Source organism: Callionymus lyra, chromosome 10 (genome assembly GCF_982586985.1).
Source record: "Callionymus lyra chromosome 10, fCalLyr1.hap1.1, whole genome shotgun sequence".
NCBI lineage: Eukaryota > Metazoa > Chordata > Actinopteri > Syngnathiformes > Callionymidae > Callionymus > Callionymus lyra.
Window position 1 is genome coordinate 18,586,075 of NC_141827.1, and position 72,089 is coordinate 18,658,163.

A 72,089-nucleotide genomic window follows, 5' to 3' on the forward strand; every position below is an offset into this window, starting at 1 on the left:
GCACGAACCCTCGCAAGCGGGGAGCGCGACACAGTGCCGGAGCAGCCCACCTCCTCTCTGCAGTAATGCATGTTCGCCTGGGACTCTGCGAAGCGCTCACGTCCCTGCAGAGTTCCTCTCAGAGTTCCTCTCAGAGTTCCTCTCAGAGTTCCTCTCATCTGCCGTGGAGCAGCCGAGGCTAGAAGACTCGGATGAGGAGGGCGGAGAGAGAAGAGAAGAGAGAAGAGAGAGAAGAGCTAGAGATCGAACCCGGAGCACAGGACTCTCTAGGCTCTGAACGTGGACAATCATGCATGTGCTCTTCTGGGGTTTGGGGTTCCTGCTCTTCCCTGACCTCCTGACTGTATCTTCAGGCTCGCTGCTGCTGGACTCCAGCTCAGGTAAACCTTTTTTTTTTTTGGATAGGAATGAATGAGATCTTGCCTTCTAAACTCTTTTTATTGTTGTCATCCCCCTGCAGAGGAGGTCGAGGTCGTGACACCGGTGCGCGTGAACGAAGCCGGTGACCAGTTCCCCACCGGCGTCCACTTCAAGAGGAGGCGCAGGAGTCTGGACCCTCGGGGGGACAACAGCACCACCACCACCACGGACCACTGGGCCGCGACGAACATCCACTACAGGATCACCGCCTTCGGGCAGAACTATCACCTCAATCTGACGCTGGACTCGGGATTTATCGCCCCGCTTTACACTGTGACGATACTAGGAGTACCCGGAGATAACGCCACGGGATTTTCGGCCCAGCAAGAGGAGGAGGAGGAGGAGGAGGAGGAGGAGGACACGGAGTTGAGGCACTGCTTCTATAAAGGACATGTGAACGCAGGAGAGGAGCACGCCGCCGTCATCAGCCTGTGCTCCGGACTGGTGAGTTTCAGTTTTTACGCACGGACTTTTACGCAGCTTTCCAGGGTTTTTTGAGACTCGTCCCCCCATAACACACACACCAGGGGTCTCCACTTCAACCCGGGAGAGCTGGAGACACATTCCCTGGCAGACAAGCTACTTCATAGTAAATCACAAACCCACCTCCCCCCCCACCACCAGTCTCTCTGAGGTGAACCAATATCACAACTATTTACGTGTCAAACTCGGGCCAACTCAAATTTTTATAGAGATAGTTTTCTCCAAAATAGTTTTCTTTCCTTTATTATGTACTTTTTATTGAGACCCAAGTGTCTTTTTAGCTGATCCATTCAAACTTACCCAACCCATTACAGACATGGGACACACCGCAAACCTCCCCTATATTTTCTTGTCATTAAAAATTCCCCTGAAGTTTATATCACTTATTAAAGTAAGTAAGTAATTCTTATTTGTATAGCGCTTTTCCAGACCAGGGTCACAAAGCGCTTAAAGAATCAAAACAATACTCAATAAAGTATATACTTTAAAGGGCAAGATAAAGATAAATATAAAGGTTGGAGATTCACAGAGCATTATTGTGACAAGCTAAGCTAGCAAGTTCAAAACTAGCCTGACATCTTCATTTAAGTTTTAAGAATTAAAATAGATATTTGTTACGGGTTGGCGAGCAAGTAAAATCAAATTGTATGGTACCTTGTCTGCTTAAGACCTTAGCTCCTGCACAGCCACTTAGTGATGTCATCTGCTGAGGTTACTTTAAGAAACAATGTGAAAGCGTTAGTTTGTTGTATTTGACATCGCGGATTGATCATAAATCATCTTTTTCTATGAATACGATTTTAAGAAACTATAGTTTCTCATAAAAAAGTAAAGTATCAATGGCATAACTCTCCTAATCAAATGAATGAACATAAGGTCAAAAGGACAAATATAAGTGAATATTTGGAGTTAATTCTATGTGGGACTTTTTTGTCCCAATAACACCCCAGGCATGTAGTCATAGTTGGAGAAAGTGTTACTGTTGATTGCAGTTAACTATGGTACTCATTAGTCAAACAAATACACATCAGAAACCTCTGGTTAGTTTCCACACATATTAGCCAAACCTTTGGTGTAGTTTCTGCTGTACTTTGAAGTTAATACAGTCATGTATAGCTACTTAGAACTTTGCTTACGAAAAGTTTTTCTTTTACTGTCTTGTGTAGCTGTAGCTTCTTCGCTGACACGTCCATTTGTCAGTACATTTGGACACTTGGACATGAACTTTAGCAGTAAATATAGCTGTCAAAATACACATTAAAAGTTTATGTTAGTACCTCCACCAGGTAAGGTATTTGTACATCCATCCTTTGATGAGACTTTCAGGTGATGTTGATACGATTCTGGATCACCATCTGGTTTCAGGAATCTTTTGAAGGATTGACCTTCTCTGGTGAGAGAGAGTGACATTATGACTTTCTTATTGGGTGAAAAAACTAGTTTGGGGGAAAGAGCTGCTTGGAGGAGGTCTGAGCCTGACATAAAGATGGCATATATTGAATGATCTAATGAAGTACTAAGAAATTAAAATCTTTTATGAACAAAGTTGTGCAGAAACATTCACTGAATTAGTGATAAAATACTGTGTAAACTTTTTTTCTGAGGACCCTTAAAGGGGTTTAAGAACCGTCCGTAGATTTTTCCACACAACAGATCACCAAAACAAAAGACTTTAGTGATTTGTAGTCCTCACAGCTACGTTTAATAAAAAAACAAAAAAAGCACTCCAGCCTCTGGGCCCTCCTACTAATCGTGTCGTATTTACGCACATGAACACAAGCGCTGCTGACGTCACCGGGAAGGGTCCCAGGCTCACGGGAGGGGAGGGAGGATCGTAAGGGGGCAAAAGTGCACTGAGAGTTTATACACAGAGAGAAACAGAGAGGCAATGTCACCGCGGCTCGATCTTTGTGTCCCAGAAGGCAGATTAAAGAAAGAAAGAGCTTCTGGGATCTGACTTTTGAATGTAGGCAACAACCAAGAAGTTAATGCTGGTGGACCCCATTGTGTTGGTAACAGTGTGTACTAGGAAATGTTAAGTACTTTCCCCCAAAGGAAATCATGTTGAATTAGTTTAGCCTTTAACTGTCACTTTGTTAACATAGTTAGCAGCTTCTCAAATGGATTTAATCATCAAAGTAGAACATGGTAAACTAAACCGACAAAGTCAAAGTAAAAATGTAAATAAAGCAATATGGATATTTAGAAAGTGTTGCTAGTTGACTCTCAGATCGATAACTGATGATGCATGGTTGTACTAATATGTGGGAGAATTTGATTCTTTCATCTCAAGTATTTATCTTCAGTGATAATGTTGTCCTGGTCAAGGCATGTAAAAACCCAAATTATGACTTTAAAATTCAAGATAATAAATTCATATCTCTGATGTGTGTACGTTTAAGAAGATAACTCAAGAGTACAGCCACCTACTGTTCAATTTAACTTATTGCTATCAACAATATTATAAATGCTAAAAAGTTGAGAGAATAATGTCAACAAGAATTTTGGAAGTGTTTTTTTGTTGTTTTGTACCATAGACTAGTACATACCTTATAAAGACACAAACTTTGGCCATATTTGAAAATAACATAAATGTGACATCATTGTATGATCTACATCTGCACTTTCTTTGCAACTAATGTATGAACCCATTATGACATAAAAATGGTCTTCACTCCTCCTCCAGCCAGCTGTAATCACGCCCCAATTTGTTTATACAACAAGTCCATTGGAGGTGGAGAATTCTGGGATAGATGATGTGCTGTGACGATCCCTGATGTTTGACCAATCACAGCAGTGTGGGTGTGGTTATGCTAAACTAAATATAATCTCCAGTTAAACTGTCAGTGGGCGGGGCTTAAACAGATTTTCTATTGTAAATATTTCAATGAAAAGTTTAGTACAAACAGACACATACTGATGAGTACAATAGAGGTCCAAGATCTATTTAAGAGACACTTAAATCAACACATTATTTTCCCTTTAAACAAACAAGTGTCAAGTTAGAACAGGGGTGTCAATCAAAATCACAGTTCAACTCACATACTGAACCAAAGTCATATTTACCAAACAAAATTGGGAGAATCTTGACATATCTTGTGTTATTTTGATTCAAGCACCGTCTATGTGGTGAGATTTAAAATCAAAATCACTCCTTCTTCACCACAGACTCGCAATGCAACTCCAAATGTTTATAGAAGATAATTTTACCTGCTTCTTTGTTTTGTTCATATTTAAAGACACAAACATGCATTAAAACTATAGGAACCTGTGTAGTTGTAGATTTATTGAACTAGCGTTAGTACACAAGATACTTGTGCTGTATTTCATCCCTGGGCCTCGAGTTTAAAACTTGTTAAACAATATCAAAGGTTTTATCATCTCAAGCATCTATAGCACATTTTAAACTATTACCATAATAACAACACACAGCTAGCTAGGTAGCAGACATCACTTTATAAGATGCTTATATAACCTGTTCTCTCCACCACCTGTACTCACACAGACACACAACACAGTTCATGTGTTATTCCATTATTCTTTGTTTTATTTTCCATGTTGTTGTGATTCACTCTATCAGGCTGACTCCAGAGCTTTAGATCTAGTCTCTCTCCTTTGATGTTGTAGACACAAATCTGACGATACATTTGTGTTGAGATTATTCTTATGTCTATAAAGAGATTAGAGTCAGCTTGGTAACTGGAGTCCCACAAAGTTCTTTGAGGGCCAAATTATAACGGCTCTGTGTCTGGAGTGAAGCTGTTTTTAGCGTTATTTCTCCGCAAAAGGCCAAAAAAGCCAAAATAGGGTTGTGTGCTAACTACTCTGTTATTATCAGTGAATGGGCTCATTTTCTTCGTCTCATTTCAAGGAAGGTTAAAAACTAGATTAGAGCTTCTGTAGCTCAAATACTAAGCAAGTTACATCCTTGTAATAGTAGCAAGTCCTCCAAGGACTTTCTTTTACTCCCGAGCAGTTTCTGCGTCAGATTTGGGATTCTTAGTTTCAAAGTTTTGTATTTTATAAAAATCCTCGGCAACGCCTGGGTCTTCTGCTAGTATATATTTATATACAGTATACATATTTGTTTACTTTGAATGGATCAAACATTCCCATTTAGGTAAAATAATTAGCCATTTACAAGTTGCAGAACCATTATATATTTATAAAACTTGCAAACCATGAAAAAAATATTTGATTTCGAAAAGTCGAAAGAACATGTGTTAACCCTGAAGTATAACTTTCTCATCAGGACTAAATCTTGGCACCGAATGTGTGGCAGAAACAGGTTTTTGTTAATGCTTGCCATATTCTGATACTCATCAGTGTTCTATGCATGCAAATTCTTCTGTGAAATTAGCTTCTGAGCGACGCAAACGAGGGCACGGTGTTAAACCGATAACAAACGCTTGATAATATTCCCAAATGGTCTACACAAGAGAAAGTATTTGCACTAACTGTTCTTTTTTTCTGTTGTTTGGACCAGCTGGGGACTTTCAGGTCACCAGAAGGGGAGTATTTCGTGGAGCCCCTTCACAGCTATAGAGGGGAAGATTATGAAGAGGAACACACAAAACCTCATATCGTGTACAGGAAAAGTGCGCCCAAGACGCCGTCGTCCGACGACCACACTTCCTGCGACACTTCAGGTGATTTGAAATTCTTGGAGTGTGTGTGAGCTTTAATTCCTCGCCGTCTAAACACAGGAACTGTAGGTGTTTATTCTGACCACAGCAGGGAGCGAGTCACAGGAACAGTTGCTCTAGTAAACTTTCACCCAGATGCCCCTTTTTCTGGAAGCACTCATTTATTCATCCCTCTCTCGCTGCTCTACTGAAATCATCCTCAATGATCCCCCAGTTTTCCAGGGATTCATCATGAATGTTATGTCACCCTGAGCTTCAATCCTACTATGTTGTCTTTCTTATGAAGATGAAGTTATTATTATTAATATAACGTTTTATTATCACAACACAAATGCATTTCTCGTCCTTGTTTAGGTTTAATTGCTTATCAAGTACTTTTTTCTTCTGCATCATTAAAGGGTCAGTCTTGGCTGAAAAGTTAACACAAAATTTTTACCATGAGGAAGTTGATGAACTGAGGGTTTGATCTCAATTATCAACAGTTAATGCACAAAGATGACAGGAGGTGAAGACGAGAGTGCAGGCAGGGTGGAAGCGGTGGCGATAATGATGACATCAGAACAGCAACAAGAGTTGAAGAAAAGCTTCTCACTAGAGAGTAGCAGTCCCCGTCAGATGTTTGTTCAGGGAACTAAGTCCGAGAAGATAATGAGGTGATAATTGGAAGTTTATAGAACAACACAATACATGAGTACATCAGAAGAACAGATCTTGAGGAGAACGAGGACATTCAATTGGGACTTAAGGATGGTAAAGATAGGTGGAAGGAGGCTGACTTGTTCTTGCAACCCCTTGCTGGAAATCACGGAAGAAAATAAGGGAACTAAGGTACTTAAGGGATTTGGTTAACTTTAAACTCTGTTTCAAAATCTAGAGGGACTCCTCTTGGTACCCTCTTTTTTGTCGGCTCTTCTGAGACAGAATAGTTTGTTGTACATCTATAAAATGAAAATAGGTTTGGAGATATTATTCAGACATTCAGGATTGGTTGAAATTGATCTACCTCAAATGTTCCATTTCGCTTCTTTGGCTTAAAACCACTTGCAAAAAACTTGACTTCATAAAATACAGCAAACAATCTTATTAGTTGAAACTAATCAACTTTTACATGACTGTGTTGTAAAAATGTATTGTTTAAAAAAAAAGTATTTTATTGACATAACGATTGAACTGTATGAACCCTGCTTCCTTATCATAGACATTACGTTTTTATTCATTTATTTTCCCAAGTTTGATCTATAACGCAATAGTATCAATAACAGCAAAAGAAGATAACCAAATTGGAATTTTATTATTATTATTATTATTATTGTATTGATTTTTAGAGTCGCATTAGATGCTCTCCTTGGCAGAGCTATGCACTATCTCAGCGCTTCTGGAGTTGAACCATTGTCTCCATCCTAAAAATAGAGTTCTCTTAGACCTCCCGATGCTATTTTCAGGTGTGAGTGAGACTTTGGCGGCTACACGGTAGCTCCACCTCTCACAGGAAGATCACTTTGACTCTTCGCCCCCCCCCCACCCCTCGTATGATCCCATCTCAGTTTACTGGCTGCACTTCCTGTTGACTCTCCAGCTTCCTCTTGCGCTTTGATAAGAAGCGTGGCTCGACCCACTGCCCCTCAAACGCTCGTGAACAAAAAAAAAACACTCCTCTATGAAGGAACTGATGTCGATTGAAACTTGCCAATTATTGGACCCGGAGAGGAAGTCAAAAGTTTCTTAGTGACGGCGAATAACTTTTCTGAAAGGAACGATAAAGTATTTGGCAAATGCAAGGGTTGGATTTTCTGCTCCTGCCCCTGTTTTTTGGCCACTTTTTCGGACAGTTTTCTCCCTGTGTTTGCACTACATTCGCTCTCCTCTTTTAATGGCAGGCGGCCAGGTTTACCTAGTGTGAACTCTATGCCCTCGTAGTTCCCCTCTTATGAGAAGGAGGGAGAAGAAAAAAACGCACTCCGCAGGCAGTTTCATTTGTAAGCCCACTCGGAGCAACAGTAAACACAAGAGATGAAGGCTGCAGCATATTTGAACAAAAAAACCCCGACTAGATTACTCGGTAATCCGTGGCTATAACAAGAGTTGTGACTGCACTTTCACGACCGTGTTGTCGTCCCCGCATCTTCTTCCCTTATCCTAGTGTGTATCCACGCATTCATGTGTTTCTTCCTGCAGGACACAAGCGCACACAAAAGGGCCACAAGTTGAAAAGGAGTCCGCCGGCAGGGGCGGCCGGCGTGTCCAGCGATGTGGAGTCGCTGAGTGCTCGTCTGATCACTGAGGCATCGGTCAGATCAGAGAGCGCTGGGGCCGGCGCTCGACCCTCAAATGATAGCGGGAGTGACTCAGGACCTCACAGGAGATCAAAGCGCTTCCTCTCCTACCCGCGCTTTGTTGAAGTCATGCTGGTGGCCGACAGCAAAATGGTGGAACATCACGGCAGCAATCTGCAACACTACATCCTCACGCTCATGTCCATAGTAAGTTCTGCTGACTCACCGCTGCTAATTCATCTTTCTGGGAAAATCTTTGTGTGGACGTGAAACTTTTTATAAGGAACTTTTGATTTCACTATCTCAGAAACACATTCAAGATTAAAAAAACAGACAATTAAATTCAAAAGTAAGTAATTTTTATTTATATAGCGCTTTTCCAGACCAGGGTCACAAAGCGCTTAAACAATCAAAACAATACTCAATAAAGTATATACTTTAAAGGTCAAGATAAAACTGATAACACAACAGGAGTTCCAGAAAATCAAGGAAAAGCCTGAACAAGGTTCAAAGTTATCTCAAGATACTTTAGTTTAAGTAAGACTGTATTGGAGAAAATAAAAACAGATCCCAGCGAATCAACAATGAGTGAATCACAGCGTAACAGTAGAAAGGAAAGGCAGAAATTTTGAGCAGAACCAGACTCAGTTTTAACGACCTTCTGCTGTGATGTAGAGAGAGGGATGGAGAAAAGGGAGAGGGAGGTTAAAGTGATAGAAGAGAGGAGAGTATAGAGTAGGGCAGCAGAGTCCAGGGAGGGTGCTGGAGAGAAATCACAAAGATATTGAGGAGATTGAAGTGCTATATAAAAGTGCTACCCATGTACAGTGCTACCTGTACTAGCTAAAATAGGCTTCTCTGGATTCATGGGAACCCTTTTAACGACTTCTTGAGGACCGAGAGGGCTGATACGACAAAAGTAAATTATAAAATAGATGGAAAAATACCTTGAGGAAGTCAGTGCAGATAATTTCAGATCAATTTTTATATGGTCTGTCTTTGGTCCTGTAAAAGTTTTAGACATTAAGAAAACATTTCTTTAATTGTTTTATCTGACTGCTTTACAAACCCTTTGTCTCAAACCCAACTTTTGTAAAAAAAAAATTGAGATCAGGATGTCTGTCAAGCCAACCCTTGTGCTTTCATCGTCTCTATCTATTTCACACTACAACCATTTAATGGTGCCAAAGTGACCAAAGTACGACACACTACATTAGTACGTCAGGTATCTGTTAACTTGTTTCAGTACTACAGCATTTTTTAGATGTTATTCACGTTCAGATTTTATTGTTAAAAATTATGTATTATTGACACTCATTTAACAGGGAATTAAAGTCAAAATAAATTCAATTGTTCAAATGTTATATTTGATTGGCTCAAGTTTATTTCATCAATTCCTTTGTAGGTTTTCAGATCTTTTTTAGTGAACAGCTTCTGAAGCTGAAGAGGTCTCCATTTAATAACTTGGCGCCCTGAATTTGGACCCCATGCCATGAGTATGACATGTAGTTTATGTATGACAACACAGCTTTTATATGTCATGAGGAGGAGGATCGAGGCAGTAGCATCTGCTCAGAATGTTTAATGTATGAACCTGCTGTGAAAAAAGGAGGGGGAGAAAGGCCAGAGCAGGGCAGGGGTAAACAAGTTTTCAAACGGCGAGGGGACGAGAGGGCAGCTCCAGGCACAGCTTGTCTGGCAGCTGTGATGAATGTTAAAAAATAAGCTCAGGTATGTCACATAGACCCCATATTCTACTGGTCCACTTCAAAAAGGATGGGGCCTTCAGGCCTCAGGGGGAGACAGGGATGACCTATATTCTGGACTTGGCAGCGGCCGCCTTGTCCACGGGGGCTCCGACCAACTTCAACCCCCTGATATTTGCTGGAAAACTGCAGGACGGCTTTGCACTGGTTTATTGACGATGGTGTCGGGAGTCGATAGAGGGCGCAGGGAGTCCGCTGCACAAACACATGAGACAAACACAAACAAAAGTGTATATGTCTCCAACATCCTACTGATGTATTGCTTTTGAACTTGGTGTCACACGCTCAAATATTTCTACCTGAAATTACATTTTAGAGTTTGCAGTAGGAATGAAATGTCGTGTTTGTTTATACCTTTCCAGTTAGAAACCTCTCACAATTAATAAAAACATTGTTATTCAAAGTTGATAAACAACATTATAAGTGAGGGAACAACAAGCAAAGAACGGCCTATGCCATGAACAAACAACTGAACTCAAATATTTCTAAGTTGTTTTATTTAAGTTTTATGTAAGTGAGATAATCTCCTTGGCAGAGGTATGCACTGTCCCTTGTGTTGTCTCTGAGTCAAGGTGAACAACCTCCCTGGCTGCCATAAATACGTATACAGTGTTGAAGGTCATTTACATTGACCGAGAGACAACACAAGGGATACCAAAAAACACATTTGTTTTCGTGCCTCTAGGTCACCTTGACCCTGAGATAACACAAGGGTCAATATTTAATGTTTTATCCACTCTCAGGTTTCCTCCATCTACAAGGATCCAAGCATCGGAAACCTGATCAATATCGTCATTGTAAAGCTGGTGATAATCAACAGCGAACAGGTAAAGTACTTTTTTTTCAATACTTACCCTTTTTTTTTAACGTATTATTGACGTGTCATCCATCTGCAGGAAGGCCCCATCATTTCATTCAACGCACAGACCACTTTAAAAAACTTCTGCATCTGGCAGCAGAGTCAGAACAGCGTGGACGACAACCACCACTCGCACCACGACACCGCCATCCTCATCACAAGGTTCGGAAATGTTTCTGCTCCGATCGTTCTGAAGATTCTGAATATATACGGACAGAGATTAAAGGAGGTGAAGAAGAGAGTGCAGTCAGGGTGGAGACAACTGTCACATAAGAGGGTCTGGAAGCCGAGTCATTGTTTGAGATATTGAAGTTGATATTGGGATGAAAGAACAGACTGTAAATGAGTATATTCACAGACGAACCTGAAGAACTATCTAAGATAAGGGTTGACAATTTGATTTCTACAGGGGCCACTTTATTTACTGTGACAGTTGTAAGGGGCCATCAAGCCAAAGGGCAATAGGCACGAATAAAGAAGCTTTAATTTTTATAGGAAAACTTAAAATCTTAAGAAAGAATAAAAACACTTTAATATTATTTTTTATAATATTATTAAATTAATTAGATTATATATAATTAATACATTAACGACATTTTATTGTTTAAAAATATATAATTTATAATATAAAAGACTTTATTTTCCAAAAATGTCCAAATCAGAAACTTTTATTCTCAGCAAAAAGGACAAACAAAAAATGATAAAAAAGGTCCTCAAACAAAAGTCTTTAGTGACTTAAGTTAGTTCAATAATAAAATTGACACTTATATAGTCACTTTTATAGTTTTACCGTGACTTCATGAGGGCCAAATAATTAGGGTCAGTGGGCCGTACTTTACCCATGTCTAAACTAAGACCACATATGACTCTTAGATGTAAGAAGACAGTGAAGTGAAATCCAAACTTGATTTAATGTCCTTGTGTCGTATCTTTCTACCTTTTCTCGCCGCAGACAGGACATCTGCAGGGCGAGAGACAAGTGCGACACTTTGGGTACGTGTTTTTATTTTGTAACAAGCCCGTCAGAGCGCCCTCTACTGAAGATAACATCGCTCTTCCTTTTCAGGTCTGGCTGAGCTGGGCACCGTTTGCGATCCGTACAGGAGCTGCAGCATCAGCGAGGACAACGGACTCAGCACCTCTTTCACCATCGCTCACGAGCTCGGCCATGTGTGAGTTAAATATCATTATATCCAAGTGGCCTGGTTTCACTGTAAAATGAGGTGATCAATTCAATGACTTTTTAATGTTTAAAACAAAACAAATGTTCACCATTCTATTCATTATTTTTAATTAAAATATTCTGACCCGCTCAAGTAGAAGAACTCACATTTCTCCGATCCTTAAAACTCTTCACTGGCTTCCAGTTTCTTTCAGGATCAGCTTTAAAATTCTGGTTCTTACTTTCAGATCTATTCATGGTCAGACTCCTCCTTACATCACTGATCTGATCCAGCCTTACACCCCAGCTCGGGGCTCTGAGGTCTGTGGATCAGAATCTACTGATGGTTCCTGAACACAGTTCAGGACCAGAGGAGAGAAATCCTTCCAGGCTGTTGCTCCTAAGCTTTGGAACGATCTTCCTCTCCCTCTGTGTTTGATGGATCTACTGACTCTTTCAAGAAACATCTTAAGACATTTTTATTGCAGGCTTTTCCTTGATTTTCGGAGACTCCTGTGTTGTTCTCAGTTTTATCTTGACCTATAAAGTATATACTTTACTGAATATTGTTTTGATTGTTTAAGCGCTTTGTGACCCTGGTCTGGAAAAGCGCTATACAAATAAAAATTACTTACTTACTTACTTACAATTCTCTCTTCATCTCACTCCCTCTCAGTGAACTCATACCTGCATGTATTTTAAGCAGAACATCACTCTTCAGAACTTTTAGCTGAGATTATGGAGCTGGCCCAGACTTGAGGTGCGGGTCTTAAACCCCTGCTGCTCCGTGGTATAGATCCAACCTCAGTATTGTCCAAAGTCCTGAGTCAGCCAGCGCCCGGGGGAGTTGCCGCAGTCGACCGCAGAGTCAGACCGGAGACTGTTACAGACTCTGACCGGCCTCAAACGGTCCTTACCAAACACTCTCTAAACAAACGGCGGGATTGTGGAGTTCCACTTTATCCGCATCAAGCGGCGACGCGGGCTTAGCCGCGGGGCCGAGAGTTGTGTGGTACCTGAAGCGAGGGGCTTAGGGGGGGGTCCGTGCCGCTGTACCTGTTGCCGTACCACCGCTCGGTAAATCCAGACCCTCCGACACCCTTATTAAAAGACTTGACCCCCCGGCAGGTTCAACATGCCTCACGACGACAGCAACAAGTGCAAAGAAGACGGAGTGAAGATCCAGCAGCACGTCATGGCCCCCACGCTCAACTACAACACCAACCCCTGGATGTGGTCCAAGTGCAGCAGGAAGTACATCACAGAGTTCCTCGAGTATGTCCTCCTTTTTTTCCCGCTTCACTATTGTTTCACTGTTTGGTCGTGGCATACAGGCTTCGCTCCAAATGAGTTTGATTGATTTTTTTTTTTCCACTTCCTTCCTTCGACTTCTCTGTTGAGTTTCAGAGTTTTGCATGAAGCTTTTTATTTTTATTTTCATGAGGCTCATGAAGTAGATCAGCCCTTTAGGCCCAAAACCTGACAGAGAAAAAACGACTAGCATGAACCACCATTGGATGCAAATGATAATAACAACATAATAACAACTATAATAATTACAATAATAACGCTGATTTTTAACTCAAAATGTTTTCTAACATCTGACCTTTTTTAATAACCAGTGATTTTTTTTCCTCTGATTTATCCTTTTGAACATTTCTATTCTATAATTTATTACATAGTTATAAATGGCACATTTAGCTGTGTCGCAAATATATATATATAAATATATAATTGCCTTTAATTTGTTTGATTTATTACTATTTGTGATCTTGGATTTTTTGATTACTAACTTAAAACAGATCTTTTTAATGTACATTCTGAACATCTCTGCAGCATTTAACTAAATAAAAAAGTGGTCCAATTATCTGACATATGTTTTTGTTCTAATCCGTGAACATTTCCCGGACTATTTTTAGTTTTTAGAAACAATATTTTCAATAGTTTTCAATGATACCTTTACCATTTTGATGTCAATTAAATAAAAGTCTTTAATTTGTTTGATGGATTACTATTTGTGATTTAAATAATCAAATATGAATGTACTTCTTACTACACTTGTAATGTATGTTATGTATGAACCAATGTACTGAGTTTTCCTTTTGTCTGTTTGTGTTTTTTTTGTTTTCCCCCCATTTTTTTCTTTTAAGTCATTTTACTTTTATTTCTTAATAGCACAGGATATGGTGAGTGCTTGCTTGACGAACCCGTTTCTAGGCCGTACAGTCTCCCGCAGCAGCTGCCAGGGCGGATATACAATGTCAATAAACAGTGTGAATTGATATTTGGGCCGGGAACACAGGTGTGCCCTTATATGGTAAGTGTCACCGACACACTGTTAGCCAGCGGCGCCTTGCTCTGTGACAAAGTATTTAAGTGAATCCTTTTACATAATAGCTGGAGGAAAAGAAGTGTACAGTTTTCTCTGACATGGTTTTTAGATAAGCTTGAGTTGACTGCTGGCCAAATAGGGAGATACAGAGGACCGACGGAGTGTGTGTGTGTGTGTGTGTGTTGCAGACCCAGTGCAGGAGGCTCTGGTGCACCAGTCCAGAGGGCGCACAGCGGGGGTGCAGGACGCAGCACATGCCCTGGGCCGACGGCACCGAGTGCTCACCTGGAAAGGTAAGCGGAGCAGTGGGAGGATAATGCTTCATAAAAACACACCAAAACCAGCAAGTCGGACCCTGAATAAGTTAGTGGTCTAGGGGGCGCACTGCTTGGTTCGGTTCCAGGTCGGGAGGAAGCCAACTTGTGAACTTTCTGTCAGGAGATTGTAGTCCAGTCTAGGGTGTCCCTCGCCTCTCGTCTGATGAAACTTGGATAGTCTCCAATGCACCCGCCACCCCCATAATAAATGGATATACTGTATAAAGTCGTCTAGTGGTCTTTAAAATTTCTGTGTGGATTTGGGTTTTTGCCTCAAAATATTTATTGTGTAACGTACCAATGTGCTACTAGTAATGGCAGTAACTCTGTATTATCTCTATCTACTTACTTGGACTGTTCAGGTATCCCCCACCTCTGGCCCTAGGTAGCTGGGATGGACTTAACCTCCGTTAATGGGAAGAATTAAGTGTAATTATTTGTTTTACGCAACTAATTATTGCTTAATTTGAATCGGGAAAACAAGGCAAAAATATAATCACCCAATTTCTGTTGACTAAAGTCAAGCCTTGTTCCCCTTCTTTGCCAAAGTGACAGCATTTTTTTTAAACTTTTATAGTCGGACAATGGTGATGACATGAGTGCATAATAAGCAAGCTTGTGTGAGCAAGATTAGTGTCTTAACTATTGATGTACAATCAAACCTTGTTTTATCATTGTCTCAGTTCAGCAAGTTGTCAAGTAAGTTCTTCCTCGGTTCATGGAGTTCAAAATAGGAATTATGAAACTTCAAATCCCCTTAAAAGCCCCCACACTTGGACGGCCATGTTTATCGTAGCTGGATGATGAATACTTCTTCTCTCGGCTCCAGCTACGAAAGCGTTTGCCTTCTAAAAACCAATTTGAACATCCCACTCTCCCAGCGCATTTTTTATTCATAGTTTGGTGCCACAGAGCCTCCAACGTTACGACCCTTAAATTGTTTGCAGGCAAGTGCTACATGGTGGAAGGAAACCAGCGCCCCCTCCTCACCAGAACCAGTCGGAATTTAAATGAACGCGAAGCTCCTGATTAAACAGGCATTTCTCCTTTTCTGGCTTCTTTCAAATGTATTTTAAGACCCCGGGGTGACTCAGAGGAGTTAGTAGGTTCCAAATGTTTTACAATACAGAAACGACAACAGAACTAAGGCTGTTGACTTCAATGACCCGTTGAGTCTCACAGGATACAGGAGAAGCGGCGATGGAATGAGATTGTGGTCTAAAGGGAACAGTGTGGGGTCCCAGAGAGGTTACGGAAGGGTTGAGAGTTGTCACTTAAAGGGGCCACAAAGGTGACCTCAGGGGTTTAATAGGTGACAGAGGTCACAAAGGAGTGATTAAGGGGGCGCCCTTGGACTTAACTCAGGATATCTTAAAAGCTATCTTTTCTAATCCAATATTTCTTCTTTGGTAGAGTCTGGAAGGATTCGATCCAGGTGTTCAAACCGCATTCATTCATGTTTCAAATAAGCTGAACTGCTTTTGGTTCAAGATGTCAGAATTAAGATTTGGTCACAGACACAGAGACGTTGAACCAGCATATAAAATCTATGAACATTTCAATGTATTGTGGACCAGTGGACTAAAACCTTTGTGGATATAGACGACTACCTCTCTGCGTAGAAGAAAATAAAAACTAGTAAAAGACCTGTTCAAGTGACTGAGGATTTAGTCTGGACTGATGGATTCCAGAGTGTTGACTCAAAGATTGTCAAATCTTTAAAAAAAAAGGTCTCGGCGAGCTTCATGAAGTAGGTCAATAGAAGGTCAGTGACCCTAGAGAGTTGACCTAACCACTCAAAGTTCTCTTCGTGATTAAAGAGGTGTTTACAAGAGCCCACACAAAAGCTTTGTTTACTCACAGTTTGACACTTCTTTTTTTTTCCTAAAGTGAATCTCTGTGTAATCGCTGCCAGACCGTGCGGCGTTGAGCTGTAGCTCAGTTTCATCTGTGATCGTGTCTCTCCTCTGTGCAGCACTGCAAACACGGCCTGTGTATCGCCAAAGAGCACAACACCTCACCTGTGGAGGGAGCCTGGGGCGTGTGGAGTCCCTTCGGCACCTGCTCCCGGACGTGCGGCGGCGGGATCAAGATCGCCGCTCGTGAATGCAACCAACCCGTGTGAGCAGCCGTTCTCTTTGTAGTCATGCACGCCTGATGGACCCTATTAGCTGCCAAAGTCAATGTTCCGTGTTTTAAATCAACCTTGAGAAGGATTTTTCCCATAACTTGTGCTCACTGCTTTGCTTTGATATCAAATCTTAAAAGGTCGTTTCCTCCTAAAATTACACCGTTTCTTTTGGACTCTCGTCCATTCAAGGGCTGTCCAGATTTGAACTATTACATGATAACGAATCCGCTTCTGTTCTCCAGGCCCAGATACGGAGGGATGTATTGCGTGGGCCGCAGAATGAAGTTTCGCTCCTGCAACTCCGAGGTCTGCTCCAAGCAGAAGAAGGACTTCCGGGAAGAACAGTGTGCCGCCTTTGATGGCCGGCACTTCAACATCAATGGTCTACCTCCTAACGTCCGCTGGGTGCCCAAGTACAGCGGAAGTGAGTGACTCAAAAAGAGCGTTCTTTCTTAAAGAAATGTAACAAACGTTTAGATATCTTGACGGTCATGAAGAAGGTTCGTCTGCGGATTGTGCCTGAAGTCCTCTAGGATTTATTATCCTAATCTGTACCCAGAGCTACATGACCCATGAGCACATACGTGGTACTTTGCTGCCTATCAACGTAAACTCCTGAAGCATAACAGCAGCTCAACAGTAATAATCACAGTTGAGAACCACAAGGGCTTGTCTTATCATTTGTGCAGATAGTTTACCAGGACATGGGCATTATGTGGTCTGCACCCGTTGAAAATGATCTAATATAGTCTGCCGATATTCTCGTCTTCTCTGTCAGTCCTGATGAAGGACCGGTGCAAACTGTTCTGCAGGGTCGCCGGCAGCACGGCCTACTATCAGCTCAGGGACCGGGTCACCGACGGCACGCAGTGCGGACCCGACACCAACGACATCTGCGTCCAAGGCCTGTGCAGGGTGAGTCGTCACACGTTCAGCATCTGTAGGGATTTTGAATTTATGTTTGACAATAATCTAAATTAGGGTGCACGGTGGTGTAGTGGTTAGTTCGAACCCCTTCCAGGTTTTGCAACTTGTGAACTTTCTGTACTGGGTTTGTACAGTATGTTCTCCCCGTGTTTACTCCCACAGTCCAAAAACATACAGAGGTTGATTGGGAACTTGTGGAAATACTGCGTAGGTATGAGTGTGTGTGTGAATGGCATCCTGTCCAGGGTGTCCCCTACCTCTCGCCCAAAGAAGCTGGGATAGGCTCCAGCCCCCCCTCGACCACCATAAGGGAATAAGCTGCAGAAAATAAATGAATAATCAAGTCGTATTAGAGTTAAAACTGGATTTTATTTATGTATAATAGAAGAACGTAACTAGTATTATCTTGATCTTTAAAGTGTATATACTTTTTTGAGTATTGTTTTGTTTGTTTAAGCGCTTTGTGACCCTGGTCTGGAAAAGCGCTATATAAATAAATATTACTTACTTACTTACTTACTTTTTTTTCTAAAAACAAATTCATGACTTCCAATTGCAGAAAAAAGGTGATATTATTTTAGTTAGACGACTAGTTGGGAAGAGCGGTTTCACATTTTCGAGTAAGAGTTCTACTGAAAACTTTAAATAATGTTAAATAAGTTTAAATTTCAGATCAAGAATGGTTTCAAGTCCAATCTCACCAGCTAAAAAACACGTTGGCTTTTTCCATTCAAGTTATTTTCCAAAAAAACAGATAATACTGAATGATTGTCAGACCTTGGAAAATGTGACAAAAGCATTCACTAATAGTACAGCCATAAAAATGTTTGCAAACACGGTGATGCAGTTGTCGCTTTGGAGGGTTATCGCTTAAGTGCCTGAAATCCAGGACTGATTCTGTTACACTTAAAGTGATCTCTTCATCCCTTTACGACGACCTCTTACATGTGGTAAAGCTCATGAGCCATATTTCTGCTGCGGTTTCATAAAGGAAATTAATTTCAGATGTGTTTGCTTCATACAGATACAGCTCAATGAGAAGCTCATACTCAGGTTCACTGAGTTTAATCTGCTTTTCTCATAAAAGATACAAAGACTGATGATTTACACTAGAAACTCTCTGCGGAACTTTAACTTTGTGCTGTTGGGCGCAGCAAGCCGGATGCGACCATGTATTAAACTCCAAAGCCAGGAGGGACAAATGTGGTGTGTGCGGTGGCGACAACTCCTCCTGTAAAACCGTCGCCGGGACCTTCAACATCGTACGCTACGGTGAGAACTGCTCTCTTTGGTTTAATCTGCCTGTTGGAGTGTTTTAATGTGAGTGCTCGGTGTCCTCGACAGGCTATAATGAAGTGGTGCGAATACCAAACGGTGCTACTAACATCGATGTGCGTCAACACAGCTACTCAGGGAAACCAGAAGATGACAACTACCTTGGTAAGTGTGTGAACATCTTTATGGCACAATTCTTTTGAGCGTTTGTTTTCTTAAATTTACAAATGGCATTTTAGTTACCGGCTGTACCGCTAAAAACCCAACTCTCTGTATATGAGACCAACGAGCTACCAACTACTGTCTTATGTTTTGATTTACATCCTTAAATAATGTGAATTTACCTTAATTGAAAGACATCACAAGTTAAACTTGTATAGTTAAAAAGATAAATTTTGTTTGTCAGAGTGAAATGTTTATTCTGTAATTAAAGTAGCAGTTATGAAGGAATTTGACTCTTATTCCAACACACTCTTGTTTCTTAGATACAGTCAACTAGGAATCATATATTTTAGGAACCATGGAAAGAATCGTGGGTACTTAGGGACGGACTAGACACGTGTATTCAGTGTAAAAAAAATTGGTGTAAAAAAAATATTTTCTGTGGTAGAATATCAGGGGAAAATGTATTTTACTTTATTCGTTCAAAATTGGAAAAGAACCATGGACCATGATGTTTGCTGATTGTATGGTGATTGATGGTGATTGGCTGTGAAAAGTAAGAGTTGGAGCCGGAAAAGAGGAAAGTCAGAAGAAACAAGACAGAATAGGGAGTGAAAAATAGATGTTGTATTTGGGGTCAATCATCTAAAGCACCGGTACTGGTCCCTAGATGGTTGTGGACCAGTTCTGGTCCGCAAGGCATTCGATACTGGGCTGCACAGAATGAGGAATGATAACATTTATGTATTAATTATTACGGTCTGAAAGGTGTTTCATTTTATTTTTTATAGACAGGAATTTCAACAAAATCATATCAGATTTTGATTTCAAGTCTATATTAAAATTAAAAAGTAGAGAAAATTAGTAAACATTAAAAAGCTATTTTTCATGCACTTAAATGTTTGGTTTTGACATTTTATTTTTGCTATTTTTATCTGGAGGTTCCTGAAAATAATGCAGATATTAAACGGGTTGGCGACCCCTGATCTATAGTATTTAAAAATAGATGAAGTGAGGTGAAGAGGAGAGTGCAGGTATGATGGAAAAGGTGAAGAAGACATCAGAGGGACAGATCGTGTGTGGAAATTTTGAGAGCAAGTTAGGGAAGAAACCATGAAACATGGTCATGAATAGGATACGTGTGACAACGTGCTACCCCTGATGGAAACAAGAGTCAACACATGTTTAATCCACAAAGCCGCAAATGTTGAGTTGTTTTACCAGAGAGTCAAATCTGCCTAAAACTCTTAACAGCCTCCTGCTGTAGAAGTGCTCTATTAAATGGAAGTGTAAAAAGGGGCTGAAACCTTTCTGCTTCTATAAAAGCCTCCTGTTGTTCTGTTAATGTACGTGGCAGGCAAGGTGAGGGCTTGAAATTAGCTTTTTAATCACATTTAAATGAGTCATCTCAGCAGGCCATGGACTTTCCAGGAGTTTAAGAATTGAGGCTTTTTAAGCTACCGACGTCATGTGTTACTGCGGATAAAAAACTGTTGCTGAGGTCCTGGTGGGAAACTTAACCTCAGCTATCAAATTAACAACTATTTGGAAAATTCTCAAGGTTGAAGACCTTTTATTTGGGAGCATGGTGGTCAACAACAGAGATTTACTATTAAACAGTTGAGTTGAATGTAAGTGTGACTCGGGTCACTCATGGATATTGTTGTCACTTGAGGTTTTATCTTTCACGGAAAAGACAAAATCATATTTACAGCCCATGAACATGATTTGGACACATTTTTACACTCATGAAATGGAGGGGGCAGAAGGGCGGGGTTTAGAATTTGTTCTCGGAACTCAGGGTATAGTGGGTCACATAGGGGGTTATATAGGGGTTCACATAGTGGGTCACATAAGCAGTCACATATGGGGTTATATAGGGGTTCGCATAGTGGGTCACATTAGCAGTCACATATGGGGTTATATAGGGGTTTGCATAGTGGGTCACATTAGCAGTCACATATGGGGTTATATAGGGGTTCGCATAGTGGGTCACATAAGCAGTCACATAGGGGGTTATATAGGGGTTCACATAGTGGGTCACATTAGCAGTCACATATGGGGTTGTATAGGGGTTCGCATAGAGGGTCACATAGGGGGTTATATAGGGGTTCATATAGTGGGTCACATAAGCAGTCACATAAGGGGTTATATAGGGGTTCACATAGTGGGTCACATAGGGGGTTATATAGGGGTGCATATAGTGGGTCAAATAAGCAGTCACATAGGGGGTTATATAGGGGTTCCCATAGTGGGTCTCATAAGCAGTCACATAGGATGTCACATAGGGGGTTATATAGGGGTTCACATAGTGGGTCTCATAAGCAGTCACATAGGGAGTCACATAGGGGGTTATATAGGGGTTCCCATAGTGGGTCTCATAAGCAGTCACATAGGGAGTCACATAGGGGGTTATATAGGGGGTCACATAGTGGGTCACATAGGGAGTCACTGTTGGTAGACGGGGTGGTGGCACTATAAAGAATTGTAATTCTGGTGCTATAATATAAACTCTCTTCCTTGGATGTGAAGATGTCGGAGAGATCAGATCTCATGCTTGAACTTGATCTTGTGATAACTATTGAGTCTTTGTTCATAAAGTATTTCTAAATATACTTTTCCTATAACTAACTCCACATCTCCGTTTGATTTGCTCATCAAGATGTTGTTTCATTCAAATGAAAATGTAAAACTGTGGCTCCCTTTCCTTTCGCAGCCATTTCAAACGGCCGCGGCGAGTTTCTTCTCAACGGGGAGTTCGTGGTCAGCATGTTCAAAAGGGAAATCAAAGTGGGAAACGCCGTCATCGAATACAGCGGATCGGACCACGTGATCGAGAGGATCAACTGCACCGAGCGCATCGAAGAGGAGATCATCGTCCAGGTAATAAACTCCTGCTTTAATAGTGGCTGCATCTCAGCTATCCTGAAGGTGTGCGCTCCAAAAATGTGGTCTTATATTCCCACATTCTACTTTTATGGCTTCTGAATTTTCCACAGGTGCTGTCAGTTGGGAACCTTTACAACCCAGATGTCAGGTATTCCTTCAACATCCCCATCGAAGACAAACCGCAGCAGTTCTTCTGGGATGCCTATGGGCCCTGGCAGGAGTGCAGCCGCCTGTGCCAAGGTGAGGGGGTGCATGAGGTGGTGTGAGGGAGCGACTGGGCCAGGACGGTCCAAAGAGAGATCAGCTAAATAGCTGCGAGATTGGCATGACTAAACTTCGCAGAGCTCCGTGAGATGTATCTTTTCTGGCGTCGGTGGGGCAGGGTTTTACGGGGGCAGATTGCAGGTAAACTCAAAAACTTGTTCGGCCACTGAAGTCAAACGGATGTTCTCAGACTCCGGTTCTTGCTCAGCCTTATTTTAAGGGAGAAAAAGACAGCAACTGAGTTCACAATCGGTCAAATAGATGGTCATGTTTCCACATATTGTTCAGTTCAACCTGGAAATTGTTTGTGTTTTTTTCTCACAAACACTGTTTTACTGAACAAAATAATGATTAAAATGGGTTTTATTTTTCAACTGAATGGACTTTTCATGTAATTTTCTGAGAACCAGCAAAAAGCATTGACTTGACAATTCAATTTGATTAAAAAAAACAACAATGTAATCAATAGAATAAGTCTTTATTAAACTTTCATGTGATTGTGGGGACAAGACAGGACGAGAGGAAACCGTTTTTTGGTTGAAAATACGATTTAGTAACTTATCTCTAATGTTGTAATAATTTGAAGTTATGACTTTATAAAGTTTTCAGCAAACGAGAGGTTACGAGAGCAGAGTCCATTATGACGTAATAATGGCTTCACTCCTCCTCCAGCCAGCTCTAATTACTCCCCGCTTTGTTCATACAACGAGTCCCTTGGAGATGGAGACTTGCGGGATTGATCACGCAGTGTTAAAACCTGATGTTTGACCAGAGTGGGTGCGGTTATGGTAAACAAGATTTCTACTCCAGAAAAGTGTTTTCAGTGGGCGGGGCTTAAGATCATTTTCTAATGTAAATATTTAAATGAAAAGAGCGTTTTGTACAGACAGACACATACTGATGAGTACAATAGAGTCCAAACTCAATTCAAATTACAGACAAATGTAATAATTCATCCTTTTAAAGACATTTTTTGTCAATATATTTGGGCGAAAGGATATTCAAGGTATGGACTATTACAAAATGTGACCTAAATTCCAAAATCCAAATCAATTTTCAAATGAAATGTAGAGGCTGTGCAGTATTTACTTTTGGCAACTGTTGCTTTGCCTGTGGATCATCTAAAAAAAAACCTATAGGTTCTGCAGTGTGTTCTGTAAGTGTTTATGATTCAGTTGATGATTCTGAAAGATCGACGTTCACTTGACAATTTCCATGAGCAAACTCTTGTGTTTTCACAGGCGAGCGCAAGAGGAAGATTCTCTGCAGCAGAGAGTCCGACCGCGCCGTGGTTTCGGACCAGAGGTGTCACGGGACCGCCAGACCTCCCGTCATCACCGAGCCTTGTAACCTGGAGTGTGAACTCAGGTTTGTGTGCGACGCTTCAGAGATGATAAAGGTTTTCCCAACAGCAGGTGTTCACGCCGACTCCTGGTTTTTAGGTGGCATGTGGCGAGGAAGAGCGAGTGCACGGCCCAGTGCGGGGTCGGCTATCGCACGCTGGAAATATTCTGCGCCAAAATCAGTCGCTCTGACGGAAAGACTCAGAAGGTCGACGACCGCTTCTGCAGTGGTCAGCACAAACCCGAAGACAAGGAGGGTTGCCATGGAGATTGTAACCAAGGAGGTTGGGAGTACTCGTCGTGGTCGGAGGTACGGCGACGACTCAACACAAACACAGATGATTAAAAATGTGACTGTTATCATGGTTGTCTTTGTATAGTGTCTTGAGATAACTTTGTTATGATAAGACACTTTAAATAAAATTGAATTGAATTGAATTGTCTTGCAGTGCTCCAAAAGCTGCGGCGGAGGCACTCGTCGACGTGGCGCTTTGTGCCGGAAGGGAACGGAGACCGGCGTCGACGAGAGCAAATGCAGTCAAAGGGACAAACAGACCGTCCAACCCTGCAATGAATTCCTCTGTCCACAGTGGAAAACTGGCGACTGGTCCGAGGTTGGTTTTGAAACCCTGAGGTTGGTTGCTTTTACAACATCCGTCATTTAATTTCTCTGGCACCGTCGTCTCTCTAGTGTCTCGTGACCTGCGGGAAAGGTTACAAGCACCGCCAGACCTGGTGCCAGTTTGGCGAAGATCGTCTCGACGACCGCTTCTGTGGTTCCTCCAAGCCGGAGTCGGTGCAGGGCTGTCAGCAGCAGGAGTGCGCCTCGTGGCAGGTCGGACCCTGGGGACAAGTGAGTCACTCAACCTACGACACTGGTACTCACGCTGCGTTACTAAAATGTATTTGCTGACACATTGTGTGTCTCTTTTATTCCCTTGATAACATGTGTAATACTTGGTTCCCCATGTGTATTTAAAGGTAGCAAAGAGCAACTTGCACATGCTGGTCTGTAGTTCCTCACTTTATTTCCAATATTCTCAAGCAGTTTAAGCCAAAACCATTTTTTTGTTGTATTTGTAGCAATGATGTGTTGTTCCATACGCAACTTTATACCTCAAAGATAAGCGCCTTGTTGTCCATGATGGCTGCGCAACCGATTAAAAACGTTGTATTCGTGTTTCAGATCAAATTAAGAGAAGATGCATTTAGCTTTTCATTTTCTCAAGATTAAGGAAGTGCTTAAACAAATCTGCAGTGTTTAATGAAGATAATGAAGCCTCGCGATGCTTCACTGAAACTGTGTGTCATTTATTTTATTTAAACTAAAGAAGGGTAAAATATACACTGTAGATCATTTTGGAATATTTTTTTTCTTTCCTCCTGACAATGACAAAAGATTAGTTGCCAGGAAACAGTGCACTTACTACAAAAAAAAACCCATTGTTCTTTCTACCAAATGTATAATTTACAACATATAGTATATTATTCTCTTTGTTGTAACCTGAGCTTTTTTTTTTCAAATCCGGTAAAGCAGTGGACCCCAACCCTTTGGTACTGGTCCGTGATGCATTTGTTAACAGGGTCGACAGAAATGAAATGTATAAATAGATCATTTCTGTTCTATTGAATATTATTGTCTGAAAGGTGTTTTGTTTTGAAATACGATGGCATTTTCTATAAAGAATCAGAATTTGAAAATGTTATACTAAGGAACATAGGAATTTCTTGTGGTGGCAGTTTAGAATAAAAGAATGAAATAAAATAACACACAAAATAATCCATAGAAAAACAGCACCAAGCACCATGGCAGCCATTCTGCGGCGCCAAAGTAACATTAGTCTGTGATTCTAGACACGTCAAGACACTCGTTTCAGTGAATTTGAACCCCCAAAATAAACCTGTAAACTACTGGAATTGAGTGAAACACTAGGAGGACTCCTTCCATAACAGACCAAATGCAAACATTTATTTCAAAACTCTTTTACGAAGAGAAGATCCTCTCCATATGTGGACAATCTCTGCTCTTGTGAATGTCTTCTCTGTGCAACGCTCCTGCCAGTAGCCGACCTGGATGTCATTCCTCTACAACAAGCGATGTGTGCAAAAGCATTTGTGTGTTCACAAAGAATCAAACCCCCAAATATGTGAGATATTCGGTGCCCACGCTCCCAGCATCAGAGCGCATGTTATAGGTATATTTGAAGCTGCTAAGTGAAGCGTGCTCAGATGGTAGCTGAAGTTGACGCCACACAAGTTTGACCCCGTTTCATTGGGAGCAGCGAGGCAGAAGAGAGCGCGGCCGAGTGTCCGAGCTGCTCCTGCGACCGAAAGGAAGCGGCGTGAATGTGGATCCATGTGTTTCTGACTCCATGATTGTGTTGCGAGGGAGATTTATTTTTTGTGAGCGTAAACATTGTAAACACTGTCTCTTTCTCCTCTCTGAACACAGTGCACTACCTCGTGTGGACCAGGCTACCAGATGCGGGCGGTCAAGTGTGTGGTCGGGTCTTACGGTGCTGTCATGGAAGACACTGAATGTAACGCTGCCACCCGACCCACCCATACTCAGGTATTATTTTCCCCTCATGCCTTCTGGTAACCATCTCGAGTGAGGGAAAGTGATGAATGCGACGAAAAGGGAGCGACACATGGCGCACATACAAACACGTGCATATCATTTCCTCCGAGTCTTATTGCATCCATGTTGTTTGATGTAGTCTCGTCTGCAGGGGAACACAGCAGGGAGGCGGGCGTACAGACTTTTACACACCCGTGGCCCGAACCAGGACTGTTCCTGTGGCTTTGACTGAAACCAAGACGGAAATATTGACTAGTTTTCTATTCTGAGAAGAACATCTTGTTTGACAGTTGTTTGAACCATGTCAGACAGAAATCTGACCTCAAATCCTCATTCTAAGACCCCCTGTAACTCCGGGAGTCACTAAGTAGTTATTATCTGAGTCTCTCCCAGATTACATGCCTTTCTGTACATATGTGCTTTAGCCATCGACAAAATAAGACATTCCAATCTACAAAAAAAAGGAAGTCACACCCTTTAAAAATATATATAATACTTCTGTTTCCTGATTATGAACAAAAAAAAGTTAAAAACTTAGAAAAGCACAGAGACAGTGCATACCTCCCCCAAGGTTCTCATTGCGCTTCATAATAGCACAGCATACAATCGATAGCTTCCTGGTCTTGGATTCAAACTCACGCTGCTTTGGTTGAGTGCACCATGTGCACTAGCTGTCCCAATATCCGAGCACCCTGAAAATATATATTGAATGCATTAAGAACTTTTGACTTCTATAACATAATCTTGTTTTATTCATCTTTTGAGATATTTTACCCTCATAAGAAATAGTCTACTTCAATTTTTGTCCCTAAAATAACAAATTTAATTTGAAAAATAACAGATGAACATGTAGTTTGATGATGGGAAAAGGGACACAGCAGGAGCTGCTACTATATGTGGTGTTTGAGCGACTTAGGTCGGTTTTAAATAATAGGTGTACACTAAATGAAGGACAATTGTAGTATAAATAAAAATCTGATTATGGGTTTTAATCTCAGCAGAGGACTGTGTTATCAGTCATTTTCTAGATTGATTTGGTGTATTTTTTTAAATTTCAATTTGTTCAAAATTATTTGAAAATAATATATATATATATATATATATATAACATATGCAACAAAAATTAGGAATATAGTCTGACAAAAATGTATAATGTTAATATAATAATAGTTGCTAACAGTAGAAATCCATCCAGACAGAGCTTTGTCTTTTGGCTCAGCTCTATTCTGACCTTGATAGGACAATACTGTAAAAAACCCTTATGTTATATTATAATCTTAACTTAATTTCACATCTTAACTCAGAAATCATTACTTAATTTTTTTTTGTGATCCACATTTCTACACATAGGCGACAAAAAATGATTTCGTAGGGTCAGCATTGACTTGACAAAAACAAATGTTGCCCCCTTTGGTCGCAGCAGCTCTTAATTCCTGAGCCTTCGCCGGCAGGAGCAGTGACCCAGAAGCCCCACCTTGTTGTGATTCTAACTAGCCAGCCATGAAGTGGGCCACCAGGCCGTCGTACTGAGAAGCGATTCGAGGATGCAGAAAGCCACGAAGCCTCTATGAAGGCCGGAAGGAATGTTGTGTCTGTAGAAAGTCATTCCTTAGGAGGCGGGGTCAGAGGGCAGCGAAGGGCAGGGGGGGATTCTGAGCAAAAGGGCGGAAGGTGAGGGGCTGGATGGTGGGTGGAGCTCTGGACCACGCCAGCATGAGCATTGGAGGCCTGAATACCACTCCACTATGACCTGTTATGACAGGGATCAGGGCTTTATGCTGAGTGGCTTACCGCCACAATCCATAGTTTGAACTGACGGGGCCGACCATGTTCCTGTTGTTTTGGTAAGAAAGGGTTTGATGGGAACTAGTCTCAAATGTAGGTTTGTAGGAATATCACTTACTGGTATGTGTCCCACAGCCCAGGAATGCACCGCGTGTTTATAGTGGCAAATTCTTTTGCAGGACTGCGAGCTGGCCCAGTGTCCCAGCAGCCATCCTGTCCCCCCAGGGACCAAAGTCCCCTCCCAACAAGGCCTGAAAACCCAGTGGCGGTTTGGCTCCTGGACGCAGGTCAGTTCTCCCGCCATTGGGTTTCGAAGCGCTTCGTCTTTGTGATTTCTAACCCTTCCTCCTCGTACCCACAGTGCAGCGCCAGCTGCGGCAAGGGCACACGGATGCGCTACGTGAGTTGCCGCGACAACCAGGGCGGCGTGGCCGAGGAGACGGCGTGCGCCCACCTCGCCAAACCCCCCGCCAGAGAGGTGTGCTCCGTGGTGGCCTGCGGACAGTGGAAGGTTCTGGAGTGGACGGCGGTAAGATAAGCCACGATTGGATAAAACTCACCGGGAAAGAATGAAGCAGTTTTAAAACTAACTCTGGCATCAGTTCATGAATTCATCAACACATAGGTAAGGTAAGGTAAAGGTAAAAAAAAACGTTATTGATCCCTCAGGAGGTCTCCTTCGGGAAATTGTTTTTTTCAAATAGCCACAGAAAATACAGCAATTTTTCTTAAAAAATAAAGCAAAATAAAATAAGAACAAGAACATAAAGAGAAAGAACAAGATTACACAATCTAAGTCTAAAGATAAAGATAAAGAAAATGGATAAAGAAAAACAACAAAGACAAAGGATACAAAGACTAACATAGAAAAGAATGTCATGATACTTTCACTCCACTCCTGCCCCCAAACTCAGAATTGTACAATTTAATAGCCCGAGGAATGAATGAGTCTATTTGTTTTATACATAGCATCATGAATTAAATCATTTTGACAGAGCAAACAGAAGAGCAAGATTTAATATTTTATTTCTGATATAAAAACTGTCAAGTTTGAACGAATACTTAAGATTAACCCTATTTATGCCACTTTGACCCCAAAAGTTTTAAATATTGAATAAGATAATTGTTGTTATCTATTATAAATTAATATTTAGCAACATAATTAACATTTCTAAAAATGTAAACATAAAATACAAATGCTTTCTGTAACTTTTCATTGATAAGTATTCAACCAACCTTAAACCTAATAGGTCCATGATTTAAGAGACCTTTATTATTAATATATGGAAAAGTGACTAAAAAAACAAACGGATGGTTATCAAAGTGTTGCTTCGACAACTCATCTCGTCTTTGCTAAGATAAGGGAAAGATTTAGTGATTTCATGCAAAACCATTATCCCAAAGTCACTCATGCATCACTGCTGGTGATCCAACCACACAACTTTTATCTCATGATGAGTATTTCTTACAAAGAAATTCCTAAAGAGAAACACAAAATATCAAGAGAGTATGAAAGTCCCTTTTCTTAACCAATTATTTAGTTTTTTGACCTTAAAACCTTATCAAACTTTGTTTGCAAGGAGTTCAATTCAATCGGTTTTGAGAAACCATATCATTCAAGTCACACATTCTTCAAAATGTATATTGATCCAGATGGTAAAGGAAAGAAGAAATGCAGCTTAAATGTTTTCTGGGTTGAATTAACAATCATCACATTTATAATAATAAGGGCAATATATATATGTATTTTAAATAATCCCTTATTTCAAAAAATAAGTTTGTAAATAAGCATTTAACCGTTTTATCGTAAAATGAATTGATAAGCTTAAAATTCTGATTACTTCCATACAATGATCCTGAGTGTTTTAGTGGCTGTTTTTTTTAAAGGCATTAAAGCCAAACGATGAACAACTCAATGACATTATTCATTAAAAGTGATATTTAAAAAAAAATCCCTGTGACCAAGCTTGAGGAAGTGAATTCACAAACCTTTTGAATAAAGTTTATGTCTTGTGTAAATAAACACTCCTCTCAAATTTCCACTTAAATCTGCAACTCATTTAGACTTTGGTTGGATTCAGTGATGTCATCAACGCTCGCCCTCCAGATGTCTCTCTAATTTCATTCATGATTCGCTGTCGTGTTTGTACGTGGAGCAAAGTTACATCCAGGGCCTGGAGGAGGAAGAGGAAGAGGGGGAGGAAGAGGAGGGAGCGAGTGTGTGTTTATGTGTGAAAGAGAGTTGCTGTAGCTCAGAGATACAAGGGGCTGCAGTTACAGATGGTTTTCATCAGATACAATGCTGCACGCACTCGCCCTCGCAGCAGACGTTTTTTCACCGGGCGAGAGCTGCTTCTAAACATCCAAAAATCTCGAGACGGCCTCGACGTAAACGTCCGGGGCGTCACGGGGTTGCATAAGTGTCGTACATCACCTTATGCAAGTGGACGGAGGAGGAGTCACCGCCTGACAGGGTCTGGCTTGTGTTAGCGCCGACACAGAGATGAGCCCACATTAGTGTTAATTCTTCAATGCCCGCCAGTGTCACGGCCTCTTTTCGCTGAGTTAACGGCACGTCTGCACCTCCAGCCACGACTTCGGGGCGGGGGGGATGGAGGGGGGATGTTGAACTTTGGAAGGTTTATTTGCTCTGAACTTAATAGTGCAGCTGAAGGGTGGAGGACTTTAGGTTGACGCAGGATGATAAATGAGTCTCCAGCTGAGTGTCAAACAGCTGGAAGTGGAGTAAACAATTTGGAATCGGAGCCAATGATGAGAGGAGAAGAAGTTCTTAAAGGTTGGGAATCATACTTTAAAAACAACCATTATCCCCCTGTGACCATGGCCACACAGGGTACAGGTCCACGTATGGTGGGAAATCCAGTCCAGATCTTGTTGCAGACCCTGAACCTTCAGCGGAATTTCTATGTATCAAAAAGACAATCGTCTGTTTAGAAGAGTTGTTTTCTCCTGATGTGGTTCTGACTCGGTTCTGGGCCCAGATTCAAATGAAAACTGAAATATCGAATAAAAAAAGAAATTAGGTCAATCTACAAAAGAAATGTTATGAATGATATAAATAACATAAAAGAAAAAAAGAAAAAGTATGATCATATAAATGGAAAATAATGGAGTGGAGTAAAAGTATCAGGATGTTCTGTTCTATGTTAATCTTTGTATCCTTTGTCTTTGTTATTTTTCTTTGATCTATGTTCTTTATCTTTAGACTTAGATTGTATCATCTTGTTCTTTCTTTTTATTTCTCTTAGTTCTTGTTCAGCTGTATTGCTGTGGCTAATTGGGATCAATAAAGTTCTACCTAACCTAACCTAACCTAAATGGAAAAAAAAAAGAATAAAAGTCAGAAATAAAAATAAAAGTGTAATAAGTAGTAACAAAGCTTAATATGAATAAATATCGCCTTAAACATAAAAATATAAACATGTATAAAAAATGGGTGAGATTATAAAAAAAACAAGATAATATACAGTCCACAAGAAAACCATAGAGAGTGTAAAAAAATAATGAACCAAAATACAGTGGAGAAAAAAAAGGATACAACAATGAAAGAAAACTATTTGAAATCAATCATTAAATCAATGAAAAACATAAATAAATATAAACTGTAAATAAAACAAAACTGTTATTTACGTTTCATTATTTTATTTTAAGTCATAAAAAGACAATATAAAGGTACAAAAGAAAAATCATAAATGAAGTTATAAAAAATTAAAAGTAAGAAGGTAAAACTTAATGTGTAATTAATATATTTCTCATTAAGAAAATGATACATAAAATAATACCTATATTTTAGTCAAAAGCAAGAATAGATGAAATCAGATTTTTACAACTGAAAAAGGCCTCACAAGTATTTAATTTCCTGTAGTTGATGCTTCAAGTCATTTTAACCATGTATTTACGTTTGTGTCCCCAGTGCTCGGTGACCTGTGGTCAGGGAAAGACCACGCGTCAGGTCATCTGCGTCAACTACAGCGATCAGGAGACGAACGTCGGCGAGTGCGACCCGGACGATCGTCCCTCCACGGAGCAGGCCTGCGCCATGTCCCAGTGCCCGACCCGCTTCAGCGAGTCCCGCCCGCTGCCGTCCCCGAACAGGAACAACATCCCGCGGAGTCAATCCCACCAATGGCGGACCGGCCCGTGGGGCGCGGTAAGACTAAAGTCTTGTTGTGATGAGGCGAGAGACTTTATTTATGTCTTCTCGGGACAACAAACAAATCAAACATCGCTGCTGATAGCGGAGCAGGATAGCGTGACCCGGCTGCCCCCGCCCTGCTCCTCGGCTGCTCTGTATTGTTTTCGGGCCTAAAAATACTTGTGACCTTGTGAATAATTCTGGGAAATGCTTTCTCTGACTCCGCCTCCTTCTGTCCCGAGGATATATATTTTAATATCGCAGAGGTCGGACCTCATGCTCCAGATTTATCTTTGTATTCTACTTGTGACCAAAAAGTGGACGGTGGATCTGTAGAGTGTCCATAGGTCAGTGAGTTTAACCCCTTAGCTTCTGCAGCCATGCACAGGTCACAGGGGTTTATCTGGAGTTCAAGAACGTGTTAAGAAAGTGCTTTTAATATTTATATTTAACATTAGCTTTTACAGTTTCAATCAAAAAAATTAATTTTTTTTCTGTTTTAAATAAATAATATGGTAAAATTCCTGGATAAGTAAACTCAGATGCTGATTTCAAACTATTTAACATATCAACCCTAGTGTTATCTCAGGGTCAAGGTGACCCAGAGGCCCAAAAACAAATGTGTTTGTGGTATCCCTTATGTTGTCTCTGGCAAGGTGAACAACCTCCACTACTGCATATATATCTTATGGAAGCTAATGAGGTCACCTTGACCCAGAGAGAACACAAGGCATACCACAAACACATTTTTTTTTTTTTTTTTACTTCTTTCTGCCAGTTGACAAGTCAGAGGTCATTTAGCAGTGGTGGTGGGACATTTCTGAACTAAATCTAGCTCAGAACTAACTCTGTCTTTGTCTCAATCCCTCTCAGTGAACTCATCATTATTTAAAGCTCTTCTTTTGCAGAAAGTTAAAATATTCTTCAATATACTGGTCGTGCCAAATATTTTTATTCCTATTGTACTCTTGATGCAGATGCATCTGGTCTGTGTTTAGGTTCTACTATCATGGCAGTTAGACCAACATAAAAGCCTCCATTCTACACAATGACTCTCATAGATAAACCTTGAAGATGTCCTGATCATTTGACATATGCTATCATTTTAATTAAAAGGGTTAAAGATACCTCGATGTTTTGGTTGTAACCATGTGTCGTTTTCACGGCCATGTTCTAACGTGTGGTGTCTCGACCGTGACCGGCTTGCAGTGCTCCAGCACATGTGCCGGAGGGTTCCAGCGCCGCGTGGTCGTGTGCCAGGACGAGAACGGCTACCCTGCCAACAGTTGTGAGGATCCCAGCCGGCCCAGCGAACAACGCTCCTGTGAGTCGGGGCCATGTCCACAGTGGATCTACGGCAACTGGGGCGAGGTAAGAACACCTTCTTCTTTCTAGTTATTTTTTTTTTATTTTTATTATTTTATTTTGATTTTTCAGAGAACAAGACAAAACACACAAACAAGAAAAAAACTAAATAAATGGCAATCCAGTCAAACACTTACATATCGTACACAAAATAAAAATATAACATTTTAGGAGTTCTTTGTGCTGAAATATAGTCCAAGAAAGGCTGTCATATCTTTCGAAACTTGTCCGCTTTTCCTGTTCGTTCATAGCGGATCGCCTCCATACAAAGAGTCTTTGAAAGTTCCATAAGCCACATATCAAAACTAGGAGGTACTTCTTAGTTCCAACACTGAAGAATATCTTTCTTCGCTAAAACCATTCCAAACAAAATTGCCTTTGTCTCAGAGTCATTTAAACGCTCCAGTTGTTGTGAGCAGCCCAAAATGGCTGTCCCGGGATCATGAGCCTAATTTTTCCCCAAAACTGCAGAATAAATATGAAATATTTCTTCCCAAAACTTAGCTAGTCTACAGCAGAAGAAAAACATGTGCGCTAAAGTTCCCACTCATTGTTTGCATTTGACGCATATTGGGGATGTAGATGGATAAAAGGAGTGTAGTTCTCTCTAGTTCTTTAACTGAACTTTAGCTTTTTGTTGTAGCGTTGTGGCGCCATGCTAACGTAAAATCCATCTTGATGACACTTGAGAGTTAGCATTTAGCTATCAGAGGTGAACATTACTTTTCTCAAGTTAGACAATTAAGCTCATTTAATTCTTATGATGCTAAGGCTACATTGATATCAATTGAATTTAGCCACTGCTAGCTAACCAAATGGAGGCACCAGACGCTTCCTTTCCCCAATGTTCCAGGTCTGCTCCATGGCCTCCTGAGTCCAGACACCTGCTGAGAAAAACTCTTGTATCCAGTCAAGCTAACAGTACAATGCTAGCTTAAGCCTTGTTTTGTATCTGGGTCAAGATGAACGACCTCCAACACTGCCAGGGAGGTCGTTCACCTTGACCAAGACACAACACAAGGGATACAACAAATGTATTTATTTTGTGGCCGAAGGGTCACCTTCACCCTGAGATAACGCAAGGGTTAAGGTCAAAAGGTTTTTTCCCCCCTGGAAGTGCTAGCATTGGGTTAGGGTAGTATTGTTGGTTGTGCAGCTAGTGGTGTTTTCAAACATTGTCATTTTTTCTTTTCCACCAAATTTATTTCTTTTAATCACTTTTACTTTTAGAATTCTCTGTATTTTTGTACATCTTACACCTCTGTTACTTATCTTAAACTCTCTTATAGGTCACAATATCACCATTAACATTAATCTACTTTCTTTTGATTCAACCAATTCCGTCTTTTTGGCAGCCATTTTGTTTAATCACATCCCCGCACACGGTTATTCCAAATGAGTTGACGTCACTAGATCATTGTGTGGAAAGCAAAGTTTTTTTTTAACATTTTATTTATAATTATCAGTCATCAAAGTCTTGACGTAAGATCCACATAAATGATTATTTTTAAACTATATAGTTAATCATAATGTTTGACATACATGGATTGAAGATATGAAAGAATTACCATAATTTAGAATGGGGAACGTGTTGACTATTAATAATCTACTTAATCACATATATATTAACAGCAAATTAGCCACATATTAACCATTATAAAGAACTAACTCACACCTTGTCCATTGTGACTCTATTCTACTTTTAATTGTATAATATTGAGGAGTTTGAACTGAATAATACCTTAATTGCTGAATATTAAAAGGAAAAACAGACGTAATACCATAAGAGAAGTTATTCACATTAATAATATTTTCTAATTTAAAGGAAAAAAGCACAACTGTAAAAGTATTTATTACATTTGTATAACTTAATAATAAGTATAATATTTGTAATTGTGAGTATGTTATTCTAGAGTGGCAGCATATTCATACTCATACACAAGTATTTGACTATAATTTAGAAAATATGTAACATTATCCTTCTACCGAGGGAAAATACACTCATCTACAAGTATTAACAGCATCTTTATCATTGTACATATTCACAACTATGAATACTTCTTTTTGAGTAATTAAGATGCTATTAATACGAGTATATTTTTGCTCTTTTTCCTTTAAGGGGTGTCAAACTGGTCCAGAAAGGGGCAGACACGGTCCAGGTTTTTGTTCCAACCAGTCAAGCACACATGAGTTAACGAATCAGGTGTCAGCTTAAACAAGCAACACCTGACTGACAATTAATTGATTACTGTATCCAGAGGCTTGATTGGTTCAACTATATGTGCCTGAATGGTTGGATGCAAAACCTGCACCGTCTCGGCCCTTTTCTGGACCAGTTTGACACCTGTTCCTGAGTTTAAAAGAATAGTAACTAGCTTGTCTCCTGTTATTTACAGCGAATAAGTGTTAAATACAATTTTGAACCAAAGTTGATCTTTAATAGCTTTAATAGCTTTAATAACCCACTTTCCTGAAGGAGATATTCAGAGGGATTTACACTGTTTATCTATTTATCTATCTGATCACTTTTTCAATGATACATTTTGACAGAACAACATAAATGAAAAAAATGGTCTTTTGAATGGTTTCTGTGGCAAATCCCTTATGAATCCGTTTGTCTCCCCGTCAGTGCACCAAACCTTGCGGCGGCGGCATCAAGACCCGGCTGGTGGTCTGCCAGCGTCCCAACGGCGAGCGCTTCAACGATCTGAGCTGCGAGATCCACGACAAGCCGCCCGATCGCGAGCAGTGCAATACTCAGCCATGCTCGTCTAGCCCGCACTGGAGCGCCGACCCCTGGAGCTCGGTACGCTCGTAAACATATCCTCTCTGCCTTGTTTTGTTAACCCACACCTGTAGTATCACTCCTTCACCACACGGAGCGGTGGAACACTCCCCGTCTTTGACTTAACACCCCTTCCCCTCGAGACGCTCGGGAACCTCTTTCTGTTGCACTTCCTTCTCTCGCGGGGGAAAACACAAAAACCGCTGTGACCAGAAGAACTTGTCGTTCCTTCGTTGAGCCTTTTTCGCGGAAAGAAAGAAGAATCAGGATCCTTTTATACCACGATCGAAGTTAGAAATGTAAAATATGTTGAAAGATTTATTTATTAAGATTTTTCTATCTTGTTTTTTTGTATATAGTCTTTTTATTGGAAAGTTGTGTATTTTTTGTGTTTTAGCCAAATTAGATGTTTTTTTGTATATCAGGAATATACACTTCATAACTCCAAAGTTGGAAAGATGTCGAGACATACGGCTCGTGATTTTAAACCCACGGTGACACTTTATTTTACGGTTTTCTCCGTAATGTATTCACTCTCGCTGTCCACCGGCGGCTGCTCACACAACTGACATCGTGAAAAACAAACGTCCAGTCTCGACTCTAAAGTAAAGTGTCACATGATCAAAAACCAAAGACTGCTACGTCGGTGCTTCTTTGTATTTAAGGTGTACTAGGAACTCTTGTTTTGTTTGTTTGTTGTATGGCTCTTGTACTTATGCTAAATATGCTACGCTCGATACCTCACTGGGAACAAACATGAGCTGCTCAACGATTTCCTTCACGGTGCTTCGACCAAAAACAACAAGGGAGACGTGACACACTTTTTGTTTGTTTCCTTCGTCTTTTTCAATCAGCGTGAAAACATGTGGTTCCGATACGGTCACGTAACGGACCTGATTTACTCCCAAGCGAGAGGGAAAAAAGACGCAGTTTCATCAAAAGATGTTTCCGCCTCATATGAAGTTAATCGACGTTTTAATTCGATTCGTCTGTCAGTTAATCAACAGGACTCTCAGAGAAGTTTGAGGAAAAGTTGCATTTAGTAGCCAGTAAATCGCAAGGAAAACTATATTTTTCATCACCATAACTTGAACTGTCTCTGGTCTTACACTATAAATGCATCAGTGAGTTGTTTAACCCCATTTTTAAATAGACTTTTGTTAGTTTAGACAAACAAATGCTGGAAATATTTTTGAACTAACAGTGAGCTATGAACTAGTAATCATTTCAAACTGCTTTCTAGAAATAACAAAATAGCGATTAATAAACTTTAAATTTGAATTGGGAACATAGATGATACATTTTTGTCTCCGGCATTTATTTTTGGTATGGATTTGCGTTCATCTTTCAGGAGCCCCGGAAATGACACGGTAAAATATAAATAATTTTTGCCAACCATACACTATCATTTCTTTAATTTATCTCTTACAATCTACTTACATTAAATCATTGTCTCGACAATCATTGTCACTCTGGATCTTGAAGAAGCAGGTTCTAATCCCAGACTTGACTTTGTAGTATTTTTGTGGTTACTTTACTGATGTTATTTTGTTGCGGCTGCAGTAGCAGACCTGCACTCTCCGGGCTTCTTTCGTTATTCAGTAAAGGCATTTATTCTGGTTACACAACTAACTGTAACTACAATATAACAGCTTTTTATACTCACAAAATACTAATCACTATTTCTTTACCATGTCATTTTCCGGGCTCCAACTTAAACAAATATTACTTGTAATGAGGCATTCGTGACTTCGACAGACAAACATTAGAAAAGTTTCTTCTGAGGACAGAAATAATTTTTTAAATACACAATGTTAGGAAGATCAAGATTTGGCAAAACTCACTAAACAAGAAAGAGTCCTGTGAAATCTGTGATGTCCTTCATCCTCAAAAGTGTTTGATTCTCTCGACAGACACCGAAAATAAATTGATATACATATATTTAAATTGTCCACAAAGACTTTAATCTTTATATCTCTCATGTGATGGTTGAGTAAATCAGGCCTGTTCCTTGAGTCAAGTCTAACTCTGAGAGTGTTTAGGAGACGACAGGCGGTAGTTAATAGAGTTTTGTATCCAGGGCTCTTTATTCTAGAGTCCCGTCTAAATGTGTCTACCTCAGTCTCTGTGATGACGGCGCCCCCTAGCTCGCTCATGGTCGGCACATATCGACGCTCTCCTTGAGTTGAATCTTTGGCGATGTGGGGAAACGTGAGTGTGTTTGTGTCACATTCCTGAAGCAGGGAAACATTTTTTGATTTGTCCTCAATAGATCACTCACTCTCTCCTACTTAGTTACTTACTTTTTAGCTTTTGGTTTTGGCTTGAACCCGACAAAGTCTTAGTAATCTGTTCCCATTGAGATCTATTTCTACTATTATTTCCTTTATTTTTTACCAAGCTCTGATTGTAAAATAATATGGTTATGAGATACTACTTTGTGGCCACAAAATACCATTTGTACGAATTAGTGTTTGTGGCCACAGATTCGTATGTAGTATTTTATTTTCTAAACATTTCATGTCCAGGGCTCCGTCATATTTAATGATCTATTCCCAGGTTTATTTATTAATATAGACTGTGAAAAGCATTTGGTTAACCTGAACTTCTGAGACTTTCTTATTAATTTCCCCATTGTTTATCGTCTCAAATGATAGATTCAATCCCAGCTACTTGGGAGTAGAGGCGGGGGGACACCCTGGACAGATCGTCTGCCCATTTCTTATAATAACAGTAGAAAGAATTCATAGTTTTCAAAAAGCCAGAAAAAACCAATGGAGAAGAAACAAACTCCACACAAAGTGTCCTCCAGAGTTGCCTCCGGGCTGGAATCAAACCGAAAACCTTTATGCTAATATATATAATATATAATACTTATACGTCTGATGAAGCTTCATGAAGCAGTGTCATGTTGTTTAGAGGTCAGTAGGTGGCGCCAATCACTTTAAAAATGATGTGATGTTTCATTAGAACAGTTGTTCAAAACAAAGGAAAATATTGCAGAGACCGCCATCTAGTGGACTCTGAAAATAATGACACTGCTTCGTGAAGCTTCATCACTACTCGTCCACGAACTGAACGAGTAGAAAGTGACAAATTGACAGGAAAACGTTGGAACAGACGACAGAAAAGTTCCACATGATCTTTGCTCAGAAATTTGACGACACACTAACTTCACTCACATCGCTCACAACCGTGTTCTCTCTCTCTCTCCCTCCCTCTCTCTCGCCCACCCCGGTTGACTCCTGCATGTCATAAATGTCTGTACACTTTGTTTTAAGGGCCTGTTAACGCAGCGGAGACTCCATGTTCCGCCACACGTTATGAACTAATGAGAACATGTAACCCATTCTCACGTGTGTGTGTGTGTGTGGTCGCGAAAAATTTAGGTCTGACCCTGACCTCCATCTCTGACCCCACGGGTGCGACACTGACACGACAGGCTCTTGAAATAAGTTCCACCAATGGCAGTATTATTAGCGTGTATGTCTGTACATTTGTGTAATTACTTGTATTTATTGTTACTCTTCATAATGCTCTGTCAATATTTAATTTTCTATGGAGTTTGTTGGATTCAGAGAAGGTGACAATTAAAGTGAAGTAGCGATTAAAAGGCTTTTTTCATTACTGGACAGTATTTTCTTCTCTCACTCCACACTCAAGTAGAAGTTGAGTTTTTGTGTGTTTGACGGGCATGTGCCGCGGTTTAAGAAAGTTAAACACATTTATACATTTATAAAGTGAATAAAGAAATATATCTATAGATGAATCACAATCTTTTCAAGGAAATACAAACATTGTGGTTACAATTTTATTTTTTGGGGTTCATTTATGAATAAATAAAAAAACTAACTAACTAACAATGTTATTTAGGTTGTAATGAGAATATTTAATACACAATAAATACTCATATTTGCACATACCTGTAGACTCACAAACACAATATTTGACACACAAAATAATTAAAAGAAAAATAATAAAAAAAATATTCAAAACAATTATTAGAGGAAAATTGCAATGCAAAAAGGAAACCATTTCAAAAATACATGCACATGATAGAAGAACATGAAAATGTCATCACAAAAATGCTAATAATACATCATTGAGCACAGAATTGCATTTTTTTGTTGAATCCCCTAATTATCTGTACACAAATATACATATAGTTTCAAGACTACAATGTTGATGCTCATCATTATTCGTTCACAACACAAACGTATTTCTGTCCAGAAATGTACACAACAGTTTGTTTCGACTGCAAAAGAATTTGTGTTCCACAACACAAACTGTTTTAGTTACCAAGATATTTTTCGATTGAAATGAAATAAATACATATAATACACTAGAATTATTTAAAAAAGGACAAAGTAAAAACTCAGGTCCCAATATATTACTGTAGCCACTATAAAAAATATATATATATACATTCATAATGAAAACAAATTTAAATAATCCAACTTCTTGGATCGACTCCTTCCATATTAAAAAGGAAAAACATGCAACATACAAAAACGAGGACCAGGATGGTACGGAATATCTCGACAGAAGCAAGAGACGCTCATTTATTTAACGGTAAACGTGTGTCTGGAGTACAAGAGTCGAAACGTTGGCCTTCATAACTCCGGCAGCTCTGCTGAAAGCGTTGCAGCTCGCGAGGCACTTTTTTCTGAATGAAGCCGCACAAGTCACTGAGCAATATCCCTGTTATTTCACGCGGTCAGGGCCTCCGCTGACCTCTTTTGAGCGCCGCCGCGTTTATCTGCTGTGGCGGACCATTTTTCCGAAGGTGGACTTTTTTTTTTTTGTGCGCCGCTCCACAATAGCCGAGGACGCCAGCTGGCACAATTTCGCCCATGAAGTCGACCGTGACCTTCGCCCTCTTCTGTCAGGTGCCCCCTAATGCCGGGTGATGACAGTGCACCAACGCGGGGGCCCCGGTGAAAGTGACTCGAAAAAAACGAGGAGCGCTGTCAGCAGGACAATGTCGTGGTGTATCAGAGGGGGTCAGAGGTCACCGTTTGATCTGGAGTGGGGGGCCCCCCGTTCCCGGTTAACTCCATCAGCATGATGGGAAGTGGGCTTAAGGGGAGAGGGTGTAAGGGGGGGGGTACATGGGAATGCTTTGGGTCAATAAAGCTTTACGGTTTTGAATCGAGTGTGAATTTATTGTGTGAGTGTGACACAGGAAGTGTGTGTGCGAGCCGCCATGTTTGTGTTGTAATTACAGAACCCCGGTGAGGTTGTGGGCGCAGCTAATGAACCCTGGTGAAGGGGGGGTGGGGCGAGGGGGGGGGGTTAACACATGGAGATTTAATTTGATCCATTTGCCGTCAAGATGTTGGAGGACGACCGAGGACAGACGTTAAGAACTTCTCCTGGGGTTCAAGGTGAATCTTTTTAGGAGGGAATGATTGACAGCCATGAACGAGCCAGACGTGTTTATTAACCCCTTTAGCTCCTCTCTGGGGGGGGGGTCAAAGGTCAAAGTGTGTTCTCGTCCAGTCGGTGCTGAACTTGCACGCTTGCACAACGCACTCGTTCAACTCCGAGCTGTCGCTTCCCATCCATCGCAGGACGCCGCGCCCCCTTTGATGATCCAAGTGTGTGTGTGTGTGTGTGTATGAGTGTGTGTGTGCGCTTGTCACAACCGTTTTCCGTAACTGGGTGAACCCGGACGTGAAACTAACTGCTGCCGGGGACGACACGCGAGCGCCAGGATTGGACCGAGCGGGTCCACGTGGTGGACTCATGTGTCCTCCACATTTTCCAGCACATTTTCAAAAAAAAATATGTGCGTGATTGATGTGTGTGTGTGTGTGTGTTCTGGACTCAAACACCGACATACCTGCCATTCCGACTCACTACTCGCTCTTCTTCCACATCTTGCAGTGCTCGGCCTCCTGCGGACGAGGCTTCAAGTCCCGCAAAGTGAGCTGCGTGACGGGCTCGGGCCGATCCTCCCCGGACGAGAGCTGCCCGTCCCCGAGACCCAGCAGGCAGAGGCGCTGCCGGGGCAGCAGATGTCCCAGGTGGAGGACCGGCGACTGGGGCGAGGTAGGACTGTGTGATCCCCGTTTCTCACGCTGCCAGCTCTTCCCCTCGCTTTAATGGTTACCAGCCACCGCTGCTCGCTGCGTGATCGTGACGGCGGGGGAACTTTTAACGCGTCACGTGACGCCTAAGTGGAGCCCGGAGGCCACGTAAAGTCGCCGTGTGGAGAATTCTCACGCAGATTTCTCTTGATGATTTCCCCACTTTTCCGGCTAATATTTAACCCTTGTTTAACCCGAATCAAACCACACACACACACACACACACACACACACAAGTCCCTTCAGACATAATCAGCTCCAGTCGCACAAAAACATTGTTTCAATCGCACACAAAATATCTTAACATGGTTTGAAGCAGAGAAAAAAATAACTTAATGACTTTATTAAAAACAATATATTGTAAAGTGCGACTAAAGTCCCTCTTTCAAGTCGCTCAAGTAGAAGAACTCACATTTCTCTGATCCTTAAAACTCTTCACTGGCTTCCAGTTTCTTTCAGGATCAACTTTAAAATTCTTGTTCTTACTTTCAGATCTATTCATGGTCAGACTTATATTTACATCAGTGATCTGATCCAGCCTTACACCCCAGCTCGGGCTCTGAGGTCTGTGGATCAGAATCTACTGATGGTTCCTCCTTGATTTTCTGGAACTCCTGTTGTGTTATCAGTTTTATCTTGACCTTAAAGTATATACTTTATATACATAAATATTGTTTAAGCGCTTTGTGACCCTGGTCTGGAAAAGTGCTATACAAATAACAATTACTTACTTACTTACTTACTCTTCCTTACCATGTTTTCAAGTTTTACTCTTCCCCCCCCCCGTCGGAAATCTCGGCAAATAAGAGGTTACGAGAGCCAAGTCCATTACGATGTAATAACGGATTCACTCCTCCTCCGGCCGGCTGTAATCACGCCCGCTTTGTTCGAACAACAAGTCCCTTATGGATGGTGAGTCCAGGATTGATGCGACACGAGGTGACAAAGCTTGATGCTAGACCAATCACGGCAGAGTGGGTGTGGTTATGGTAAATAATATTCCATCTCAAGAAAAACACAGTGTTTTCAGTGGGTGGGGCTTAAGCGCCTTGTATAATGTAAATGTTTCAATGAAAAGAGAGTTTTGTACAAACAGACAATGGACGTCCAAGATCTATATAAGAGACACTTGAATCAAGATGTTAGTTTTACTTTGTTAAAATACTTCTTTTTTTTTATGATTCCATCTTTCAAGGACTTAAGAATGAAATTGAATGAGCATGAATAAAAACAGGAATGTTTTTGGAGGGAAACATGTTTGAAGAAGTCAACACAAATTTTTCAAGACATTTTTTTCGGCTTATTTTTGCAGTTTTCATATGAATATCAATCTTTGAATATAATGCCTACAAAGAGAAGGTTCACAATACAATATTTGAATTACATTGACTTATAACAATTGGAGATATCTTCAAGGACTAAAGGAATACCATGAACAAAAGTTATTTTTGGGGCAAAAATATTTGCAAAAAAATGTATTCCTTAAAAACCACTGTTGCCATTGTATATAAAACATAATTATATATATATATATATATATATATATATTATATTATATATTATATAAATATATATATAAACCGTATTTTTCTTTGTTTGGGAAAATATAAGTGATGAAACTTCACGAAACAGTGTCATGTTGTTTAGAGGTCAGTAGGTGGCGCCACCAGTTTAAAAATGATGTGATGTTCCATTAGAACAGTTGTTCAAAACAAAGGAAAATAGTGCAGAGACCGCCATCTAGTGGACTCTGAAAATAATGACACTGCTTCATGAAACTTCATCAGACCATCACTAGAAAACATTGTTGAAGATCAAGACATCAATTATTGACTAGCGATCATATTGATTTGAACTTTCTTCATAAGCTGAAGATGTTCCTTGTTGCTCCCGAGCGTTCCTGGTGTCGCAGGTGAGGATTTAATAACTTCTCTGTTTCACCTTAAACAGACTGAGTGAACCTTGACTCTCCTCCTCCTCTCCTCTCCTTCACTTCCCTCTCTCTCCGTCTGCTCGCTGTCATTGATGGAAACCACATGCTCCTCTGAGAGAGTGCTGACGTCAGCATCTCACACCTGGACACACGAGTGACCGGCACACACACATCTGCACTGCAGACCTCCAGCACTGACACTTTGTTTTCAACATCACACTATGAAGTGGTTTAATCGTACAAAGAAACACAGAATGTTATGGGTTCACGTAAGAGTGGAACAAATGGTTATTAGTGTTTATAATGATTATAAGATTTTCTCCATTCATTCAATCCAAACATTTTAAAATTACTGGAATATTTTTCAGTTATCTTTTGCATCTTCAGTTTTATTTAAGGAAGAAGGTTATAAGTGTAATGTGGGTCCATCAGCTCCGTGCAGATCCTTCAGACTAGTCAGATACAGAACCTTACCCATGATGCACCAGCGGCCATGTGTCAGCGTCGGAGCCATTTTCTACAAAAAGAGTCTGAATAAATAGTAAAGTACTGAGGAGGACAAAATGAAAGCAGAATCAAGAAAAGTTTCATCGCACGAATCGCCAGAGCTGCAAGAGAACATAGTATAAATGTTACAGTACAATGAATGAGTGAAAAAATGTATTTTTAAATTATGTTTTTTTTTTCTTCTTTATTATGATGGAAAATATAGGAATTTAAATTTAAAAATTATTATATGTTGGATTCTAATTAAGTTTTTTCTTTTTTAATAAATAAAAGTTGGATAGTAATAAAAAATAATAATTTTAAAAAGGTGTTTTAGTTTAAAACTGTTAACAAGTCAATCATTTCATCTATTTTCTACTGCCTATACCTTTATTAGATTACTTTTATTTTTCATGTGTGTATTTTACCCAATTTTATTGGATTGTACTTTCTTTATTTTTCTTAAAAATAATTAAATATAGATTTTTGTAAATTCAGTTAATTTCTGTTACTTTTTACAATTGTATTTATTTATATTTGTATAGTTTATTTTGGTCATAATACAAACATGTTTTCCTTTAAGTTTTTACTAATAACTTGTATATAATCATTTTATTTTGAATTATTATTGAATTTCATAATCATGCGTTTGCTTAAATTGTATAAATACAATCAGAATTATTTTGCAAATATTCTTTAAAAGCACATGAAAATATTATAAATATAATAATCAATATGGTATAATGTAAAATAATATAATTTTACTATATAAAAAATTGATTAAGCAAGAAATGGGGTGAATAAGAAGAGTAAAATAACTACAAGAATTGAATTTCCAGAAGAAAACGCAGAGTGAAAGCTGAATCTGCTGGATGTGTAAACTGAAATGCTTGAAAGTATTTTATTAGCTTTCAAAGTAAAAATGTGTGGAAACAGTTGAAATGATGGCATGAAGAAGAAAGAGTGATATGAAAATGTTGTAATAAACTGAAAAGGGTTGAGATGAAGAAAAAAGTAGAATTTGTAGTAGAAGTAGCAGAATTAGTAGTAGAAGTAAAAGAAGAAGAAGTGGGAGTAGTATAAGTAGTAGACATTGTAGTAGAAGTAGTAGAGTTATTAGAATAAGTAGTAGTAGAAGTAGAATAAGTAGTAGAAGTTGTAGAGTTATTTGTAGAAGTAGTAGAAGTAGAACAAGTAGTAGAGTTATAAGTAGAAGTAGAATAAGTAGTATGAGTAGTATAAAAATGAGTAGTATCATTAGAAGTAGTGGAAGTAAAAGAAGTAGAAGTAGTAGTAGAAGTAGAATAAGTAGTAGAATTAGTAGAATAATTAGTAGTAGAAGTAAAAGTAGCGGAAGGAGTAGAAGTAGAAGTAGAAATAGTAGTAGAAGTAGTAGAATTAGTAGTAGAAGTAAAATAAGAAGTAGTAGAAGTGGGAGTAGAATAAGTTGTAGAATTAGTAGAATTATTAGTAGTAGAAGTAGAAGTAGTGGTAGAAGTAGAAGAATCAGTAGTAGGAGTAAAATAAGAAGTAGTAGAAGTAGAAGTAGTAGTAGAAGTAGTAGAATTAGGAGTAAAATAAGAAGTAGTAGAAGTAGGAGTAGAATAAGTAGTAGAAGTAGTAGAATTAGTAGTAGGAGTAAAATAAGAAGTAGTAGAAGTAGGAGTAGAATTAGTAGAAGTAGAAGTAGAAATAGTAGTAGAAGTAGAAGAATCAGTAGTAGGAGTAAAATAAGAAGTAGTAGAAGTGGGAGTAGAATAAGTAGTATAAGTAGTAGTAGAAGAAGTAGTATTAGTAGTAGCAGAAGTACAATAAGTAGTAGTAGAAGTGGGAGTAGAAAAAGTAAGTAGTAGTAGAAGTAGAAGAAGTAGCAGAATTAGTAGTGGAAGGAGAAGTAGTACTAGAAGTAGAATAAGTAATACAAGTAGTAGAATTAGTAGTAGAAGTAGGAGTAGTACTAGAAGTAGAATAAGTAGTAAAGTAGTAGAATAAGTAGTATAAGTAGTATTCGTTCATTTTGAATGACACAATAAACACAATAAACACTATACAATAGAACTGAACGTATGATGAAAAACATGTTGCCAACTCTCTGTCGTTTCAAAACTCACTTCTTCCTCCTCCAGTGCTCGGCCTCCTGCGGAGACGGCGTCCAGCAGCGAGACGTGTCCTGTCAGACTCCGGACCGTCGAGGTGCCCCTGAGGACAGCTGCTCGCTGCGATCACGCCCCACGTCCAGCCAGAGCTGCCGGGTCGCCGAGTGCTCCTCCCGGTACCGGTGGAGGGAGGGCAAGTGGCAGGAGGTAGGCGGGAGTAGAACTTCTGAGTGAGTGAGCGGAGAGAGGATGATGGGAGGATGACTGGGAGTCAGGAGGAGGAAGGAGAGAAGGAGGAGGAGGAACAAACTCCTGAGTGACTCAAGGTCAAGTGCAGACATTTGTGAAAGCATCTGTTTTTTAGCCTTTTTTTAATCTGTTTTCATTTGATTTTAAAGAACAGAATTACATCATTTATTTAATTCAATATTTTTTTTGAATTGAATTACTTAATATAATAATTATTTTTATTTGAATTATTATAATTTCCTTCTTTTATTCTATTTAAGATGTTTGGTTTTTGCACAAAATCTTGGAAACTTCACTTATTTATTACAATTATTTATTTTTTTCAGCCAATATATCTTGAAAGGAAAAGACAAAAAACTCCAGAACAGTTTACAATTGATTTAAATTCAATATGTGAATCATAAAATACTCAAGTTGTTGGGTTGAAAAAAATCTCAAATCACAAGGGTTACGTAGTTATGGACAAAATATAAATTATATAAAACAAAATGAATGCTGCAAATTTGCCAAATGTACAAAATCTTACCCCAATTCTCACATAAACTACAAAAAGGATTCATTTAAAGAAAATAATTGCACAAAACTGCAGTATTCAAACAAACAAGAATATATTCATATGAAAATGTACATTAATATTAATAATAATAATATAGAAAAAGGTTTGTGAGGGGAATTGAATATAAAAAACTATTTTAATGGAAGACAAAAGAGAAAAAAAGGTGCTTTTACTGAAAACTAATTTTAACTTTCAACAAAGAGGGCACATCATTATTGGTCAAATAAACTAGTGACTAGTGTGTCGTTGGGCTGGTGCTGGTCATCAGATGTTCAACAGGTTGAGCAGGAGTTCAAAACTAATCCTGAACGACATGAAACCTATTTGTACTTGAGACCGAAAACCTTGTGAACATCTGAGACCGATTGTTACTATTTACTCTCCTGCTCGCCAACTTCCCATGAGCCTCTTCTTACGACTCGTGGACACGACGTCTGTGAAGGAACGACATTGAAGTTAACGCACAAAAGTAGTCTTGACGTGGAGGTACTGACCACTGCTGTAACGCTTCTTCTTGCCGTACATTTATTAGTGGAGGCAGCTGCTAGTGATCCAGGAAATCTGGGTCACGGATCAGCAGGAAACTTCCTCAACAAAAAGTTTTTCATTAATCCAGAGAAAACTTGTGTTTAATGAACTTTTGGTCAGAGATCCGGACCCGAAGCTGGAAGTGTCTCTCGTCAGGTTTGATTGACGTGGATCTGTTCAAGGTCGCGGTGATGGATCGTGGCGTCCAGATGTAGACACAAGGAGGCAGCAGATGTGGGAGATAAACACAACACAAATGAACACACAAATACACAATTTAGTTGGATGTGTGGGAACGAAGGTGGCCAATCATAATAGAGTCATAATAGATTTCTACTTAACAGATGTGTCTCGGTGTGTCATTAGTAGAGATGGTCCGATGAAGCTTCATGAAGCGGTGTCATTATTTTCAGAGTCCACTAGATGGCGGTGTCTGCACTATTTACCTTTGTTATGAACAACTGTTTTAATGACACATCACATCATTTTTAAACTGGTGGCGCCACCTACTGACCTCTAAACAACATGACACTGTTTCATGAAGCGTCATCAGACCATCATTAGTCTTAGGGTCTTGTGGAGTTTGAACTCACACTAAGTGACGTAGAAAGACGTTCAAAACTTGAAGATCATGATATAAGATCATGATATAAGAGGGATCAATAAAGTTTTACCTTACTTTACCTTACCTTATAAACTGCTGAAGGAACAAAGTGATATTAAAAGTAAATTAATGTTAAACGTTTTGTCTGCTTTAAAAAAAAAAGAAATAACAGAAAATAATAATTTCTAATGTTAAAATATAAAGGAAAAATAATTTTATTTTAATAATATACATTTGATATATACTTGTGTCTATTTTCTATGTTAAATACTTTGATGCTTTAAAACAAAAGTACAATCTTGAAATTAAAACAACTCACACAAGTTGTGTCTTATGCATGCAAAACACGCTTTTACTTTGACTTTTATGTCATGTAATTAATTGTAACTTATATTTACAATGAAAAAAAAGCTAACCGAAAAATGTTCTCACGCAAAAGGAATACATTTCCTATTTGTTTATATTTTGTTTTGTTGACCTTGTTTGTATTTTATATTTTTGTACCCTTTTACTTTTTTATTTCTATATTTTTTATTCCCACTATGCCTTTCATATCTCATATGTTGGTAGCTAGCAGTTAGCATCAACAGGAGAAGAAAACTACACCATTCTCTTAGTTACAATAATCACTTTTAAAAACCTGGGCCGAGCAGAAGGTCAAAGTTCACGCTATCCCCCCTGGTCTCTGCAGTGCAGCAAGTCGTGCGGGTCGGGCCACAGGAGACGAGTCCTCCAGTGCGTGGACTACAACCGGCAGGACGTCCACGACATGTACTGCGTGAACCAGATCCGAGCGCCGGACATCGAGAGCTGCAACACTCAAGCCTGCGACTACGTCTGGATCACCGGGGAGTGGACCGAGGTCAGGACATCGTTATAAAGGGAACCCCTCTTTCTTTCTCGAGCTCACGATCCGTTCCGTCCTCCAGTGCTCGTCCAGCTGTGGTCAGGGCTACCGCCAGCGCCTGGTGTCCTGCAGCGAAGTGCACGTGGAGAACGATAACTACGAGTACGGCCATCAGTCGCTGTCCAGCTGTCCCGGGACCCCGCCTGAGAGCTTCATGCCTTGTCATCTGGAGCCGTGCCCCTCACTGCAGGAGTGGAGGGTTGGAATCTGGGGACCGGTGAGTTCTCTGTTACCTCAGAGCTCTGTCTTTACATCCCAGTCCTAAACCTTGACCAGTGCTGTGTCTCAAATCGCATACTAGCGTACTCAAAGTTAGTATTTTTAGTGCGTAAGTGCGTCTCAATTCTTAGTATGCGAAATTTAGTGCGCTATGCACACTAAATTGGCGTACTAACACGCCCACAACACTAAGTATGGATCGATGGACAGTAACTACACTAACAGCTGCCATCTTAATGACGTTTTGAATGGAATTTACGTCATATATAAATGCATATATATTCATATACTTACAGGTGTATTTTCAGCAGCAGTAGAAGGATGACAAGTCTTCGCTGCTGATACCAGCTTAAATATCTCGCGAATATTTCGATTCTCATATTTTTTCTTTATTTATTTTTCCAAACTTGCAAAACGTGCTGCCAGCAGGTGTCGGCGATCACGTTCAAAAAGCTGGTTGAAATCATCGTTAAATAGTAGTAGAAGAAGAAGCTGTCGCGTCATTTCCTGTTAGTGTGTAGCAGCAGAGTTTGATTTGAGACATACTATCTGTGGAGAATTTGCATACTGGTTAGTATGTACACTATCATGATGCACAATAACTTCTAGTATACTAAGAGAAGTATGCGATTTGAGACACAGCACAGTTTCCGTTCTCTTTGTTGAGGTCGCTTTGACAACAATCCAAGTAAAAAGGCCCAGAATACTTTAGAAACCGCAAACTCATCAAGATGTAGGTGTTCCTTATTCTCCTCTAAAGAGAGGTGGCCATGTGTCCCCCCAATGTTGTCTGAACACCTCAATAGATGCATAAAGGTATAAGGTGTAAAGCACCTTTTCTAGACCAGGGTCACAAAGCGCTACAACAATCAAAAACAATATACAGTTAAAGTATATACTTTAAAAGGTCGAGACATAAGACAAACACAGGAGTCCCAAAAAATCAGGGAAAAGCACAAATAAAAATGTCTTAAGATGTTTCTTGAAGGAGTCAGTAGATCCATCAGAGGGAGAGGAAGATCCAAAGCTTAGGAGCAACAGCCTGGAAGGATTTATCTCCTCTGGTCTTGAGCCGTGTGCGAGGAACCATCAGTAGATTCTGATCCACAGACCTCAGATCCCGAGTTGGGGTGTAATGCTGGATCAGATCAGTGATGTAAGGAGGAGCCTGACCATGAATAGATCTGAAAGTAAGAACCAGAATTTTAAAGTTGGTCCTGAAAGAAACTGGCAGCCAGTGAACAGATTTAAGGATCAGGGAAATGTGAGTTCTTCTACTAGAGCGGGTCAGTTTTGTATTAACTGCAGGCGAGACAGAGCCTTCTTGTCTAGACACGAAAATAAACTGTTTACAATAGTCTAAACGAGAAGACACAAATGCATGGATTACAACCACCAGATCGTGTTGTGACAGGGTAAACAGGAGGGGGCTCAGGGCACAGCCTTGAGTAGGACCCTTTGCCCCCCTCCTGTTCTTGAGGGCGTGCTAGGCGTAAAGTGGGAGGTGAAGATGCTGTGGATGCTGACAGTTTGTGGTCTGTTGGTCGAGAAACCAAGCTCCCAGTTTCAGAGGGAGAGGTTGAAGTGTTTAGGGTCATCGTATCTAGAACACAAGTGCAAGAAAGCAAAGACTGGATGAGAAAGAAGAAATGTATCAAGGAGATAAGTCTTTGGACTCTTTCGCCCTTAAGTGAATTAGAACGTATTGTTAAGTATCAACCTTGTGATCTCACAGTTTCAATGGAATCATGAAGCCTTAGAAGTCGTGGAAATGAAGTACATTTTTGATGTCCCCTCAAGTGTTCGGCCAGCTGTGGAGACGGACTGATGGAGAGGACGGTCCAGTGTCTGTCAGAGGACGGACAGAAGAGCAGAAGTTGTCCACTGGAGGCGACGCCCGAGACCAGAAAAGTCTGCAGGAACCCAACATGTAAGTGGGCAACACTTTTTCTATAAGCTGAGCTGAGAAAGATCAAGACGCTGGATTCACCTTCATCGATTCTCGTTTGTGTCTTGAAGGTCATCTGCCCTCCAGCTGTCAACACGTCCAGACCCTGAACGGCCCCCTGCCGGACGGGGAACACTTACTTAACGTCCGAGGAAAAGCTCTGAAGGTAGGATTCCATCTTTCATCCACCTTAAGAGGCAGAGAAAATTAATTTAACTTGCCGTCTCTTGGATGATCTTGTCCGGTTCAGAGAAGCTTTAAGAGTGTTTGTGTAGCTCACGCACTGGTGAAGATCTAGTGAACGCTTCAGGTCAGGTTTTTCACATGAACCTTGACCGTGGAGCTTTTTCCTTAAAAGCCCTCGTAGGTTCTTTCCTGTTTTTCACTGCAGCAATAAAGCGTTAGAGAAATTATGAATCTTATTTAGTTTTTTCATGAAAATAAATAGTATCTTGATAATCAAAATATAATTAAGTCTACTAATGAAGTGGGATTGACTTTAAAAATATATATATTTGAGAGAAGTTTTTTTTTATAGCATAAGGAATTTGAAATAAATTAGCAAAATGAAAATAAAACCTTTAAGAAGAAATTCTGAATAAAATCACACATGAAAGTTAAAAAAAATAATCAAAATCACAACAACAACAATAACAACTTTAAACTAGTTAAAGTCTGATGAAGCTTCACTGAGCAGTGTCATTATTTTCAGAGTCCACTAGATGGCGGTCTCTGCTCTATTTTCCTTTGTTTTGAACAACATTTTCAATAAAAAATCCCATCATTTTTAAACTGATGGCGCCACCTACTGACCTCTAAATAACGTGACACTGCTTCATGAAGCTTCATCAGACCATCACTACTTTAAATCTGATTTTAAAAATGGCTAAATTATTTATACACTGAATAAATATTTGCTATTTACAAAATTAGACATATTTCTACAATTAAGAATGCCGATTTGTATTCCAAGTAAACCATGAATAGCTAAGTTTACATTCTGAAATTACTCAAAATGTCTAGGAACAATTGGCCATTGACAAATATGGACAAGTGATGAAAAGAAGAAATAATATAACAAAACAAGAGTAAAGGCAAAAGATTGGTTGAGAAAATAATATACATAAACAATCAAGGTGAGAGAATTGTATCTACAAAGTAAGTCAAAAGAGTTTGATTATAAAAAGAAGTTAAGGTAAAAATACAAAAGAACCACGTAAATAATAATTGAAATATACTTTGAATTATATAATTTGGCTTCAAAGGATAAAATAAAAGACTTGAAAATGTAATGTTAAAATATTTTATACTTGTTTTTTTTTTAAATATATTTTATTCATATATTTAAAAGAAACATTAATAGACAGAGGAAAATTCCGGTTGAAAACCATTTTCATGAATAGTAAAAAAAACATTTACAAAACAATCAAACAAGACAAAACTGCCATCAACAGTAAGTCAATGATAAAGTCGACTATATAACAATGTAACTAATAGCATCATTTAAAAAGGGTCGTCTAAGATGCTTTCGTATATATTTATCATCATTGTTTAATTGCTGAACTTTCTTCTCGCTACAACATTTGGCAGGTGGTCATATTGTTACAGCCGATGATGAATCATTATCCAATGATTCATCTTCCAGTTTCATCCCCTTCATTCCAAACGAAAAAAAATACAATAAAAAAGAAAGTTGTTGGAGATCTTTTGATATTTGTATTCTATTACCCGTTAATATCTGGATTCATTTCAGGAATGTATTTTTATTCACAGTAATGTGTTACAAAACATGAAACAAAATAACTTCTCTAAAACATAGGGTCAATGTGGAAAATATCATTAAATAATGAAAAAAAAAAAACATAAATGAAACTATATTGAGAAAAAGAAAGACAAAGTAATAAATAACAATACAATCTAAAATATACAGACAAATGTGGAAAATGTAATTAAATATTGAAAAAGAAAAGTTGAATAAATAAAATAAAATAAAATAAAACTTAAATATATTATATCGGAAAAGAAATAGACAAAATAACTTTACAATATTGTCTAAAATGTGTAAAATATAATTCAATAATGAATAGAAAAATAAATAAACACAATAAAATAAATAAATAAATATATTGCACCAGGGGAAGGGATGGATAGCATCATTAAAAAAAAGGGTCGTCTAAGATGCTTTCGTATATATTTATCCTCATTGTTTAATCGCTGAACTTTCTTCTCGCTACAACATTTGGCAGGTGGTCATATTGTTATGGCCGATCATGAATCATTATCCAATTATTCATCCCCTTCATTCCCTTCATTCCCTCCTTTCTCTCAGGTCCACTGTGCAGGACTGCGAACAGAGAGTCCACAGGAGTACGTCACCCTGACAACAGGCGATGGCGAGAATTTCTCAGAGATTTTTGGCTTCAGGTGACGAATCCAAGAAAACCCTCGAGCGTCGTGACTCGTGCTCACAGAGTTGCGTCTCCGTTCCAGACTCAACAATCCCACACAGTGTCCCGACAACGGCACCCGGAGAGAAGACTGCGACTGTCGGAGAGACTACAGCGCCGCCGGTCTCACCACCTTCTCCAAGGTCCGCCTGGACCTGATCAAGATGAACATCATCAGTGAGTTTCGCTTTTGACTCTTGGTGCCGATTGGTCCGATTTTTCTAAATGAATAGTGACAATCTAGAGGGAAGAACAAGTATGGCTACATTAGTTTTGCTTCAATTTGTTACAATTTTTAATTATATTTTTGAAAATCCATCATGAAAAGGTGTGCGAATGAACAGTGGTGAGCAGAACTTTTTTTGGTTTGAGCTACATTTGATTTCCAAAAACTAATTTTGTCAGATAGGATCGGACTATGTTCAAAAAATAATTGTTTTTCTTATTAATAAAATAATAATGATTCTGGTATCCTAGAGGAGATTAGTTTTTCAAACAATGTGCAACAGCAAAATCAAGCTAAAATAATAATCAAGTAGTAAACATAAGGTAAGGTAAGGTAAGGTAAAACTTTACTGATCCCTCAGGAGGTCTCTTTCGGGAAATAGTTTTTTTCCAAATAGCCCCAGAAAATACAGCAATTTTTCATTAAAAATAAATAATAAATAAAAATAAAATAAGAAGAGAACATAAAGAGAAAGAACAAGATGATACAATCTAAGTCTAAAGATAACATAAGATAACATAAGACACAATAATTCTGGTGTTAGCTACGTAGCAAGCTAGTTTTGACTCACTAGTGTGACATTGTTTACTTCCAATTTATTAGCATTCATGCTGAAGCAAGACTTTATTTATCACAGATAATGTTGCAAGTTAAATGAAAAACTAAACAAATTGAGATGTTAAAAGCAGTGAATTACGTGGCGCGCGTCAAGACAACATTAGCATTAGCTCGCTACGTACAAAGATAGCCTCGGGCTTTTTAACGCCATCCCTCTCGGTGTGTGTGTGTCATCTCAGCTTTAAAGAGTTTATTACTGTCAAATAAAAACTTTGTTAACGTTGAATCAAGTCGAAGAATTAATGACCTCAAGATGTCTGCGTTCATTACATGGTTTACGAGGACGGCTAGTGGTTAACCTGCCATCACTGCGAGCTAAAACGAGTCTTCAACGGAAGTGGAAATAAAGTTTTCTATTTTCAGCTACAGATTGGCAGTTTGCTTTCACCCCAGAGGGAAAGAGTGTTCCTTTTGCGACAGCTGGGGACTGCTACAGCGCCACCAGGTGTCCACAGGTGAGAACAACACATATTGTATCTCTAAAAAAATAATCCAAACTTCGGGAAATGTTTTTTTTCCAACTAGCCACAGCAATACAGCAATTTTTCATAAAAATAAATAAATAAAATAAAATAAGAACAAGAGCAAAGAGAAATAAAGAGAAAGAAAAAGATGTTAATCTTAATAATTTAATAAGTAATAATAAAGTTAATAATAATTAATAATAATTAATAATAATGTTAAGAATGTTAAGAATTAATCTAAGTCTAAAGATAAAGATAAATAACATAGATCAAAGAAAAATAACAAAGACAAAGGATACAAAGACTAACATAGAAAGGAAACATTCTGATACTTTTACTCCACTCCTGCCCAAAGGGTTTTTTGTCATTTTAACCAATTTCCAAATTCTAAAGATTATTTATATGTTTAAATTACATTTTTAAAATGTTTTTATATTAATAATTTAATGTTTGTTATTTTTCTATAATACAGATGATGTACAGTTTTTCCTTATTCATTTATTTGCCTTTCTAGAAAATAAATACCTATCTTTAGTTAAGTAATCATTCAACATATTACTTTAGGTTTACTTTACTTTTTTGTTTCTTTAAGTTCACTTCTCAAACAATCTTTATCAAAAAACATGAATTGAAATTTTATTTTTATTTTTTACAACCCTATAATTTACAGAGCACATTAAGGGACATATAGAAAAACCCAAAATTACTAGCTTTAGTGTCCACATGCAAAATTATCTGGTGTGCACATGAAAGTTTATCTTCTTTATTTTTTGACATGTGAATTAAGGGGTTCCATATCTTTATATTAAATATATTGTTTTTTTAATTCTTCCATACTGTCGAACAAAAGCATACAAGCTTTGTATTAATGTCATTTTTAGTTGCTATGGTGATGGACAGGCTTACATATCAGGTAAGGGAGGAGCCTCCATGAACCATGATGTTTGTGGATGATACAGAGAATTATTATGAGAGTATGGAGATGGTTTAATGAAGGTGAAAAAGAGAGTGCGGGCAGGGGTAGCAAGACAACTAATAAGATGCGACTTCTGATCTGGTCGCCTTGTCTTCTCTCCTTTTCTCAGGGCAGATTCCGAATCAACCTTTCGGGAACAGGGCTGCGAGTGGCTGAAGACACGTCATGGATCTCTCAGGGAAACTTTGCAGTGGCTGAGATACAGAAGTTAGAGGTAGACTTTTATTTAAATGTATTTATCAGTAACAATTAATACATTTATAAATAAACTAAGCACACAGAAACCACTTAAGAGCTTCATTTTGGGCCTCACAATGTTCCGAAAAACCACAGACAAAAGTTTCACTTCTGTCACTCATTTGTGTTAAATTCTAACTTCTGGTACACGAAGAAAAAACACGTTGAATGATTTGTTGCTGCCTCGTGTCTCCACAGGGGGGCAGCATCGTCACAGGGTCGTGTGGAGGCTACTGTGGGAAATGTTCTCCGTCATCTGGCTCAGCTCTCAAGGTCTCCTTGGAGTAACTCAACCGCCCTCAGCAGGTAGTAACTCATCTCAAACTGGAACAAATGAATCACACGTTAAATAAACGCACCTCACACCAGCCGAACATGTTTGTAACATTGAAAATTAAACGTGAATTAGACAAGAAATAAGAGAAAATTAATAAAAATTCAATTGGATGTCAAAACCAGCGGGATATACCATAAACAAAAAATAAAAATACAATAAAAAAGAAAGTTGTTGGAGATCTTTTGATATTTGTATTCTATTACCCGTTAATATCTGGATTCATTTCAGGAATGTATTTTTATTCACAGTAATGTGTTACAAAACATGCAACAAAATAACTCCTCTTAAACATAGGGTCAATGTGGAAAATATCATTAAATAATGAAAAAAACAAAACATAAATGAAACTGTATCGGGGAAAAGGAAAGATAAATTAACAAATAACAATACAATCTAAATTATACAGACGAATGTGGAAAATGTAATTAAATACTGAAAAAGAAAAGTTGAATAAATAAAATAAAATAAAACTCAAATATATTATATCAGAAAAGAAATAGACAAAATAACTTTACAATATCGTCTAAAATGTACATTAAAATGTGTAAAATATAATTCAATAATGAATAGAAAAATAAATAAACACAATACAATAAATAAATAAATATATTGCATCAGGGGAAGGGATCGACAAAAAAGTCTCAACGACATCATCTAAAACATAAATTTAATAAAAAAAATATAATTGATTTATAATGAAAAACTAATGCAAATACAATTTAAAAAAACAAACCTAAATATATTATTACTCAACGACACAACTTAAACATGAATACATATACAAATATATAAATATATACAGATATACAAAGTGTATATACTAGAACAGATCATTCTGAGTGGCTCCAACATTCATTTAGTTCTATAAATATTTTTCATAACATTCTTTTTCATTATTATTTAAAAGTGTTTAAGGACGACTGCTAACTGTTATTATCTGTCCTGTCTTGGTCGCTGCCCTCCAGGCCTTCTTCGTCCTCGTCCTCCTCCTCACTCGTTGGTGCTACAGACAACATGAAGCTCATCCGCTGCACGACCTCCGTGTGTATAGTGTAAATGAAACTGGTGTAATTACTGTACAGAGCAGCATTTTATTTATTTACTCTCAATTGTTATTGTGTACAATACTTCCATCGATGTTGTTCCGAGTCTTTCAGAACCCAGACTGTTTGTTCATTCGTGACTGTCAATCCGACGTGATGTCCTGAGACGTCTCCATGTTTTAAGATCAGGTTTTAGTCGCAGCACAAGAGTGGAAATACTCGCGGGGAATACTTAGAATTCCAGCCGCAGATGGACGGTCGAGCTCCAGAACAGCTGGTCCTGCCGGCCAGATGTGAGTCGCAGGTGTAGAGGAGGATAAAGTGACGTGTGGAAGATGGAGAACGGCAGTAAAAGATTTAATTGTCAGGTGCTGATTCGCCGCGTGCGAGCTGTAATTTAGGATTGAAACATAAATATCAGAGCCAGGGCGTGGGTTACGAGGTGCGGTAATGATATGTACAGCTATGCATCGTCACCTCGCAGCAGGGAAAATACCCCTCACGTGTGTCGGTGACCTCTCACCTACATCTCGCCTGGGACCCCTGTAAACTCAAGCTAACTTGAGGTGCGTGGGGATCATTTTTGTGTAGAATTTCAAATTTGCAACGATGTCACATGTAGGGTTCATCCTCAGATGGACTAAGATAGAGTTAAAACAACTTTTTGAAGCAGAATATGTTTTGAAACCCCCCAAATATTTTGCCTGATAATTAATATTATAAACTTTTGGTTTTAAATATTTTATTTATGTTTAAAAAAAGGGGGTGTTTTATTCAGTTTTAATTAATTGTTTTGTTTTTTTTGGATGAAGCTCCACAATGTTTAATGGCCTTGCATTTTTTTTCAATTCAAAACTTTTTTTTCCTGCATTTAAAACTTTGATCTGTTTTTTAAAACACTTTCCCAGATTATCCTTATTATTTTTACTGCTTCAAATATTTTATTGAAATTTCAAAGTTTTTTTCTTTCAGATTTTCAGTTCCTTTTTCATAGTTTTTTGAGTTTCTTAATTTCATTCAGATTTACAGCATTTTTTCTTTTTATTCCATACTTTAAGCTTCAAATCTTTTTGTCATATTCAAAATAATTAATTAAAATATTTTAAGTTCACTATTGTTTTTTGAATTTAGCTCTACAATATTTTATCCTTTTTTTTAAATTTTATTCAAAAATTATTCATTTCTCCTCAGTATTTCTGTTGCTTTAAATCTCTTATTCGAATTCCACACTTTTTTTTTTCAGATTAAAAGCATGTATTATGAAATACAAATACTTTTTGTAATATTCATGACTTTCTTTTCCAGGTTTTATTTTTTTCATTTATTTTTTTTATTATTTTGTCTTATTTCATGGCTTACAACATGGAGACTTAATAGAGAATAAATAAATTAAAAGCTAGAACTGACAGGAAGTCCGTCCAAACAGGAAGTGACATCAGTCAGTTTAGTTAGGCGAGAGCTTCTGTGTGTAAAACTTCAACAGCGTTTCTGCCTCAGACTCAAGAAACAGTCGTTTTCTTGGTCACAATATCAATGTTGTTTAGTTATTTTTCAAATACAAATTAATTTTAAAGCAAATTTTAACCAGGGCTTTAGCTTAGCTCACAAGCGATGACAATAAACATGGAGACGCCTCACTGATGTCACATCCTTCCTCGTCCGTGGTTCTCATGTGACATATCAGGGTACTAGTTTGTGTTCTATTTTGTGTATAGCCTGTACATTTTCAATATTGTATTTCCTGCCGACACAGTGAGAAGCCATACCTGCTTCAGCACTTTGTTGTTCTCGGTGCTACTCCGGTGCCTTTTACGTGACACTGAGCACGTTCTAGTGAGAAAAAAAAAAGGGAAACTTGGTAACCTTGCCGCGATGTTCCGTCGACACGAGGGAAACTCGTGTGCACTTCACATTTTTGAATGTCAACACTCAATATGGGGGTCACAATGTGTATGAAGTGTGTCTCTAAAAAGGTTGATCACAGTGGATTACAGGCGAGAAAACCATTCGTAGTAACACAGTTTAATGACTTTAGAAGACATTTGTCGAACATATCAAGTCATGCATCGGTCTATACATGTGGCTTGTGTTTTGGGCTCCTGGTCCTGACTGAAGAAATGTTCGATTTTAACTTTCAAGTGAAGAAAGAAAAGAATCCTTCATTCACCAAATGTGTATTAAAGTCCTGATAAAACCTGTTGCTCACTGTTCTGAGGCCACTTCATGACAAAGTGTTCCCCACTCAACTCTCAGGTGTCATAAATGAAGGGATGTTGTGATATTTAAATGTATTTATCCATTTTCTATATTTGACATGTTTTTATATCAGATAAAAAGAAACTGTATCGTGATATATTATTGATTTTATACAGAAATATTTATTTTTGTGAGTGAATGCAGTAACAGCAGAACTTCCTGGTTGTCGATCCATGAATCATGTCTTTAACGGAGTCATTATGTTGGTGTATTCTGGTGCTGCGGAAATTAAACATCTGAAATGTGAGATGAATACAATGCGTGACTCTAGTCTGTGTTTTGATGGGGCTGAGGTTCAATTCACTGCTGGTTGTGCTTCTTCCACCAGAGGGCGACAACGTCAACCAGCTTTTAATAGTCCTTTCTTCTTTCTCTCTTTCCAAATGTTTGATAATTCAGATCGAAACTTATTCTGTTTGTTAGAACAGCTTGTTTAAAGTCAGAATATTATTCGGCTATTCTTCTCTAAAAAACACTAGTCTTCCTGAAATAGTTTCTGGTTTAATTTGTTCAAGATTTCTACTCTTTGTCTCTCAAATGCTTACACCAAGACGTTGTATAACCATTTCCACAACATAGTCTTAAACAAATTATAATCATTTTCACTCCTTGTTTGTGTGTTTTCGTGAAGTTGAATATCGCATTTTGCAATTAAAGCAACACTATGTAATATGAGTTGTTTCTGGCTCCCCCCTCAGTTAGAATAATGTAATTGCAGCATCAAACAACAGTAAAACGTTTCTACTCATTGATTCTACTCTGTCACTTTCTTTATTTCCCCCTCATGTCTTTCTGGGGGTTTATCAATAAAACAATTTGCCACCATATTCGCCTGGAGAGAAAAAACTTAGCAACATAACCATTTAATTTAAATTGCAAAATAAAATAACACCGACTGCTCTTATTTTGACTTCCTACTTTATGAAAAGTTTCAAAATAAAAGCAATTTATCGATAATGGAAAAGTACAACTGCGCTTGGAACATGTTTCCATTGAAGATCATTTCTTTATTTATAAATCACAAGTTTTTTTTTGTATCCTATATTCTTTAAGACAGTAATATACTCCACCTTTCAAGTCAACACTATTAACACCTACCCCTCTTTGATCTACTGTATTATTCTTCTGTGGTGATCGCTCGTTCTCGTTCAAGTGTCTAGTTTGCTTTTTTTAGGCAGAGCACGTAAGTTTAGATCTAAATTACCACTATTATTTTCCTTTAATTCTTGTGGTGCCTTTACATTTTTTAAAAATGTATTTATTTCAATGTAAAATGCATATTTATGACCATAAACATGCCTGCAATTCATCCATAGTGTCACGGGTGGAGCGTTAGAGGACCTGGAAGCAGAAACTGTCTCTAAACACGATCAATAAATCAATAAAATCCACAAAGATGAATCGAAAACAGGCTCCAACTTAGGCAAAAACAAAAACAGAGTCAACAATCCAGAACTCAGGAGGCGGGGGCACGGCCGGAATGAAACATGAAAATGAATGAAAATGAAAAAACTTACTAAAACAGAATTGCTGACAACATCAGGAACAGTATCAGGAATATCCTAAATTCAATTTCTGGAAGCAAACAGGGTCGAGCCAAACCTGTGCTGTGTCTCAAATCGCATACTTGCGTACTCAAAGTTAGTATTTTTAGTGCATAAGTGCGTCTCAATTCTTAGTATGCAAAATTTAGTGCACCATGCACACTAAATTGGCGTACTAAAATGCCCACAAAACTGAGTATGGTTCGATGGACACTAACCACCCTAAACGGCTGCCATCTTAGTGACGTTTTAAACGGAAGTTACATCATATATATATGCATATATATGTAAATACTTACAGGTGTATTTTCAGCAGCAGTAGAAGGATGACACGTCTTCGGTGCTGATACCAGCTTAAATATCTTGCGAATATTTCGATTCTCATATTTTTTCTTTATTTCTTTTTCCAAACTTGCAAAACGTGCTGCCAGCAGGTGGCGATAGTGTTCCTACAGCTGGTTGCAACATCGTTAAATAGAAGTAGAAGAAGAAGCTGTCGCATCATGTCCTATTAGTGCGTAGCGGCAGTGTTTGATTTGAGACATACTATCTGTGGAGAATTTGCGTACTAGTTAGTATGTACACTATCCTGATGCATACTAACTTCTAGTATACTAAGAGAAGTATGCGATTTGAGACACAGCACTGGCGACCTCTTCCTGTCGTAGAGCTCCTTTAGTAAAGATAGACCACCATTGATCATCTCAGCCGTGCACACCTGCCTCCTGCTAACAAGGCAGGAAAAAAAACAACAGAACAAGAAGCAAACAAAGACAATTTACAAGGATCATGACACATAGTCCTCAGCAGATTTGTCATAAATAAGTCAACCTTCAATATGTATCAGGTTTGGTCATTCTATTGTGTTTTATTCTATTCAGGATGTGTCCTTGGTCTCTAAGCGAACGAGAAAGGCTAGCACGTTGCGTGTTGGTGACTTATTCATTATTCAGGCGATAATATTTCAAGTTCAGCAGAAGTTTTTGGGACGGAGCCCCGAGGTAGAAACTTCCGAAAACCGACTGAAAATGCTTCTCCGACCGCGGTAACTTCACCGTGAGGCCCCAGATCACAGCACTCACGCAGAGGGGCCACAAGTATGCGGCGAAATCCACAGCCGCCTCGGGGCCTGTTGTGATTGGCTTGCCGTGGGTGAAAAGTCGCTGTTTTTTTTCCTGCGCCTCAGTTATCTGAGGTGAATCTGAGGAAACACGAAGCGGCGCCGCTCGTTGCGAACCTGCTGAACGTGACAAATGTGTGTTTGTGTAGAAGTGATTTGTTCTGACTGTGTGAGTGAAGCTCTGCAGGAGAAGCAAACTTCCTGCTGGGTGTTTTCTCACAAGCGTGACTGATGAACACGCAACAGTTGTCTTGCAGGGCTGAGAACTTCCCACAGGATTCAAACCCAACACCAAAAACAAGCCAACATTCCTGCTTGTGTTTTTTTTTTTTTACACTTCATATTCACATCTATAACGCTTTTATTTAATATAGGATATTTAATACTGTGTTTTCTTTAAATGATTTTAGTTAGTGTAAGAGAGGTGCAGCCGAAGAGGAGGAGAGAAAAGTGTGTGAATGAAGATGAAGGAGTAAAAAAACGGTTCACTCAAATGAATGGACAGAGAAGATGAGAGGCGATGAAGAGAATGCAGGTGGGGCGGAACCGTTGCCAACAACTGTGGTGCCAGAGTATTGTAGCAAAAAATGTTGGATACAAAGTTAATAATTGAGGCATTACTTTAATATTTGTTCAGACAGTATCACCTTCATCACAGGGAATTTTAAATATTACATTTATTTGTAATAGATTAGAATTACATGTATATTTATTTGGATCTAAAGATCAACAACCATGTTACTAACATAAGGCTACATTTTAGTTTTAAATTATAATAGCAAATATAACTTTGTACTGCAATTGTGTATGTCATTTTTTCATAAAAAGTATCCATAATTATTTTTTTTGTATCTGTACATCTGTATACCCCCCCATCCTTCCTCCCAGCCGGTCAAAGCAGGAGGCCGACAACAATGAGTCAGGTTCTGATCGAGGTTTCTGCCTTCTAAAAGGAAGTTTTTCCTCGCCATAGTTCACTGTACAGTGTTTGGCTTCTTGCTCTTTGTTGAATTGCTGGGATCTATTTTTCCTTAATCATCTATAGTGTTACTTCAACTGTATAGTGTCTTGAGATAACTTTCTTAAGACACTTTAAATAAAATTGAATTGAATTGAATAATTATAATATAGTTATGATAATATATAATTTATGGGGAAAATGTAATTTTCAGTTGATTATAAGACTTTCTTTTATCTGAAAGCTGATAATAATGTAATTTATCTTTTTTATTTGATTTCATCTTTATCAATTTATAGTCATCTCATTTTCAAATTCATATTCTGAATCCTGAACTTCTGATGAATTTTCATTGGACTCTCTCTCTCAGGACTTACTCTGGCAGAGAAGTCTGCGTCTGCATCCAAGAATCCGGTGGATTCCGTCTCCCCGTGTCGCTCGTTCCCTCAGAATCACTCCTCACCTCCATGTGTTATCTCATTACTCCTGATCTTCGCTCGAGGGCCCTCTGCTGTTGCACCATCGCGCCTCTTGGATTTCTTTTTATTGGAAGCAGACGAGCAATTTACTCTTTAAAAATGAAGTGACACACAATTTTGAGGCACAGTCAGAGCTGCCAAGAAGTTTTTGTCTGGAAGATGATGAAGCACGGCTGCTGAGCGATGAATACAAATTTGGGGTGCCTGGAGGATATTTGAGAGCGCTTAAAATACGTGCTGCACCACGAGTTGTTTGTCGCCATCATTTATCAGACTCGGTCCATTTAAGGAGACACATCTGCGTCTCCATGACGACGGTTAGTGAGGGAAAAAGTGGATGATATATCATGTTTTGCAAAGATTTCTGTACCTGTGTGACTTGTTTTTGTGTTCTTGTGGGCAAACAAAGGAGCCATATTTCATACAGAGGCTGTAGTGAGGGGCCATGAAGCAAAAATAAAGGAAAGAAAAGTAAAAATCAAGTAATATTTCAAGCTAAATATGGCAAATGTATTATTTTATTGTATTTCAAGATATATAAAATATAAATCACCTTTTTCCCCAAAGCTGACAACAATAGTCCTAAAACAAAGCCACATCATCGTATTTGGAGAGTAGTAATGAATAACAGACATCAATACAAAATAAACTGTTTGTTTCTACAAGATCTATGACCACATGAGGGCCACATAAATACAGTCCAAGGGCCGATTAGGCTGCACTTCCGCAGGTCTGCCCTGGCTGTATAGTAAGTAAGTAAGTAATTTTTATTTATATAGCGCTTTTCCAGACCAGGGTCACAAAGCGCTTAAACAATCAAAACAATATTCAATAAAGTATATATTTTAAAGATAAAGATAAAACTGATAACACAACAGGAGTTCCAGAAAATCAAGGAAAAGCCTGAAAAAATAAAAACGTCTTAAGATGTTTCTTAAAGGAGTCAGTAGACTTCATCAAGCGCAGAGAGAGAGGAAGATCGTTCCAAAGCTTAAGAGCAACAGCCTGAAAAGATTTCTCTCCTCTGGTCCTGAACCGTGTGCGAGGAACCATCAGTAGATTCTGATCCACAGACCTCAGAGCCCGAGCTGGGATGTAAGGCTGGATCAGATCAGTGATGTAAGGAGGAGCCTGACCATGAATAGATCTGAAAGTAAGAACCAGAATTTTAAAGTTGATCCTGAAAGAAACTGGAAGCCAGTGAAGAGTTTTAAGGATCGGAGAAATGTGAGTTCTTCTACTAGAGCGGGTTAGAATTCTCCCTGCAGAGTTTTGTATCAACTGCAGGTGAGACAGTTCCTTCTTGTTTAGACATGAAAATAAACTGTTGCAATAGTCCAGGCGAGAAGACACAAATGATGGATTATAAGCTCCAGATCATGTTCCGACAACATTTTCCTAAGTTTACAGATTTTTCTCAGTTGAAGGAAACAGTTTCTGTTCAGTTTTCTGCAGTGTTGAACCAGAGAAATGTCTTTATCGAATACAACACCCAGGTTTCTCAGGCTCAGTTTGATAGACTGACCTAAGTCACCCAAGTACTGACTCATAGGCTTCTATGCGGTTTTCATGTTTCCTCCAAAATACCTAATTTATACAGATTTATTTGTTTAGTTACTCTTAATTGTCTTACATTAATGTGAGATCAACTAAGAAACAAAAGAATACAAACTTGAACTTTTTGCATTTTGTGAAAATAAAAATGTTATTATAAACCAAGAAGTAGTGGACTAAAACAAATATAATGGTAAAATGTTTTACAGAGGCAGTAAAAATGAATGTTTAATGTTGAAAATTGATATTTTGCTGTGTTCAAAGACGCATTTGCAAATATTGAGCTAATCCAACTTCCTCTTGTTGTTGTCTCACATCCCCAATAGATGGAAATTGCTTTCCTTTACATGAGTTTTCATTCAGAAGTCAACAAGCTAAAGAGATTTGTAACGTGACACTGTCAGTAAGTTGACAGTCTCCGTGGAAACAGGGAGTCGGTACAGTTCTCTGAACGTCCAAACAAGCACTGATGCATTTAAATCTTCAAAGAGGTGCTTTGGTGAGAAGGATGGAATCTGACCCTTAGAGGCCTATATTAATCCAGAGATTAAGATCTAAACACTTGATAATGGTCATTTCCCTCCAGCAGAGAAAAAAAACATGATCCAACAAATCTTATTTCACTCATTGGACCCGAAGCCTGATGTGCAGTGAAAATGGATTTTAATATATTGTTATTGATATAACAAATCAAAAGTAATAATTAATATTATTATGATATACATATTGCATTTTATATGCTCACATCATCAATAATTCAGTAATAATATCAGTAATTATAAAATAAATCCATCTGCAATTAATGCTCATATTTGCAGCGCGTTTCAGCTTCTCTCGTGTGATTGGCTGTTGGTGAGAGGGGGCGGGGTCAGAACCCGGAACCGCCCCCCCGCTAACGAAGGATGGTGAAGATCCAGAGAGAGGAACCTGTTGCGTCTGTGAAGACATCAACGGTCTTGGTCGCTAAAAAAGTTCGTGTTCGCCTTTTGTGGGAAAAAAAAATCTTTTATATCCTGGAAGCAGCTTGTCATGTTCCCTCGTCAGCTTCAGAGGAGAGAGTCCAGCCGAGCGGTGAGTCTGTTTTAAGAGCCACTCCAGGCCTACTAATCGATCCAAGAGTAACTAAACTAATAAACAAAACATGTTTCCCTGTTCTTCCTACAACATACTTTTTATGTTATGGTTGCTTTACTCAGGTGACTTTATTTTGCATATAAATAAATAAATACTTCAATAGTACTCAAAGTAGAACCTTCATTTTGGCACTACAAAATGACTCGAGATGTGTCTTTTGTTCCATAAATATACTCAATAAACAAACGTTTTTAAGTGTATACTTATTGTATGTATTAAAATCATTCTGTATCAATACAGTAGTGTAAATTAAATGTTTTTACTTTGTCAAACTCAAAGGTAGTGAAAGGTAGTTTTAAAGGGCCATCTCACTTTCTATCAATTTAACTAAGTCTAAACAAACGAACAGTCATATAAACGGTTTTTAAAACAATAACTAAAACACAGTTACCAAAAGGTTTAATAAAGTATATGTATTTATTAATAATTGCCAAAAGTGCTGCAAATTAAAAGAAAAAAATTAAACAGGAGATAGAAGATGTATTTTGAGGAGAGTTTACTCACAATACCACTTTGTGACCCTGGTCTGGAAAAGCGCTCAGCAAATATAAAGGACTTACTTACTTACTTACAATACTAAAATTGCAAATTTTAATTAAAAAAGACACTTGATACTTTGTAACATTTCTGGTATCTTGGATACAAATGTAAATACATACTTAAAAAGCATAAGAATGTGAAACTTTAAAAACCAATATATCATCAGATAAGGTATAAATAAATTGAAAATGAACAACACATATGGGTTATAGCGCAATGTGACACTATTTCAAAAAGGTTAATAATAAATAAATAAATAATCTAAATGAATATATTAATGACAGAGACTACTTTATTTTCACAGCTTCAGGCAACATGGAACCTACTACGCACCCAATAATACATCATGGCAGTGACTAATTCTGTCCTCAGAAACTGCCCTTAAGTCCCAGTTACAAATCATTTTGAGCTTTAAGATCATTTATCCAAATAAAAAAAAGTACACTTCTAAGATTGATTTTTGATACGGAACTTTCTATCTTCAGGTTCAACCTCCGAGAGAGCCTGAGAGAGGTCACAAGTGCGTCAGCTGTGGAGACAACTGTCCTGGTTTTGTCCTGCACTCATGGAGGTACCAGCGTTCACTTTACATTTGAAGTTTTTGTCGAAATTTACTTTCCATTGAATCTACGCCCAGCAGCAATAAAACCTTTCACTCTAAATATATTTAATGCTGCACTTATCTGTCTATGACAGGTAACATTTAACTGTGATACAACTAATGCCTCCGTCTTAAACTGGGAGCTCATGCGTTCACTTTGGTTGAGTAGAAAAACGTGGTCTTGCAATTATGTTCAGTAGGTAATGTGTGAAGAATGTGAACCAAATATAGAGTCTAAAATTGTCGTTGATGAGCGTCAGCTGACCGGATTTAGGAAACGCTCGCACACTTGCTGTTTATAAAGAGCAGATTAAGTGGTGAACCCGTCAACGGACGATAATGTTGGTGATCGTTCTTTTTACTGTGGAGGTAAAACACACATTCAAATGCATGTTTTAAATCAAGGTCTTTTGTGATTTTGTGTTGAGCTTCTGAGCTGATGAATCTGTAAAAGATTTTACCGAGTAGAGCAATTAAAAATAGAGTAACATCACATGACAGTCAGTCTGCTATTAGCCAAAGACACACTTTATCACTACATTTATAGACAGGAGGTCTTTGTTTAATCGTGGTTGTAGAATGTGTGAAAATGGCGTCCTCCAAGTTAAATACAAACAGTAATTCCACAAAATATGTCCACTTAGTTTGACTTAGTTATGGTGTGTATTAGATATTGAAAAACTACATTATGTGCGACATTGTTTGTATTGGCAAGAATTTAGGAATACCATACATGTGGCGATACAGGGGCCACAATACGGTATATTGCGATACTGTAGGAACAAGGATATATTATAGACTATAGTATAGCCCAAGTACTTGACTTTACAGACTCTTGACAAGCTGCTGTCATTTTTTTTAAAGCAAATTTGTAGTATTTAATGACTGCTGCCATCTAGCGCCCGGAAGTTTAATTGCAACACAAAAATAAACAAACGCTGCAGATATTTGCATGTTGTTGTTAACACACACTTTATTAGAAAATAAACCATAAAATACCTATGATAAAAATCAAAATATTGATATAATATAATATTTGAGAACCGCCCCAAAAAAGAATCAATACCTGCTTTTCGATATATATATTCAGTATTGTGAAAAAACATTGTAGTGTATCATATTTTTTTTTTACTCGCCTAGTTGTTCAGTAACTATAATACGTGTTTATCCGCAAAGTGAATCCGAAACATGTCCCAAGGTGCATTCTGGGTATCAGTCATGAACTGTGTGAATTATTTTCCCCCAATAAGACAAAATTAACAAAGTGGCACTAAGACAATAACAATAGGGAGATTGCAAAGGAAGTCTGCAGAAATTGGTTAGTTGTATTTTGTTCATTGCTGTTTTACAGATGATTCTACTTTCTTTTCTTCATTACAATTTAAAAAAAGGTTATAAGCTTATTAGACAGTTTTATTCAAGTGTATACAGCGTGGTTATAACTCTTGACAATACGAAATGAACATGCTGGATTTAAATTATTGAACATCTATACAATAACAAACTTTCACTACTGGATGTATATTTTGTGACACACTCTCTAAATCCTGTCTATCTTGCTCCCTCTCAGTGAACTCAGTAGAAGTTCTTTACCCTCATCAGGCATCTATTGGTTATGCTTCCAGTTCACATCGTAGTCTAATCTAGGGCATGAAACCCCGGGGCCTGAAATGAGTCCCTCTCCGGCTCTGGTATGTCAGGACACTCGTCTGCCATTCCTGCTCTAATCCAGAGACAGACATCATGAAAGCGTTGGGTCTTTGCAGCTCCACAATAAAGTCCACTTTCCTCCTCTGACTCCTTTTGATCAGACGATGTCACAGACTGTAAGAGAGCTGTTTTACAGCTCCGGCAAAGTCTTTGTCCTGCACAGAGAAGAATTTACTGCCTTCCATTCAAGCATGTTTCCGTGCTCTTTGGTTGAGGTAGGATGGTAATGGTGTGTTCGGGAATGTGCTGCTCTGCCAGTGACCCTTCGCTCACTGATAGGAGACGCAGGTATCTGTCGTGTGCAAGAATACGTTCTCTGATTCCTGAGTGTTTTATTCTTGAAGTTTGATGCATTTGGGTGAATTATTGAAGCGACTTAAGTGAAGCTTAACAGCGAGGAACAAAGTACAGCTGGAGTAGAAATAAACGTAAATATTTCATCTTGTGTTGAGTCAGCAGTGAAACTTCTTCTCAAATAAACCGTCGTTGTGGAGAGAAGAGCTACTCTAGTGTTGCATTTTTAAAATCACAGACGGAAACACGAGCACCAAGACTTTTGACTGCTCAGACGCTTCGGCCTTAATGTTGTCCGAATTTGGACGGATCGTCGTCCATCACAAGACACCCACACCTATAGATGGTCTGGAAGTGTTTTTATCACGAATATGAACAAAGATTATCCAGTACACAGAGCTGGAACGCTCCAATGAATCTACTCTTTTCCCAACTTGTACATAAGTTATTATATTATATGTTTTTGTTAGCTTAGCACAACTTATTATTAATGTGGACCAAGCCAACACTAGTGCGTTCATCAACTAGAATCTGGCTATATAATATGTATTTCGAGGACAACAAAACCATATTTTGTTGAAACTGTACTAATAAGGATATATTTGTAGTATTGTATTGAATACTTGACTCTGGTGTTGCAGAATTTACAGACCACATGACCCTTGACAAAGTATTAACTGCCTTAATTTGTTGAGATTTGTTTGTACCAACATCATCTTTAAAATTTTTGCTGGAGTCGACTGTATCTTCTTATCCTCAGTCATTGCCGGGATCTCGCAGGACTTCACTGTTGCTTTAGCTGTGAGTTTAACTGCAACACAAACATTAATATTAGCATGTTAATTGTAACAAAAACTGTATTTATCAGTGTTAAAGAGCGTGGGAGTTTGTCAACTACAAGGAACATATGACTTTTCACTTCATCTATGAGTTAAGCGACGTCAAAGGTCTATGTGGAAGTTCCCCAGAGTACAAGTGACGTAATGAAACATTAGGGTTAGCTTCTGATAGTTAGTCCCGGCTAGTATTTAATTTGCTTCGTGAGCCTGGTCTGAGAAAAGGCGCTTTACAAATAACAATTACTTACTTACTCGCATTAAACTTCAACACATTAAACTTTCAATGGTGTTATTAAACAAGGTCATTTTAATACATTTTGAAGTCTCTCATCGGTCTTTTTTCCAACCGATTCCTTATGTTATTGGTTTTTGGAAAATTCAACGGCTTGTAAAAATCACTTAACGACGTCCCAAATACAGTGTTTCCAAACTAAAGTGGCATTAATAAAACGTTTCCTGCCGTGAGTGCCTCCTAAGAGCTCTTTTTACACTTGTGTGTGGTTTATTTTCCCAGAGAAAGGATCTTTGTAGCCTTTGGATCGCTCGTGTTAGACGTTGCACATGAGAAGTGATGTTTGGACTTTCTCCATTAAAAGCCCACCAGAACAGCCAGGACTGTGTTCTCCAGGCTGCCGGGCATGACGACTTGTGGGCAGAGCGTCAGTCTGAGTCTGCAACCTGAGGCCTCGCTGGCTCCCAGTGGCTGTGTGACGGAAGATTTGCTTTTTTATTATCATTACATTAATTTCCCCGATAGCATTTTTCTTCTTTTTTTTAAAGAAACATGTATTTAAATATATATCACTTTAATGCAATGAATGTTTTTCATCCATTATTAAGTCCATTTCTGTGAAACACTGTCCAAAACTTAAAAATATATATATATTCTTAATTATAAAATACCTCTAATATAGAAAATTAAACCTCAGACACATATTCAACAACAAAAACATTTCTTATCTTAAGAAACAATTAACTGCAAAGGAAATACAATGTCAAACAATAAATACTTGAATAAATGAAAAAAATACTTATAATATTTAAATAATTTAATTTTTTTCAAGTTGTCTGCGAATGATAGTTTGTTAGTCTGTTAATTAGTCTGTTTGGCCTATTTCTCTCGCCCTGAGCACCTTAAACTCAGACAATGATCATTGTATTTCTTTTATAAAT

General features: G+C 38.8%; 2 protein-coding genes across 2 annotated transcripts; both read left to right on the top strand.

The window, feature by feature from the left end:
• Window positions 1–260: 260 nt before the first annotated feature.
• On the top strand, window positions 261–39,529 carry adamts9 (ADAM metallopeptidase with thrombospondin type 1 motif, 9). Its single transcript, XM_087800099.1, has 28 exons — window positions 261–380; window positions 461–864; window positions 5,390–5,552; window positions 7,725–8,029; window positions 10,332–10,415; window positions 10,485–10,609; window positions 11,400–11,440; window positions 11,514–11,619; window positions 12,738–12,884; window positions 13,785–13,926; window positions 14,130–14,234; window positions 16,234–16,379; window positions 16,632–16,813; window positions 17,168–17,304; window positions 18,471–18,588; window positions 18,661–18,756; window positions 21,470–21,636; window positions 21,753–21,882; window positions 23,148–23,274; window positions 23,349–23,559; window positions 23,699–23,863; window positions 23,941–24,102; window positions 25,702–25,821; window positions 27,795–27,902; window positions 27,977–28,144; window positions 31,550–31,786; window positions 32,981–33,142; window positions 35,766–39,529. The coding sequence occupies exons 1-28, from the start codon at window positions 290–292 to the stop codon at window positions 35,952–35,954; spliced, it is 4,338 nt and encodes a 1,445-aa protein (XP_087656225.1). The 5' UTR covers window positions 261–289; the 3' UTR covers window positions 35,955–39,529.
• A 6,926-nt stretch (window positions 39,530–46,455) lies between these two features.
• LOC148070836 (A disintegrin and metalloproteinase with thrombospondin motifs 9-like) lies at window positions 46,456–58,573 on the top strand. Its single transcript, XM_087800098.1, has 11 exons — window positions 46,456–46,735; window positions 49,157–49,327; window positions 49,395–49,589; window positions 51,392–51,521; window positions 51,611–51,705; window positions 53,869–53,963; window positions 54,030–54,163; window positions 55,194–55,285; window positions 56,380–56,484; window positions 56,706–56,813; window positions 57,810–58,573. Exons 1-10 carry the CDS (start codon window positions 46,499–46,501, stop codon window positions 56,793–56,795), a joined length of 1,344 nt encoding a protein of 447 aa, XP_087656224.1. The 5' UTR covers window positions 46,456–46,498; the 3' UTR covers window positions 56,796–56,813; window positions 57,810–58,573.
• The last annotated feature ends 13,516 nt before the right edge of the window (window positions 58,574–72,089 follow it).

What these genes read in the sequence shown, in the direction of transcription:
- LOC148070836 (XM_087800098.1), top strand. Translation starts at nt 46,499, where the DNA reads ATGATGAAAAACATGTTGCCAACTCTCTGTCGTTTCAAAACTCACTTC. An exon ending in GGGAGGGCAAGTGGCAGGAG is followed by an intron (nt 46,736 to 49,156) that starts GTAGGCGGGAGT and finishes TGGTCTCTGCAG; the next exon opens with TGCAGCAAGTCGTGCGGGTC. An exon ending in GGGTTGGAATCTGGGGACCG is followed by an intron (nt 49,590 to 51,391) that starts GTGAGTTCTCTG and finishes TGTCCCCTCAAG; the next exon opens with TGTTCGGCCAGCTGTGGAGA.
- adamts9 (XM_087800099.1), top strand. Translation starts at nt 290, where the DNA reads ATGCATGTGCTCTTCTGGGGTTTGGGGTTCCTGCTCTTCCCTGACCTC. An exon ending in TGATAATCAACAGCGAACAG is followed by an intron (nt 10,416 to 10,484) that starts GTAAAGTACTTT and finishes ATCCATCTGCAG; the next exon opens with GAAGGCCCCATCATTTCATT. An exon ending in CTTCAACATCGTACGCTACG is followed by an intron (nt 18,589 to 18,660) that starts GTGAGAACTGCT and finishes TGTCCTCGACAG; the next exon opens with GCTATAATGAAGTGGTGCGA.